The 70,873-nt window shown below is 54.4% G+C and overlaps 2 pseudogenes; both read left to right on the top strand.

Annotated features, from left to right (window-relative positions):
- Positions 1–36,855: 36,855 nt before the first annotated feature.
- Positions 36,856–38,931, top strand: LOC116856309 (annotated as a pseudogene).
- Positions 38,932–39,484: 553 nt separating this feature from the next.
- Positions 39,485–41,099, top strand: LOC116856293 (annotated as a pseudogene).
- Positions 41,100–70,873: the final 29,774 nt, after the last annotated feature.

Here is a 70,873-nt window from a genome sequence, read left to right as displayed (position 1 = left end):
TTACGTCCCTTAACATTTTATTTCTTCTGCGGATGTGTCTAAAGTGCACGTATGGTGTTCAAAGAATAGGAACGAAACAACAATAATAACAATGATGCGAACTTCCGCAGAGCCGCCGCTCAGATTAAGCAATAGGATTTATTTGTATCAAAAAATAAGTTTGTAAGCACGGGTTGCTGGTTTCCAGTCACGCTCTTTTCCCTGCTCGCCGACGGTCGCGCAAGCCTGCTTTTATGTTCATCCTTCCCTTGCACTCCTTTATCATTTTACCGCTTCTGTTTGTAGCGCCAAATAATATATTCGTTAGTTTTAGCTGCTTTTTAGGCTGCATGTGAACAGAGTCTTCCTTCAGACACGATGCCTGTGTCTTGCTTCTGTTCAACGGAACGTGCATGAGATCTACCTGCTCTCATGCGTGCGGCGTCCTTCGCTGCTCTCTACGGCTGTTTGGCATTCCGTCGTGCGAGTATATCACAATGCGTTTATCAGTTCTATTGTTGATGAACATTTGTGTTGTCTCCAGGCTTTTTACTATCACAATGCCGCTACGAGCACGCCGGGATAGACGTCCAGGTGCACACATGTGAGCCTGTCTGGGGGTGAGCCCGCTGGAGAGCCGTGACTGGGGTGCTGGGGTGGCTGAGTCACGGAGCCCCTCCACACTGGAGTACGCAGGCAGTGGCTGCAGCAGGCTGGATGCTGGACTTTCAGGCTGGCCTTGACGTCCTGGAGCAGCCTTGCCCATCTACTCACTGGGGCACACAAATTGTATCACTTTTTTTTGCCATGATGTGAGAAGGGTTGGGTAGTACACTCTAGAGACGCACCCAGGAGGGGACTGGTTGGCCGAGTGTTCTGTTGCCCCCACATCCTTTCCAGCACCCGGACTTGACTTGCTTTCTAACGTGTTCAAATTTGGTTGTAGGAAGATGGTATCTTATTGTTTTGTTTTAAATGAACAAATAAATACAAGTTAAATAATGGAATATTAGAATAAATGGAATAAATAATAATTATTTTATTTTATATTTTACATATAATAAAATTAATAATAATATTAAATAATAATAATAAATAATAGAATAAATAAAAGTTTAAAAATAGAATGAATGGTATACTATCAAACACATTTACAGTAATAAACAAGACACCAAATATTGCTACCTTTTGATTAATCAGTTTGTGTCAATATAAGACACAATTTTTTAAAGATTTCCTATTATAGCAGAGGAGGATTCAGCCCTCTTATTCTGTGTCCCCTTCCTTCCCCTTTCTACTCTCCTAATATATTTATATTACAATTTTTTATTAAATCACATGAAATATTTTGGTACAGATCATAGCATATCCGTATAGATACCATAGTCACAGCTTCACTTAGCATTGGACTATAATCCAATTTTTTCCTTTCTTACTCTTCGTGTTTCCTAAAGTTCTTAGTTGCCTTGACTTTTCATTTGCTTACTATTTTCTCACCTATGACTACGCCTTCCCATACTTTCCAATATCCTTTCTGTGCACTGTCCCACATCACTTGTTCTTGGAGACCCTCTGACTAGAGGTCTCTTACTTCCTTGACTGGGCTGGCCATCTTCTGGGATGGATGTGCTGTCACCCCAAGATTTGCTTCTGCTGATGTCTTGCCTTTCTCCTGGGTGGGAGCCCTGTTTTCTGAATTCTATCCACACCTTCCTCTTTCCTGGTTTACTTCCTTGTTTGGGTGGGAACCATTCTCCTATGGTTAAATGAGGATAAACAGTGGTCCATCAGCAGAAGTCATGGGGATGACGGTCCTCAATCTTCTGGTCTCCTGGGAATGCTCCTCCGATCTGGACTGGTTACTCTGTATGCTCGGGATCCCTCTGCCTCATGATCCCCGAGAGTCCCTTTACTTCTGTCTTGTTTCTGAATCCTGTGTCTTCCTTGTTCATTCCCTTGTTTTTATGGCGCACACCCACCTACGATTCATTGAGGAAAGACACACGGGAGGTGAATGGTTGGAGACACGCATGTCTGAAACATTTTAATTCCACCCTCGAGGCTGATTGACGGTTTGGATATGGAGAAGTGAGTGGGAAATCAGTTTCCTTTAGAATTATGAAGGCGCCAGCCCATGTTGCTGTTCTCAAGGCTGGAGCCATTTCCTGATCTTTGAACATGCCCATCCCTGCACCACAGTCAAGATACAAAACTATTCTATCACCACAAAGCTATTCCTCAGGCTGCCTCTTCAAGGTCAAACTCACCTCCTCTTCCCACTCCCCTGCCGTCACCCCGAGCCCCTAGAAAGCACTATTTTATTTTTCTTCTATATGATTTTGTCATTTCAGCATACTACATAAAAAGAATAAAGTAAGTGACCTCTGAGGTTGGCTTTTTTTTTTCCAGCAAAATTAGGAGCCACCCAAGTTGCTGCATGTGTCAATAGTTTCTTTTTATTGCATGGCATGGGCGTGAGTTTGTTTAACTGTGACCTAGTGGGAGACATTTGGTTTGTTCCAGTTTGGGACTATTATACACCAAGTTGCTACTAACAACTACGTTCATACTCTTTTGCTCAGATGTAAGTTTTCATTTATCTGGGACAAATGCCCAGGAGGGTCATTGTTGAGTCATATTATAAGTGTTTTCTTTTCTTAAAGAAACTGCCAACTATTTTCTAGAGTGGTTTTACCAGCTCACATTCCTACCAACAATGCTCAAGAGATCTAGTTTTCTCTGCCTTGCCAGTGTTTGGTGCTGTCATTGTTTTCTGTTTCAGACGATCTGTTGGGTGTGTGGGGATACCTCACTGTGATCTTAATTTGTGTTTCTCCAATGGCTGTGACGTGCACTCCTTAAGTTTTGTACTCAGGTACCTCTTTGCTTTGCCCGCCTCCACTCTTAAATCTCCAGCCCCAGAGAGCTCTGCTACTACCACTTCCCATGCCGTGGAATATCCTTGGGAATAAATCAGGTTAATTCAGGTTTTCCCTTGTCAGCCTAGGACTTATCTTTCTCCAGCCTGCTGAGGCAGTTATCACTTGTTCATATACTTTTCAGCTTCCAGAATCTTGTTTTTGTCTCCTATTCTGTTCTTCTTATCCTTAATGGTTTATGTCATTAAAACAATCCTTGTAACTGTCGTTTTAGTGGGAGTTTGGAGTGGAAATAATGAGATGCATGCACTCAGGCTGTGATCTGAACCCGAATTCCCCACAGGGTCCTAAAGAGGCATATCCTTGACTTAATGAGATTGGGCTTTTTTTTTTTTTTCCCGCCCCTAACATTAATGAGCTGTATGTGTCCTCTTCTGTGAAATGTTTGTTCACAGGTCCTGCCCATTTTTCTATGGAACTGTTTGCTTTCTATTATGGATTCATAGGAATTCCTCATAAGTTTTGCATGTCAGTTCATGTCAGTTGTGCTGCAAATATTTTATCCTAGTCTGTGACTCCTCCTTTCACTATATTTATGATTCTTTTAATGAATTGGATTTCTTAATTTTGATGTAGCTGAATTTGTCAAAATTTTCCTTTATGCTTTGTTCTTGTGTGTCTTGTTTAGGAAATCATTTTCAATTCTACAGTCTTTTTCATTACGCTTTTAATTCTTTGCCTTTAATCATTTGAAATTTATTTCTCAGTATGGTGTGAGGTGGGGATTCATTTTCAGTGTTTTTAACATGGATAGGCAATTTCCCAGCATCTTATTGAAAACTCTGTCTTTTCCACACTGAACTGCACTGTTTACTCTATCATAAAGTGTGCTTCAAGCTTCCATAAATGTGTATTTTACTGTGCTCTTATTATCGTCTGTTATTACCTTCATCCATCCCAGCATCTATACTGAACATCCCAATGACTTCAGCTTTATCATAATTATTGGTGTTCAGTGGCACAAGCCTCCCAGCTTTCTTCTCTTCTCCAGGACTGTCTTGGCTCATCTTGGTCACTTGCTCATATATAACATTTAAAATCAGTGTGTCAAATGTTATGAAAAGACCTTTTGGGATTTTTGTTCTAATTGTACTAAATTTTTACATCAGTTTTGGGAAAATAGACATCTTTATGAAATCCACAGTATATCTTTCCTCTTGCTTAGGTTTTCTTTAATGTATTTAAGTAAAGTTTTAACAATTTCCCCCATAAATTCACATACTTTTTAGTTTTAGTCCTATGTACTTTTACCTATTTTTGCCAATAATATAAATGACATTTAAATTTTACATTTTTTGACTGGTTATGGTTGATATTGATGTATGATAATATAATTAGATTTGGGATGGTAGTTTTGTATCCAGCAACTGTGTTAATCTTACTAAATATATATATTTGCTTGTTTTTCCTTGTTCTTGGACAGTCATGTTTTCTACAAACAGGGGACAGTCTTTTTCTTTTCGTCTCTTATGCATTTATTTCCTTTCCTCACTCAGTCGGCTGGGAACTTTGGTTCACTTTTTTTATGGTAGTAAAATATACATAACGTCCCATTTTTAAAAAGGTTTATTTATTTATTTGAGAGGGGTGGGAGGGGCAGAGGGAGAGGGAGAGAGAAACTTAAGCAGACTCCATGCCTAACACAGAGCCCAGTGGGGTTTGATCTCATGACTCTGAGATCATGACTTGAGGTGAAACTAAGATTCAGTTGCTTAACCAACTGCACCCCCCAGGGGTCCACCATATTAACCACTTACAGGTGTATGGTTCGGTGGTACTGAGCACATTTACATGGCAATGCAGCCCTCACCACTGACTGTCTCCTGAGCTTTTTCATGTTTCCTAACTGAAACACTGTCCCCATTAAACACTAACGCCCTCCCCCAGACCTACTTTCTGTCCCTGAACTGGGCGCCTCCAGGGACTGCATGTGAGTGGATTCCTACAGAGTTAACCCTTTGGTTAACTACTTATTTTGCATATTTGCATACCAGACATGATTAAGTAGGTAGCATGTATAATTTCCAAAGCAGTAGAGGAAGAAAAATAAGAAATAATAATAATCTTAAAAAGTTTAATTCTCATAAAGGCCAGAGTGGAGGAGGAAGAAAAAAGTGCAGGAAAAGTACAAGGTAGGCATAATGTGATGGGGACATCAGGGGATGGAGTTCTTGGGGGTTGCCTGCAGCACCACCTGTAGGCTGGAGGAGCTCATGGCATCCCCGGTGCAGGGCCCCAGATCTTGCTGACCCAGCCCTGGTTTCAGAGGACCAGACCCTGCAGGGCCCTCGCCACCGACATGACCCAGGGCTCAGGCCTGGGTGAGCTGCCTGCTTGCAGAAGACTCTGCTGAGGATTCTGAGAGGTGCAGCGGTCCAGTCGTAAAGCAACATGAAACGCTATAAAAAGAGTTTAATCGTGCAGACGCAGCAGACATTGCATTTAATTTATCGCTCTGCAAAATTAAAGCCGTTCTGGGGTTTGCCATCACTCATGCAGCATGGAGTTATTTATTGAACATTGTCAGAGCTGAGGGGATCCGAAATTCAGGTCAGGTAAAGTCAAGTTTTACAATGGCCCATCTGGGTCCCCAGAGGCCCAGTCAGTTCAGGGCAATGCCTCTATGTTGCTTTGCTGCAGAGGCAGAAAGGGGAACGATTGCTGCATTCATTTCCTGATGGGAAATCCGAGCCTTCATATAGGTGTGTCCAGTGCTGTCTCTCCATGCTCCGTGCCCTGACCCCCGGCTTACTTCTTGGACCTCTCCGGGGCTGTCTCCTGCACCTGCTCTCAGTGTACCCAGGTGCCAGATGCTTGCAGGGTAAAGTCAGTCTTAATCCCTTGTCTCACCACACCCAGGTCTTCGAGGAGAAAGTTGTGACCATCCCGGCGGGATGGGTTTGCACCCAGGCTGGGAGAAGTGGGTTACCTGGCCTGGCGCTGTCTACCCAGGTGCTGAATGTGTGGTTTCGTAGAGACCCACAAAGCAGTGGGCTCGGCCCTGGGAGGACGGGCAGCCTGAGCACAGGCGTCTCTCTGAGGAAGGAGAGAAGCTGGTTTGAAATTTGCCAGGGCAATTCTACGAGACACACTATGGATTCTCCCTTCAAAGCTCTTGTTCAAGCAATTACACACCAAGACTGACTGGGGGGGGGGGGTGTTTGTGCTCTGGCTGAGCCTCTGGGCCCCAATTAACCAGGTAATAAGGCTGTTTGGGTCAGTATGCTGGGGTAGATGGGTTGGCTGTTCAGCAGCTGCCTAATGAGGCAGGAAGCTGGGGTGAGCAGCCCTGGTGAGGCCCATTGGCTCACCAATGGGCCATGGCAGCCCCTGGTACTATTGTCAGGAAAGGCAAGTATGGGAGGCAAGGCAGGCATGCCCACGGTGGCCACCTGCCCTGAATCAGTGAAGCATTCTTCTCCCAGCCGGAGGCCACCCATTGGGGTAGGGGGTGGCTTGTGCCTGTTGTTGCCAGGCAACATGTCAGGTGTCAGGTCACCTACACCTCCAGGTCTGTCACTCCATATAGAGAGGAGAGACTATAAAAGCGCACTCTGAATGGAGCCACGGGTAGAGTAGGTGCGCAGGGGGCCCTTCCTTGCTTCCTCTCATTCCAGCTCACCACCATCCTGACGTCTACTTCCAGAAGAATCAGCAGAGATTTGAGGAGGGGAGCTGGCTTGGCCTCACAGCCTCAGAGAGGAGGAAGGAGAGATGGTGTTGAGATAGGTTCTGTTGGTGGGTTTGTAGTGTGACCTCAGACTACAGGCCTCCCTCTCTGGGCCTGAGTTTCCTCTCTGTGGAATGATCTGGATTTGGGCACATATACTCTGCCCCTTGGAAACTTAGCATGCTGGGTGGTTGTAGAAACTTGTGGCATGGTACACCACAGTGGCAAACTTGTTTCATTTAGTGGCAGTTTTTTCAGGGCAAGTTCCCATGAATTGAGATTTGCTCTTAAAAGAGACCTTGTTCTCACTGTATATAGCAAATTGCTTCCTGGAAGCTATGTACCAGCTCACAGGGCCACCACTATTGTGGGTGGACAGGGTGTCGTCAAGCTGCATCTGCCCATAAGCAGCCCAAGGCTGACCCCTAAATCCCGAAGGATGTAACACAGCAATGAAAACAAATCAAAGACCTTTGTAACCTGCTCCCACTTAGAAAATGTGTCATTAGGGGTTTTGCCATTTCAGTGCAGGGCACTTGAAGGCAGGATCAAGGGTTCAGTGAATGGAGGAAGTTTGAGCAGAGGAGCTGTGGCAGGTGAAGAGAAGAGTAGAGCCTCCTGGAATCAGACACTGGTACAGAGAAGCATTATGTCCCTAACGGACGAGGTAAACCTAACTGAAGGCTAAGTTCTAGAAAAAGGAGTAGGACACATAGACAAAGGAGAAAGGACTAGAAGAGAAGAAAAGAGGGGCTGGCAGGCCTGTGGTCACTACTAGACCTTGCACCCCTCTCCTCTCTCGGAGTGCAACAGCAGCTGCTGGTAGGGTGCCCCATCCCAGGGCTGGCTCCGTCCAGAACCTACCCAGACAGCATGAGGCTCATAGACGCCAAACTGAGAAAAAGGGAATGAGAAGTTTGCAAAAGGGGGGAGCACCCAGTGCTGTAGGAGACACAACAAGGGATTAAGCCTGACTTTATCCTGAGGGCAGCAAAGAACGTCTCGGGCAGGGATTGCAGTGAGGCCCACCGTGCGCCTCCCCAGTCATGGTTTCTACATCTAAAGGATAAGGAACACACCCCCTGACAGACCTTCTGCATGACGGGCTCCAGCCTAAGCCACCCAGGCTGTGTGTAGGCAACCAGAGGAGGCCAGCCTTGGATTTCTTTGGAAGTGAGAGAGGCGACATTTTAAAAAGTCATTGATCAGATCAACTTCTGTCGTCCAACTAAGCACCAGCTGGCCTGACCCTGCAGTAGATGCCCTCTGGACAAAACAATAAACATGAATAAATCTCCAGGACTCCCAGTTTCAGGTCCAACATGTACAGAGCTTAGAAGATGTCACCTCTGTCCACACATTAAGAAAAAGGTAGGCAGGGCGCCTGGGTGGCTCAGTGGGTTAGGCATCTGCCTTTGGCTCAGGTCATGGTCTCAGGGTCCTGGGATCGAGCCCTGCATCCGACTCTCTGCTCAGAAGGGAGCCTGCTTCTCCCTCTCTCTCTGCCTGTCTCTCTGCCTACTTGTGCTCTCTGTCTGTCAAATAAATAAATAAAACCTTTAAAAAAAGAAAAAAGAAAAAGGTAGACAAGCTGAAAATCTATGACTTTTCTCAGACTCACCAGAAAAGCAGAGGTTGCAAAGCAAACCACCATTTCCAAACCCAGACAGACAGAAGCACAGAGGAGCAAACTTGGGAACTGCTCACACAGAGCCAAAGGCCCGGAGCCAGGAGCTCCCAGGAACTCTTCCGTGGAGACTCAGACAAATTTCCAGAGGCTGAGTGTGTGTTACACAACAGTGAGAAACTCCTCAGGCCTGGCAGCCTCAGGGGGTCCCCAACACGTTGGTGAGCTTTTCCTCCAGAAACCAGACCAGGTCCTCACAGTGTAGATCTGAGGAAGGCCCCAGCATTTTGGGAGTCGGTGCAGAGGACACCTCATGTGAAATATACTCAGAGCCTTCTCCACAACAAAGGCCCATCTGCCAGGGGAAAGGCTTTGCCAGAGTACAAGTTTCCAACCTCACTGCAGCCCAGAGGGACAGGATTGCTCCCACTCCAGCCCCCAGCCCTCCTGTTCCACGTCAAGGTAAAAACAAACCAACAGTGAACAAGGGCCAGAACATCGAGGACTTAGATGGAGAACATTGCAGCAGAGGAGTGGGGACCATGGGGAATACTGGGAAGGTCACAGCCAAGGTCAGAGGACCACGAAAAGACTGACATTTAGTTAGAAGTTTCTAGAGTGCTTCACCTGCCCTCTCCCCAGAGCTCCCTATAATCACAGTAGATGCTGGGAAAGACATGGGCTCTCTCTAGGGAGGAGGACTTAGGTAAACTCAGTCAACAAAAGAAGTAAAAACAAGGACACTGGCAGAACTGGGAGCCTCTGGCCCCTCAGTCACAGCAAATGTTAAACAGAGGCCAAGTCCCGGCTAGACCAACATCAAACCTCACACTAAAGGCCTGGTTACCTCAGTTCCCACTGCCCGATTTAACATGTTGGGGTTCCAGCAAAAAAACAAGGCATGCCAAGAGATAAGGGACAACACTGTCTGAAGAGACAATGCGACCATCAGAAACGGACTCAAATATAATAAAAATGTTTGAATGATCAGACAGCAAATTTTTAAAAGATATTTTTTAAAAATTTATTTATTTACTTATTTATCTTAAAGATTTTATTTATTTGTGATTGGACAGAGAGAGAGAGAGCAAAAGACAGAATGCAGGCAGGGGAAGTGGGAGAGGGAGAAGCAGGCTTCCTGCTGAACAGGGAGCCTGATGTGGGGCTCCATCCTGGGACCCTGGGATTATGACCTGAGCCAGAGACAGACACTTAATCAACTGAAACACCCAGGTGCCCCGAGACAGGGGATTTAAAATAACTATAATTAATATGATTAAGGGCTCTAAAGGAAAAAAAAACATGCAAAAAATGATGAGTAATGTAAGCAGAGAGATGGAAAAACCAAAAGGAATCAAAAGGATACACGGAAATAAAAACCACTGAACAGAAATGATGTATGCGTCATTAGTAGACGTGTCGTAGCAGAGGGAAACATCTGTGAGGCTGAAGATGGTCCGTGTCCTTTCAGGGCTTTTGGTTCCTGCCTCTTCTCTCGCAGAACTACATTCTCTGATTTCTTCCTTTCTACCTTCTAATTTAGTAATTCTCTCTTTGGCTGCATCTAATCTGCCATTACAAACTTCTCTTGAATTTTTAATGTCAATAATTTCTATTTCTAGGAGTTCATTTTTTTTTTTCAATTCTGCCTGACAATTTTTACTTTACTCCACAAATTTTTGTCTTCAGTTTTCTATCAACCCAGGACCACTTTATTTTATTTTATTTATTTATTTTTTTAAAGATTTTATTTATTTATTTGACAGAGAGATCACAAGCAGGCAGAGAGGCAGGCAGAGAGACAGGAGGAAGCAGGCTCCCTGCTGAGCAGAGAGCAGGATGCAGGGCTCGATCCCAGGACCCTGGGATCATGACCTGAGCTGAAGGCAGTGGCTTAACCCACTGAGCCACCCAGGCACCCCAACCCAGGACCACTTTAAATAAATCATTGCTGGGATGCCTGGGTGGCTCAGTGGGTTAAAGCCTCTGCCTTTGGCTCAGGTCATGATCCCAGGGTCCTGGGATCGAGCCCTGCATCGGGCTCTCTGCCCCGTGGAGAGCCTGCTTCCTCCTCTCTCTCTCTGCCTTCCTCTCTGGCTACTTGTGATCTCTCTCTGTCAAATAAATAAATAAAATGTTTAAAAAAAAATCATTGTTTACTGTGGATTCCAGTCTCCAAATCCTCAGGAATGAGGGATGATGGCTAAGAATTTTCCCTTTTCCCCTCTATGGCGACCTTATGGGCATGTCACCTGGGTCTTGCCTAGTTTGTCCACTGTGAAAGCTGACCTTGGGATCCTGGTTTATGAAGAAGACTGTGGAGTCGGCCCCCCATCCTGCCAGGGCTGCAGACTTTGTCTCCTTTGCCCACTCCTCCACTTGGATGCACATCCAGGAGCTCACTGAAACCCAGACTGAAGGCCATCTGAGGCCAGTGGATGCCTTGGGGCAAATACCAGTGGCTGTGCTTGCTTTCCATCTTGCAGTTATATTTTCCTGACATCTGGTTCTCGCCCTTATTTTCTCACAAACCGAAGCATTCTTTAAAAAGATAACATAACTTTAGGTCTTTGCACATCCAACCTGCTACATTGCTCAAATGAAGATATGTTGATATCACTCCCTCCTCTTTAGCACAGCAGCCATCACAAGCCTTGGGGCCCCTTTCCTTAGAGGCAAGTTGTGGGCAGGACATAGCCTTCTGGCTTTGTCTGTCTTGGAGGTCTGATGGCAGGAATGCAAGCCCTTGCAGATGCTATCTCATAAACTCTTTCAACAAAATGACTGAGAGGTGCCTGGGTGGCTCAGTCCTTAAGCATCTGCCTTTGGCTCAGGTCATGATCCCAGGGTCCTGGGATCAAGCCCCGCGTCAGGGTCTCTGCTCGACAGGAAGCCTGCGTCTCCCTCTCCCACTCCCCCTGCTTTTGTTCCCTTTCTCACTGTGTCTCTCTGTCAAGCAAATAAATAAAATAAAGTAATAAAATAAATAAAAATAAATAAATAAATAAATAAATAAAAATAAATAAATAATAAATAAAGCAAATAAATAAATAAAGCAAATAAATAAAATAAAGTAATAAAAATAAGTAAATTAATTAAAAGAAATAATAAATAAATAAAAATAAATAAATAAACAAATAAATAAAAAAAGTAATCGAGATTTAATTCATGTACCATGAAATTCACCATCAGCTCACCTTTGCTGCATAAGAGACCGGCCATACTCTTAGTTGTTTGTAACCATTCACGTTGCTCATGATTCTGCGGGAGCCCTTCATCTGGACTGGCCTGGCTGATCTCAGCTGGACGCAGTCACACGTGGTCAGCTGGGGACCGGATGATCTAGGGCGGTTCACGCGCCAGTCAGTTCGTGTCAGCTGGAGTGACCAAGGCTGCACGTTCTACCTCCAAGATGGCTGATTCAGGCCCCCACCTGACGCCTCCGTGCTGCCCCCACAGGGAGCCTCATCTCCTGTGGCTTCTCCATGTGGCTTGGGCTTCCTCCAGCAGGTTGACGTCAGGGAAGTCAAACTTCCTACATGGCAGCCAGTTTGTCGAGGGTGAGGGTCCCAGTGAGCAAGGCAGAGCTGTGAGATTTCTGCACAGGTTCAAGACTCCGTCTCAGGTCCCTGTGCATCGTGCCCGTGGTCCTCTGGTCCGGCTGCCCCCCAGGCCCGCACAAATGTGAGCTTGGCTGGTTTAGACTCCAGTCGTCAGTGCGGGACAGGCGAAGGAGCTTCATGTGTCTCTGAGTCCCCACCGTCCGCCCTGTGGACACGCCCTGTGCATATTCCCTTTGCAGGCAAAACACACCAGATGCCACTGGTCTCAACCCATTTTGGGTTGCTTCAAGTCCAGACCACCTCCTGGAGTCCATTCCATGTGCACACAGGGTCCCGGGTCTGCCCCCGCCCAGCGCCGTGCTCTGACCTGAAGACCTGAGCCAGAACCCACCCCCATAACCAGCGCCAGCGGTGGGGTCACCGGAATGGACACACCCCCTCAACAAAGTGGGCATCGGGAGTGCCTGTGTCTCGCCCTAACAATGGGGAGAGCCCGCCTGGCCTGTGTCGTGAGCCCCTGCGCCAGCTTTACCCTCTGGGGCCCGGGTGGGCCTGAGGCCACTCTTCTTGCCCAGTCAACCGTTCAGCCCATGGGGGTTGGGCTCCCTCTGGTCCCAGCTGGGAAGACTTCTCTGGAATCATTGAGGCTTTCTGGCAGCTTCATTGATCATCAGCCCAACAGACAAAACCAGCCCACACTGGCTTCTGAGGCCCTTCCAGGTCTGGTAAGTTCCCGGCTCCCGCCAGGGGACACCACCTCTCCATTCCCAGAAGCCCTGGCCTCTGGCCCCAAGGGCTGGGCGCCTCCTCGGGCCCCCGAGGGGGCTCCTTTGTTTACCTGGGAGAGGAACGGAGACACCCCCTGCAGCTATCTGAGGTCTGAAAGGTCCCCCAACCCACGACCGGTGTCCGAAGGTTCTGTCTCGCCACCCCGCCGCTCTCACCTCTGCTGCGATCATCAACTGTGCCAACACGGACGCTTACCTTCACTCATGTGTGTGGCTCGGAAGTTTGGGTGGTGCTCGGGGGAGGATTTTCTCAGGCCCACACAGGGTCGGCTGAGGTTGAGGCCACACACACTGTGCGGAAAGGGTCGGGAACGTGGGGGTCTTCCCGCGGAGAGATGGGGCACGTGGAACAAGCAGGTGCATCACACACCGTGTTCACTGTGGTGGGGGTGGGGTCTGAACACCGGAATGAGCCAAACCCCACACCCGATGTCAGGATGTTTTGTCAGGACAAGGAGGGGAGCGTCGGGCTTGCTCCAGAGCAGGGGTAGCCTGGGTCAGGCTCTTTGTCTCCGGGAAGGAGCTCGGGGCCTTGCTTCTTCCCAGGCTGGAATCCGGTTGGTTGACCTTGAGGCCGGGCTTCTGCAGCCATGGCTGCGGTTTCCTGAGCGGGTCTGGAAGGACACAGCAGCGGGGAACCCATTCTCTGAGGAACAGGCTTTAGCCTTTCTGCTAGTTTCAGCCTCATTAACCCTCCGGGGCACAGGTTTAAGGCCACTGCGGACTCCGGGGGCCGGGGTGGGGGGCAGGCACAGCAGACCCCATTCCTCCAGGCAGAGAAGCAAAAATTTGCTTCCACCCTGAGTCTGCCCAGCTTCCAGAAGCCCTGTGCACTCCAGGGCCCTCCACAGGACGCCTGATGGCCTGGCCTGTCTCAGCTTCTGAGTTCCCACCTGGAGACCCACTGGGTGATTCTCCCCCGGCCCGTGTCCTTGAGTCTGTGGGGGAGGGGGACCCAGCCAGTCATTTCCAACCCGGGCAGATTGGCACCCCGGGTGCCTGCACAGCAGCCCTCCTCAGGGGGACCCAGCGGCACTTGAGCAGTCCGGCTTAGAAGGGGTCAAGTGTTCTCGGCTGAGGGTGAGGGTGGGGAAAGGTATGCCTGGCCCAGATGGAGCTGCAGGACCCGTCCTCTCTGCGGACCCCTCGGTTAAGTGGCCCGGCCCGTATTGCTGCCCCCACTCAGAGCCTGGGCTTTGGCGCTGCGTGGGCTCATCCTGCTTCCGCGGCACCCTTCCCCATCGTTCCTGCGCCCCGAGGAGTGGCTCTGGGTCCAGACCAGGACGGCCCCATTGAGGCTGCTGGGTTGGCCGCGGGCATCCGTCTGGGCCACCTGCTCCATCTGTCTGAGCCTCAGTGATCTGCCTGTAAGTGAAGGGCCGCGCCCAGTGTCGGGAGGTTCCCACGGTGGATCCCAGAAGGTCGTCAGGAGGGACCCAGTAGTCTCAGTTTTGGTGACAGTATTTCCAAATAGAGGGAAGCACAGGGGTGTGTGCACAGACGCAGGACACATCCCTGTGTGCTCAGGGACGGGGATAACGTCGGGGCCGGAGGGCCATGGGGGGTGCAGCATGAGGCTGGGGGGATCCGATAGGGGCGGGGGCTGGGAGCCTTAAACTGAGTGTTGAGTTGTGAAAACCACTGCGTCCCCCAGGCGAAGCCTTGGCATCCAGTCTGGTTTCTCAAAGATCAGGGAGCAGGTGGGCTGAGAGGGAGGAGGGGTGGAGGGGTGGAGGCGAGGAAGCCTGGTGGGTGGGTAGGCGGACATACAGGGCCTAGGGGTCGGGTCTGTGCACAGGACAGGGGGGTCAGTGATGCGGGAGACCTTGGTGGCCAGGTGTCGGCTCTGCTGGGGCCGCGAGGCTCCTGGCAGCTCCAAGGGTCCTCTGTACCGGGAAGCCGTGGGCCAGGTCGCTGGGCTCCGTCACTGCCATTGCACAGGCCGTGGCCTGGTCCATGCAGGAGGAAGGCTCCTGGTCTCTACACAGTGCAGGCTCCGGCTGTGACGTTCAGTATGGGAAATGCATTGTTACTACCGCAGGCTGCTCGGCCAATGAGCCCGTACGGTGGGGAAGGGGAGCATCACCCGCGTTTTGAGTGACACGGTGTTATGGAAACCACGAGGCTCAGGAGGGCTGAAGCAGTCACACTGAGTCTGGGACCGCGAGGCAGCAGGTGATGGCCGCGGGGCCCAGCTCGGGCTCTGCTGGGTGGGTGGGGGTGGGAGCCCTGGAGCTCCTGCCCCTCACTGTCCCTGAACCTCCAGCCCACCCCTGCTGTCTGGGGTTGGGAACCTTTCCCTGGGCCTGTCCCAGTGTCCGTGGGCTTGGGGACAAGTGGCCCAGATGGCCGCCAGCATGAGCGAGGTGCGCCCCACCCCCCGGCATGGGGCTCACACACCGTGGGACCAAGCTGGCCTAGGGGACACTTGAGGCTGCCTCAGACAGGAGCAGAGGACCGAGGTTCCCACTGTGAGCTGCCCCTGTCACCTGCCTGACCAGCCTAGTGCCCTCCCACCACCCAGCTCCGGCCATAAACCTCGAGGGTCCCTCCCTCAGTTCCTGTCCTCACCTTCCGCCTACTCTGCATCCTTCCTCTCCAGCCCTGACTCAGCGGCCCCACAGACTGAGGCCTGGGAGAGAGGGAAGTGGGGTCCAGCCCCCCAGAGCCCCGGTCCCTGGGGAGCAGGTGCCGGGACACTGGCCAGTGCTGTGGCCACGCTCCTGCTCCCTGCCCAGAGGTGAGTTCAGCTCTGCCTGTGGTCACTGTGGTCGGCCGCCTGGGCAGCAGGTGCGGCCGGCCTGGAGGGCCCTTCCTCCTAGAACCTGCACTCGCCCCCAGCCCACAGGGGTGACACCAGGGTCGTGTGGCTACAGCTGAAGCCACCCCCTCCTTGGGGAGCGGCAGCTGGAAAAGGCTTCTTTCTTTCTTACTTGCTCTTTGTTTTCCTCCATTTCCACTTTAAAAAAAAAAAAAGAAAAGAAAAGAAAGAAAGAAATTGCTCAGAGATAATTTAGAGCTTTTTGCTAAAAACGCATTTGATCGTCATGGAGTGACAGCTGTTCTAATGGTCCCAATTACACCCAGTCCGGCTCCGGGAGGATGTAGACGGGTTTGCAGTGGCTGGGTTCCAGCACATTGTCCGGCTGCCGCCAGGTCCTCTGCCTCAGTCCCTGCCTGGGCTGCAGCTCCAGCCTCCTTGGACACTGCCCAGGAAAGAAGCCCCTTCCTCTTCCCTCTCACCGTCCACCTACAGCCTTTCCCCCGGGCCCCTCCCTTGTGGTTGTGGGGAGCTGGAGAGTGCGGGACGAGGCCTCCGGAGGTCAGTGTGAGCTGCAGGGGTGTCTGTGTGGGCAGAAGAGGACAGCTGGCCCCTGGCCTTGAAGGGTAGCCCACGGCCCTGGCGGAGGGTGGGGGAGGGGGAGGGGTGCTGCTGGGAGGAGGGAGGGCCCTTGGGGCTCAGTCTGGAGAGGAGACCCCATGACAGGGCTCTTCCTCCCATGTCACCGCCCCCACCTCCCTTCCTCAGCCTTTGGGTGGGAACTGCCGACTCAAGTTGTGCTAGAATTCCCCCAGCCACTGCCCTGGCCGAGCCATTCTTCCCACTGGGGACTCAGTGGAAGGCGCTCCTGATGCAGTGTCCCACCCGCACAGCATGGTCTCCGGTGGCCCCGCAGCTCCGGGGACCCGGGACATGGCCAGGAGGCCCCTGGATGCCGCACGGTCCTGGGCTGTCCCCAGGCGGGCCATCCAGGCCACACTCCCATCTGTCCGCCGAGCTGCTTCTGCCACCAGGCTCCCTAAAGGCGCGCCTCGGAGGCCTGCCCCGCTTCGTGGCCTCCGCAGGGCCGGCGGGCAGCCGTGTGCTGCCCACAGGCTGGGCCTGGGTCCCACCCGGCACCGCGGGTCCTCAGATACCACTGTGGGCTCTCTCTTGCCCCCAGCGTGTCCACACCCTAAACTCTGGAGCTTACGGATGAGACCCGACCTGAAGAAAGCGTATTTGCCGATGTAATTGAGTTGTGAATCCCAAAATGAGATCACCCTGAATGATCTGGGTGAACCCCAGATCCCGACCCTGGCGTCTGTATGAAAGACTGAAAGGACATGCTGGGGACAGCCGTGTGAGGGCAGAGGCCGAGGCCGGAGCCCAGCAGCCACCGGAGGCTGGGGAGGCAGGGAAGAGGCTCCCCGAACCTCAAGGGGTGCTGCGGGGCAGGTGTCAAGGTAACCACGAAGTCTGGATGTGGCAGTGGGGACACTGGCTGTCAGCCGCAATGGCGAACAGCTGTGGGAGGAGGCTTTTGATGGCTCGAAGCTCCTGACATGGGAACAGGTGTCCCCAGAACCTGGCCCACGTCCAAATCTGTGCAGAGGACTGTGTGGGGCACCCAGCGCGGCTTCTCATTCACTGAACTTGCATCCGAGGCCGCGGGGAGCCACCGAAGGCTCTCTGGCCTGGGGGTGTCCGTGGGGGGACAGGAGGACTGGGTCAGTGCTGGCGGGGCCTGGAGGAGAGCCGCCCCTGGGCTCAGGGCTCCTGGCTGCAGGAGGACTTGGGCGGGACCAGGAAGAGCCTCCTACCTTGCCCCGGCCCCCTGGCTCCCTGATGATGGGGGGATGGTGACCTCCACGGGGAGTTCCCAAAGCCCCGCATTAGACCGGGGAAGTCCAGGGGCTCCAAGGGGTCAGGGCTTCCCAGAGACACAGCTGGGAGGGAGAGGTGCCCGGAGCGGGTGGGGGTCACAGGCTCTGGGGTCCCTCCCTCCCCCTCCCTGCTCACTCCCTGCTCTGGGCAGAGCGGCCTCCCCTGGGGCAGAGGACCCACTGCAGGACCTTGGGCTGGTGGCAGAGCCGGGTGCAGGCGGCAGCTGGGGGTGGGCACGCGTCTGGGGCGGCGCGGTGGGGCTCTGTTGTAAACGCGTTGGTTTCTGCTCTGGCTGGAAACTCGCTCTGCCTCGGTCCTCAGGGTGCACTTGGCCAGCATCAGAGACTTGCTGGGCTCTGCAGGGCAGGGTCAGGGGGCAGAAGTCCGGCTGCAGCAGGTGCAGGATGAACAAGGTGTGGCCGGTCCACCCTCCCCTGCTCACAGGCCCCTGGAGAGGGGGGACCCCCACGTGTACCTGGGCCTAGCTGGCCAGAGATGGCCACACCAGGGCTGGCTGGAGGCCTGGTGCCCCCACCCTGTCCCAGCAGCTCCCCCTGCCTCGGTGCCCCTTCAGCCCCCCCAAGGCAGAGGGCTGTGGGGGGGCACATGTCCAGCCCCCCACCACTGTGCCACATCTGCCAGGGTTCCAGATGCGACAGCAGCAACCCTTTTGGGAGGGCTTCCTGTGAAACACAGCCTTTCAGACCACAGGGGCCCGGGGTGGACCCTCTGGCCACACCACGACCTGGAGTCCCAGGGGCCATTTCCCATCTGGCCTGGCCGGGGACGGTGCCCCTTCACACTCCCCACAGTCCAGCCAAGAGTCGCCTGTGCGTCCCTGCCCAGTACCCCAGACCAGCTGCCCTTCCCTGAGCTTCCCTGGGCAGAGTGGCCCCCCTCTAGCTCCGAGCCCCCGCATCCCTGGGGCTGGGAGATGGTCCTCGGTCCACCTCCCCTGCTTGGCGGGCAGTGGGGGGCTGTGGTTGCCAGCACAGGATGTCAGTGGGTAAGTGGGGTGTGGGTCGCAGGCTCCCTCCGGTCTGAGCCATTTCCCCCGCACCCTTGCTGCACGGCTTGATCTGGGTCCCCAGGTCTCCAAGGGAGGAGCACGGGGCTCTAGATTCCTCCCCACCTTCTCCCCTCTGGGGGCCCAACCTGGAACTCAGGCTTCTCAGGAAAACCTGGGCTTTTCCATAACATGTCCTGAAGTCACAGAAGGAAGGTCTTTCAATGTACAGATGGGGAAACTGAGGTGCAGGGCTGGGAGGGGATCTGCCACGCCCCCTAGGGCTCAGGGGGAGCTGTCTGCGCCTGGTTCTCACCCCTCTCCACACCACAGCCCTCCTGGCTCCACGGGACGCAGTCCCCTCCTGGATCTGGCCCACTGCGGGCCGGCCAGCTGTCCGTCTGGGATGATGGATTCTTGGCCTTTTCTTGCCTCTTTCCTCTGACCTGCCTTGTTCCTGAGGGAGAGCTTGATTTTAGCCAGGACAAGGGCTAACAGTCTGGAGAGGGTTTTCCTGCATGGCTTTCCCTGGACCCTGAACCCCATGGCTTCTCGCTGTCCTGGGGGCCCCTTGCCTGGAGTCAGCTCTCGGGACCAGCCCAGGACCAGCTCTCATACCCACTTCTCACGTCTCTTTGGGGTGCGGCTTCTCCACGTTACTTGGAATCCCAGGAACCAGAGAGTCTGGGGGTCGGTCAAGGGTAGAGGGGGTCAGCCGGGGGTACTTTGGGAACAGAAGTCCCTTGAGAAGTGGCTTGTGAAGAAGGAAAGCCTGTGCCCTCCCCAGAGGTTGAGCCGCGGACCAGGCGTGCGGTGGGCTCTCAGGGGCCTGGGGGTGCATGCTGAGCTGCTCTGGTAGGGCGTGGGGATTTGCAGACAAGCCTCCCTGTGTGCAGAGGCTGCTGTAGAATGGGAAGCCAGCTCGCCTGCCCCTGGGTCAAAGCCGTAAGCAAAGACACTGCCTCCTCTGGGAAGCCCTCTGTGATTCACAGGGCCACGTGCAGGAGAAAGGATCCAGGTCAGTGTCTTCCTGCCTTTTCTCCGGGGCTTGCCCTACATTGTGAGCTCTAAAGAAGGTTCTGGCATCTCTGCTGGGGCTTCTGGCATCCAAGAGACACTGGCCAGGGACAAACTGGCAGCCACTGGCCCAGGCTGGAGGCAGAAATTTGGGAGGGCCTGGGCTTTCACACCATAGCTGGGTTCTACAGGCATCGCAGAGAGATGGACTGTCCAGCAAGGGCCGCGCACCCCCCTCCAGACGGCGTCCTGCACTCACGGAGGCTGGGCTTCTTGGACCCACATCCATCCCCCGATTTGTGCAAGGGGTCTGGGCTCAGAGGCCCCCAGCAGCTTGTCTGAGCCCGGCTCTCCCTGACTACTGTCCGGAGCTTGGAGACACTGGCCAGGAAGTCAGGGGTTACAGCCTGGACCCGTGGAGCATCTGCAGATCCTCTGGCTCCCGAGGGGAGCTTGCCGCCCACTCCCCGCTTCTGCAACCCTGTGGCACCATCTGTGTTCACGTTTCTCACAGGTGGGATCTTGTCATCCGGAGAAACAGCCGGGTGTTTTATAAGGCCAGACTTCATGGTGCAGAACGCAGGGCAATAAAGTCAGCACAGAGCAGTTACTTCCTGGGCCCAACCGTCGTGGGGCCCGGGGGCAGGGAGGTGCACGCCTGGGCTGCACGCGGTGAGGCTGCAGCAAGTTCCTAGCGTGCTGGGGCAGCAGCATGTGGCTGCGTCTCGGGGCCCTCGGACAGCTGGTGGTGGGCTTTCTGGTTATGGGAGCTGGGCTGGGAGGGCAACACCGGGGAGGCAGCATCTCCCCGTCAGCCTTCTCCTTCCCTTCCTCCTTCCACAGCCCACCGGAGAAGGCGCGGCACCCTTCGGAGCTGCTGTGGGTCGCCCAGCCCTCATTCTGCTGCACGGCCACAGGGCGTGTCCTGGGGACAATTCAGTGGGATGCTGGCCAGGAAGCCACACCTGCTTCTCTTGCTGTGAGGACGTCCCCCACCTGGCTGCGTGCAGGTACACCAGCTCTGGGGTGCCTGTGACTGCCTGCCTCCTTCACGGGGGTCCCTCTCTTCCCACACGGAAGGGCCCAGAATGGGGAGCGGTGACTCCCCCTCCTTCCTCTCCGCCACCATCCTACCTGCCCCTCGCCTGCCCCTCTTCCGCGTCATCGGGCCGCTGGGACCGTGGTGGCAGGAACTGGAGAGGTCGTGGACTGGACGGGGATCCCACAGGAAACATCGTCTCCCCGACTGCGTCCGCATGGCGTGATGAGCCCTTGGGGACCAAGGTCACGGGGAGGGTTAGGGCATCTTGGTGCCGTGGAGCGAGGCCAGGACCGGGAATTGTGCCGTGAAAAGGGTTTGATGGAGTGAAGCCAGGAAGAGGCCCCCAGCCGCCGGACCCCGCGAGTCAGGGAGCCAGCCCAGCACTCAAGGGTGCGCTCTGTGTAAGCAATGCGTGGGCATCCTCCTTCGTAAACTAGAGAGAGAGGAGCAAAGACGGAAGGAAGGACGTCATAAAAATGAGAGCATAAGTTAATGAAATAGAAAAATATACAACAAAGAGATCAATAATGCCCGAGTTTAATCTTCGAGAGGATTTATGGAGCCCCGGGAGCTCAGGGAGCTCGAGGGACGTGGTCAGCAGTGGGTGCAGACTCCGACCCAGAGCCTCCCCACACCATGTCGGCGTGAACCAATGTAGACAATTTCTCGAAAAACACAGGTCACAAAATGAACACAGAAGAGAGAATAAAACCCGAAAAGTCCTGACCTATGACTATTAAAGACATAGGATTTATTACTTAAAAGCTTCCCTCAAAGAAAGTTCCAGTCCCGGATGTCCTCACCGGCAAGTTTGACTTAACGTGTGAGGAAGGGCCGATGGCCGTCTCCCAGCAGCTCTCCCGAAAGGCAGGAGCAGAGGGCGCTCTCCCCAGCTCATTTTATGACCTTAACAAAAACCCGCACGGAGCGCACGAGAAAGGAAAACCTCACCACTAAAAACAGACACAGTCTCTTAAATAAAACATCAGCAACTTTGAGAAAGGGTCCCGCTCCACGCCCACGTCCCCATTATTTCAGGGTCGGGAAACCTAGCTGTGCAGTTACCCGTAAAAACACAGGAAAGGAGAAGAAGTGTCCAATCGTCTTGAAAGACGCATCAAAAATGCTTGGCGAAATTCAACATCCTTTTTTAATAAAAATATCCATCAGCACCCTGGGAACAGAGGAGAATTTACAAAACATACCAAGGCTTAACGCTGAATGGTGCAGGGGTGAGTAGGAGCGAGGTGGGGGGAGCGTGGGGTCCGCAGGTCCTCGGCGGGGCCGGGGGAACCCAGAAGAAAAGGTGACAAGATCTGAAAAGGGAGAAGCAGAAGTGTCGCGTGTTTGCAGACTAAACGGCCGCGTGCGCCGTGGATACACCGTCCAGTTTGGGTACCGGAGTCAGCAGGAGGGCTTGGCAAGGTCGTTGGGTACAAAAGCGTACGTGGGGTTCAGCGGTGGCCCCGCTACCCCGCATCCACAGCGCGACAACAAAGCTGAAGGGAAGGTCGTACTTGTGGTGGCCTCAGAAACACTGAGCATCTGACAGACCGACCAGGACGAGTGTGGCACCTCTACCCGAAGCCTCTAACATATTATTCAGAGAAATTTTTAAAAATCTCAGACCCGAAAACGATGGTCGTGGATGGGAAGACTCCGTATGTTTGAGATTTTCGTTTCCCAGACACCGATCTCCTACCTCAGCACGACGTCTGTCCGAACCCCGGCAGATCTCTCTCCCTCTCCCCGAGCCCCGCTGACACAAGGAGGAAATTCTCCAGTTTGTTTTAACAAGTGAAGGGGCAGGAATAACGGGACGCGAGAGGAGAAGAAAAGAGGCTGGAGACAGGTGTGGGACGGGGACACGGCGGGACGTCTCCCACCCACCGCCTGAGGGGGAACGAGGTCGGCCAATGTCGGGCGCCCGTCTAAGCCCAGCCGGTCAGCGCCGGGGAGGCGAGCCGCCGCGTCCGTGTCCTGGAGCCGAGGGCCGGCTCTGCAGACAGCCCGATCCCGGAGTCGCCGCGGCCGTGTGATGGGGTGGGCGGCGCGCCCCCAACGGCGGGACACTTTGTCCACTCAGCTTCCCTCACCGCCACGTCTGTCCTCCACCCCTGCTGGCTGTCCCCAGGGCATCGCCTCCCGACCGCGCCCCGTAGGAGAGCAGGACAAGCCGGTCCGGGGCAGGGGTGGGCTGGCAGGCGGGTGCGTGTGCGAGCTCGGGCCTCCCGGGACTCCAGGCCGGCGGCGGCACCGTCCCTGCTTCTTCTGTTGGACGCCACGACTCACAGCCAGAACGTGACACTGGCCGCAACAGAATCCCACGGGGACCTCGGTTTCCTCCCCTGTGGCCCGGGGCAGCTCCTGGACCCCACCACACACGTCCTTCTGTTACTTCCGAGAGCACCTGCCAGGCTCCGGCTTGGCCTCAGGCCCCAGGCAGGGGCAGCGGGGGTGGCAGGTGCGGTCACCCTCTTGCCACCTCTGGGTGCCTCCCCGCAAAGTCGGTGGGGCTCCTGGCCCCTGCCCGTGAGGCACCCTCCCAGGGACAGGCTGGAGGTGAGTGGGGTGCCCTCGGGGGACGCACAGCCGGGAGAGGCGCCTGGCGGCTGGCCTGCGAGGGTTCGTGCGTCTCCCGGTCAGCGGCCCCCTAGAAGCCCCACACAGAGCCCTGCCAGCCTCCACAGGACGTCCCGTCTATCAGCCGAGATGTGCTGGGGACGCAGGTGGGCGTGAGTCCCGCACAAACAGGGCCGGGTGGGCACCGCCACCCGAGGAGCCCTTTCCTCCCGCAAGAGCCGGTGCTCCCTGGTGGCCTGCTGGGGCTCGTGGGCGGTGACAGCAAAGTGCTGCGCGTCCCTGCCGGCCGATCACCCCTAGCAGTGCACGGCCTCTGCTTCCCTGCTTCCCACGGGTCCCCTTCTCCCTTCCTCGGCCTCACAGTCGGAGGGGTCCGTGACTTTCTGGGCCTCAGGGCAGGGCAGGGCTCTCGGCCTGAGGGGGCAGGAAGGCGGGGAGGCCCAGGGATGGGGGTTGCCAGAGGCTCCCTCTGTGCTGGATGGCGGTGTTGGAGCTCATGGTGCAAGGGTGGGGGGACCCCAAGGGCGGTCCCGGAGCCCGCCTGCCCAGCACTGCCCACTCGTTAGCCCCCGTCCTTTGGTGGTCCCGGCAGGCTGCCAGTGCCTCTCCACTGCTCCCCTTGAGGGGCATCCAGAGGTGGAACGGAAGGCGATCCCAAGGAGGCAAGTCACCCTCGGTTCCTTGGAGGGTCTCAGCCTTTCCCCAAACCCAAGCGCACCGTAGCCGCCCTGGAAACCGTCACGCTGTCTGGAACGCCGGGAGCCAGAAGCACGGTCGCAGCCCCGTCTCGCCCCAAACAGCCCCAGTCAGCCCGGTCAGCAGAGGGAGGGACCGCCACCGAGCACAGGCCAGCTGCCACCTCCTCCTCCCTCCACCGCAGACCGTGCACGCGAGTGCGCGCGTGTGTTCAAGCGCGAGTGTTCAGGCCTGGGCGTGCCTGTGAGTTCAAGCATGAGTGTGCATGTGTACAAACGCGGTGTGAGTCTGAGTGTGTGTGTGTGTTCAAACATGGACGTGCGAGTGAGAGGAGCCCACGCTGCCTTCGGAAAGCCAAGCTCACGGAGCTGACATGGTCGTGTTTAGGGAACAGCCTTGGGTCTCCAGGCCAGTGTCTCTGGGGCCGCAGGCCAGGCCTTCGGTGAGGTCAGCAGTGCACAGAGGTCAGGCCAGGTTCTGGGGTGTGGGGGTGCCAGAACGGCCAGCCGCTGTTGCTCCCACCTTTGGGGAAGGGCTAACGTGTCCCCAGCCGCCCGGAGGAGGCCCTGGTGGGTAAGGCACCGGGTATATAGACCCTGTTGGATCAGGGGACCTGTCTCAGGCTTGGAGCTTTGGGACTCAGAAGAGAGTGACCAGAGGGGCAGGACCAGGGTCACAGGGCCATGCCCATCTCCCCTGTCGCCCCTGGGGCAAGCGGCTTTCAGTGCACCCCCCACCATGCCATGCCACGTAGACAGGGTCCCAGACCCCGATGAACCATGTCCAGGATCTGGGGGGCTCGTCCCATCCGGTGGGGGCCATGGCCTAGCTGGCGTGTTTGAGAACCGAGTCCTTGGAGCCCCTGTTGACCTTTCAGACGCTGAGACAGGTGGGGGCAAGATGGACCCACATCACGGGCTCCACCTGCTTTCCAGTCCCCCTGCCTGTCTCGAGTCCTGCTTGGAGCTCCAGCCCCCTATCCCCAGGGGTCCAGGCCTGGTCTCGTCCCCCTGTTCCCCACTTAGTATCCCGGCGGGGGGGTCTCAGGGAACTGGCAGGCCTCCTCTGACCTGGTCTTCTTATAGTCAGCGTCGCTCCAGGGCCGGGGGAGCCCGACTAGGGTTGACAGGTCCCGCTTCCAGCTCTGCCTCTGGTGCTGGACGTCCCTGTGCCACAGGGACCTCCCCCTGGTGGCTGCTGGACGTCCCTGTGCCATGGCGTCCTCCCTGCGGGGGGCTGCTAGAGAAGGCACTCAGCACCATCAAGATGTCCTAGGGACACGAGGCTCTGGTGGGCAGCACAGGCCGATGGGGAGGCCCGCATGGCCCGGCCCAGCCAGGTGCGCCCCCATCCCAGCAGGTGCAGCGCGCCCGCCCAGGGGCTATTCAAGGGGGCCCTCCCTGGGAAGCCGGTGCTGAGGTTCGGGGAGCAGGCGGTGATACGCGGTCCCTCGGACAGTCCCCAGTGACCCACTTCTCAGGGCTTGAACCTGGTGTGACCCCTTCTCTCCATGTGTGGGCAGAAGCCGGGGGATGTCACTTCTGTGGTCAGCGAACACAGCCTGTGGCTTCCTTCCGGGATTCCGTCTGCGTCTCACTGCCACTCTGCTTCTGTCTCTCCGTGTCTGTGTCTGTCTGTCTCTCTGCATGTCCTAGTCTTTGTCTCTCTGTTTCGCTCTGTCTCTCTCTCTGTCTCTCTCTGTCTCTCTGCATGTCTCGCAGTCCTGTCTCTCTATCTCTGTCTCTCTCTCACCCCCTCCCCGGCCCTGGGGGACCAACTGTCACAGCACAAGTCCACCCTGCAGGGAGGCCCATGTGACCAGGAACTGAGGTCTCCGGCCAGCAGCCAGAGGGACCTGGGGCCACCAGGAGGCAGGTGAGGGGGCCTGGAAGCAGGCGTCCGGCCGAGCCCTCAGCTGCCACAGCTCCAGGGACACATGGCCACCCCTGGAGCCTGAGGGTAGATGCCACGACGCGGGAGCTGTTCTCAGTTGGGCGGCACAGGGTGACTGGGACGCAGCAGCCCATGACCCGCCCAGGCCACGGGCTGCATCTGCCTGGGGCAGGCCCACTCGTGGGGGCAGCAGGAGCCCCGACACTGACCTCCTCGTGCGAGATGCAGCTGGGGTAGGGGCTGGGCTAGTCTGACCCTTTCATCCCAGAGCCACGCCTGTGCCTTTACTGTCCCCCTCCCCCGTGCATGCTCCTGGCACCTCTCTGGGCACGGCCAAGAAGCACGGGAAGCCGATGCGGGGCGACGGTTTGCGGGCCCCACACCGCACCTCCGGCAGCCGAGTGGGGATTTGCTTGATCCGGGCCGGCTGACATGACAGACGCCGCTATTAGCACAGGAACGACGTGATTACACAGCTAATCAGCCTGCGAACACCTCCGCCTGCCTCGCTGAAAGGGAGCGCCCCGGCACAGTCTGCGGGCGGCCTTCTGCCCCGGTATTTCATCCCTAACGAGCAGAGCTGCCTTCTCCGGAAGGAGCCGGAGCGAGGCCAGCCGGGACCCCGCCGCTCTGCATGACCCAGGAGCACGGTGGCAAGGCCAAGGGCCCCTGCTCACCGACCTGTCCTGCTGCAGGGCTGTCCCAGCGCCTCCCGGTCCCTGGCTCATTCTACCCGCCCATGGGCTCTGGGGTGACAACAGCCTGTGCTCCCAGAGACCAACTCTGTGAACCCCCCTTCCTGGTGTGCTGGCCACCTGCCCGGAGGGGCCGTGCTCTCGAAGCCAAACTCTCCTGCTTTCCCTCCCCGAGGCCCTGAACATCCGATTTGCCGGATGCGTTCATCACATGAACCCTGAGACCCAGGACCGGGAGGAACAGCCACGTCTCAGGGACAAAGGGACATGTAGTTGGTGGGGGTGAGGGGGATACGGAGAGTGAGAGGCACGGTGGTGCAGGGGACCCTGCGACCACAAAACGCGTGACTGTCAGCCAAAGCGGGGACAGCCGGGGGGCCCCAAACATCAGTGTCCTCGTCACCCAACACTCAGCCTGTGACTGTGACCTGACCAGGACAGAGGATCTCTGTGATGTGATTAAGGTGAGGCCCCCGAGACGAGATCATGCAGGCACTAAACCCAATGACAAGTGTCCTCGTAAGAGACACACACAGCAGAGGCAGCCGTGTGAGGACAGAGAAGTGGGCGGGAGGCAACCACAAACCCGGGACATGGGGCGGGGGGTGGGGGTGGGCAGAAGCTGGCAGAGGCAGGAGGACCCTCTCCTGGAGCCTCAGGAGGCAGCAGCCTGCAGCATCCGCATCCCGGATTCCTGCCTCTAGTGTGTCAGGGATGCCAGGTGTGTCTTGTCCCCCAGTTAGTGGTCCTGTCTTTGTGTGCTGCCCTCCGACAGGGCAGAGGCTCCAGGGACCAGCACGCCCAGCGGGAAGCCGGCTGGGGGTGTGGACCCTCTGTCCCCTCCCGCTGGGGCCCCGCAGCTCCAGCAATCCCCCGCCCTCCCGGTTATAAACGGCAGGCACGTCTTTGAACTCTTCCCACGGCGCGTGGGGCCTCGGAGGGTGACTTCCTGTGGCCGTAATGATGTGAGCCCCGCGGAAATGTCCTCTAATGGACACGGGGTCAAGCCTTCAGGACTTCATGAGCATGTCCAGCTCCAGTCCCTCAAAGTCCACATGTTGCGGGAACCCCAGTGAGACACCCTGTTAAACGGCTTGTGACGAAAATATGAAGCGTATCATGACCACAGGACGTGAGCCCGTCACCTGGAGAGGTGCTTAGATCTGTTGGAGAAGAGATCACAACAGCGTCGCGGTTAGCTGCCAAGCTACTTAGTGTAACTTCCACCCGATTCTGCAAATCATTATTTTCACAGTCAACAGGCAGGAGGTGATTAATGACGGGCTGCAAAGCTGCTCCCGGTGGCGTTGGGGACACCGGCAAACAGCACCAGGGAGGGCGCGAGGGCGGCTGCGTTCCCCTGCAGGCTCACAGGGGACGGCAGGCCAGGGCTGCGGAGGACACAGCCCTCGGGCACCCTGACCTCGCGGCTGGTCAGTCACCCACGAATCCAAGAGCGAGTCCTAGGGACCCTCGGGCCCCCACTGTCTTGCTTTGCAGGACATCATGTCTTCCGTGTTTTCTCTTACTTGCTCCTCATACGCCCTATTCTGGGCTGTGTCAGAGGGAGAGCTCTGACCAGGGCCCCGGGCAGAACGGGCTGCTGCTTCTTCGTGGCCGCTGGGGCTCCTTCCCAGAGGTGGCCCGGGCTGCATCCCTGGGAGCTGGGACTGTGACTTGACACGGAAGAAGGGGCTTTGCAGATGGGGTTACATCAAGGAGCGTGAAATGGGGACACTGTCTTGGATGATTTGGGCAGGCCTTAAATGTAATCACCTGTGTCCTTATAAGAGGGAGGCCAGGAGGGGGATCTGACTGGAGGACAGAGGACAGAGGACAGACCCAGGTGGCAGTGAGGCGGCCCCAGGAGCCACGGACTTTTCCCCAGAGCCTCTGGAAGGAGCTCAGCCTTGTTGACACCTTCATCTCCTCCTGGAGAACCCATTTCGGACTTCTGACTGAGGATTGTGGGAGAAGAATTCCTGGGGTTTAAAGCTAACACACTGGGGGGAATTTTGTACAGCAGCGATCGGAAGCCGATACACTCCTGAAACACCAAGTCTGGAGGCGGCACCCGCATTGGGAGGGAGGTGGTGATGCCATCAAGGACCTAGGCTCCTCTCTTCTCTCTCCTTTCCCCCAGCCATCCCTGAATATTGGCTCTTTGTCCCTGGCTTGTCACCTCATGGCTGCAAGCTGCTTGCCGCAGCTCCAGGCATCACACACTCAACAGACACCATCCAAAGCAGGAAAGGATGAAGGGTGAGGCAGTGGCAGGGTTTCAACTTATATGGTTCTTTCATCCAGGGGAAAATCTCAAGGCACTTCCTAGGCTAGGTCCAGTCAAGTTCCCGTGGCTACTCAGGGCCAGTTCGTAGCAGAGAGAACAGATTCCTTGGATTGGCTTGGACCAATCGTAAGTCGTGTCCTGAGCTGGTCACAAGTTTCCCCTGGATAAACGGGTTCTGCTGGCAAGGAGGGGATGGTGACTGGGTGATCTGCCATCTGAGAGGATGGGAGGCAAGGTGGGCTCAGGGCATGAACTCCTGGATCCCCCCCACCATCCAGCTGCCTCCCTCGGGTGCCCACGATTGCCTGTCTCTGGAGCGTCACCCACCGGATGTCCTCTGTCCCAGCCTGGCTGCACGCTCCCGCGTCCCTTTCAGCACGCCGCACCTGACTTCCTCAGCTGAGGGGCAGGGCCCAGGCGTGCTCAGCCCCTCCCCCACCTCTGCCAGGGCACCTCTGGGCCCTGCACGTGCAAGCAGCTAGCACGTCCTGTGGGGGGCTTCGCTCCAAGCCCCTCCCCTCTCATGATGTCAGGGAAGAGTCCCAGGGAGGTGGGGAGGGCAGCCTTGGGGAGGAACTCTCTCCTGCAGTGGTGGGTGTCGTACCACTGACCCATCCACTGGTGCCGGTCCTTGCACGTGGAGGGCACAAACTTGCCCCTAGCTCCGTCTAGCCGTGGACTCTGGAGGCCAGGCTGAGCATCCTATCCCCTCTGTCTTTGTCATACGGGGGTCCCCTCCCCTATATGTCTGATGAGAGTCTGGTGCTGGGTTCTCTGGGGGTCCGGCCAGGCTGGAGGCCAAGGGCGCGTAGCAGAGGGGCCTGGGTGTGCTGGGACACTGTCTCTCCGCTGTGGGCGACTCCCTGCTCTCAGATCCTATGTGGCCCGTCCACAATGGGTTTCTCATGGGCTCTGAGCCCCACATGCAATCGTCAGCCTGCCCCGCACCCTCCCACCCCCCACCCAGCCCCCTCCACCTCCTCCCCGATCCGGGACATGGCTCCCAGGATCCCACAGGCCCCCATCCCGCACACGCCCGCAGCCCGCATGGATCCCTGCCCACTGAGGGTTCACTCCCGCCTGGTACGCAGCAGCTCGGCGAGCCCCGTGCCCCCCAATGTTATTTTATTTATGTACCTGAGCACTCCCCAGCAGCTGCTTTATCGAGAGTGCTCCGCCACCGCGTAATTAAAACAGCACTGAGCATCTAACTGGGCGCAGATCACCAGAGCAAATGTTTGTTTTGCTGCCGTCAATTAAGGCCCGCGTGGGGAGCCGCCGCCCTGGCAGGAAAGCAGGCAGCCAGGTCGCTCCCACACCCTCCCGGCGGATCCCGGGGACGGGGCAGGCGGGGGCCCCGTGGGGGCTGGGAAGGCAGCAGGGGTGGGAGGGGGCCGCTGGAGGGCGAGGCAGCCTCAGGGCTTTGCTACAAACTTTCCACTGCAGAGCAACCCTCCATTCCGACTCTACAGTCTGGAGGTCCGAAGTCTCCCTAGGCTGAGGTCAGGATGTCGGGGGGCTTCCTTCTCAAAGCCCCTGGGAGTCATTTCCACCCCTTTCCCAGCTCCGGAGGCCATGAGCATGCATTAGGGTTTGGCAGCCCTCCCACTGATGCACACGCCCCTGCTTCTGTCTGCACCCCTCTGCCCCCCTCCTGAGCACCTAATCCTTGTAGGGTCCTGCATTCCCGGGGGCGGTTTAGAAGAGGGTGTCTCTGGGCCCACGCAGCAGCCTGCTGTACCTGCAAATGAGAAGGACTGTGGTTGGCAGGGGACAGGGTGTGTGGGCGGAGGGCCCAGTGGAGTCTCAAGTCAGCATGTCTGGGAGGGGCTCAGGATGCCCACCCAGATGGGTGGCCTGCAGTGGGGTGGGGGGCCAGGCACAGGGTGCAGAGTCAGGCCTCTTGGGAACAGGGATGGGTCCCCAGACGTGGGTCCCACGGTTCCTGAGCGGCGTTTGGAGCTGGATGGGGCAGGGATACTGGAATAGAGGGGGTCATGGTCCAGCTCGGGGGGGCCAAAGGCACCTGTTGGGGGCAGGGAGCCCCGATTCCCAATCTGTGCACACGGCCTGGGGTGGCCAGGGACGGGTGAGCTCCTCTATGTCCTGAGCTGTCCGAGCCCATCCCGCGCTGGTGCCTGGTCTGCAGCTGAGAGCTGCTGGCGGTTCCGGGGCGGCTGGGACTCCGAAGCTGTGTGCGGCGGGGGCACCTGGGGCCAGCTGTCTGCGCTGAGCACAGCGCGTCCTCCCGGAGCTCACAGGAGGCAAGGGGAGCAGCACAAGGAAGAGGGGCCCCTACCAGGGCAGAGGAGGCCTGGAAAGAGCCGAGGACACGGGGAAGAGGAAGGCAAAGCCCTTAGGATGCAGGACACGGCTTTATTCAGGTCCATTCTCTCCCTCTGATTTGTCCGGTCATACACTGCCCGATGTAATTAGATTATTTGCATGATTTTGAGCACTGGTCCTGTGTGATATGGCAGCCGGGTCCCAGGGCTGCCAGACAGGGGCTCCAGGGGCCAGCCCTGCTCACGAGGGGTCTCCTGTCATACCCCTTCTCACCATCTGCCCTGTGGGCCTCCGCTGGTCCTGGACGTCTGTCTACCTGGGCATCCATCTGCCTGGAAGTCCATCTGCCCAGGTGTCCTTCTGCCTGGCCGTCTGTCTGCCTGGGCGTCCATCTGCCTGGGCACCCATCTGCCCAGGTGTCCATCTGGCTGGATATCTGTCGGCCCGGACATCCGTCTGTGGTGCGGTTGACAGGGTTGTCAGCTAACACTGGCTTTCAAACAAGTCTTCAACTTCATGTCCCACTGCCCCCATGACCTCCTGTCCCGTGGCCCTCGTCCCAGGTGGACTGTTTCTCTCCCTGTGGAGCCATGGCCCTCCTGCTTCACCCGACGTCCCATTAGGACACAGGGCTTCCACGGGACCCCAGAGGTGGTAGGACTCGGAGCCCAAAGCAGGGGTTCAGGACATGCTCGGCCCTTTGGGTACAGAGACCCCTTCTTCATCACCTGCCTCGGCCCTTGAGAGTGGTCAGGGCACTAACAAGACCCACAGGACGGCAGGTGCCCCCGAGGGGGCACCCCCAGCAAACTGGGATGCTCCCTGTCCGTGCTCTGCTGTTCGGGGCCTCTCTCCTTTGCCAGCTGGGGGGGTCTTTCCCGGGGCCCCTTCTGTTCTTCCAGCCCCCTCTTTAGGGCTGCAGTCCCTCCTCCCCAGCATTGCTCCCCAGGCTGCTCTGAGCCTCCTCCCCCTCTCCAGGATTTGCCCCCCCAGCCTCTGCAGGTGTCGGCTCAGTCCTGAGCCCAGGTCCCACCCTGCCTCCTCCCCCAGGAGCTTGCTCTGGCCGGCACTGGCATCCCCGGGACCGTCCCCTTCCTCTTTACGTAGGCAGACCCTCCCAGGGACCCACACCGCCCGTGTGTCGGTGCCTGACTCTGTGGGTGGTGATGACATCATCAGAGGCGGTTACTAGGCAACTGGGCTCTGCAGTCAGGGGTGTGGGCTCTGTGGTTCCAAGGGCCCTGCCAATTTCTTAAAACATCAGACCTCAGAGCAGTCGGTCCCGCAGAAGGGAGGAAAATCCAGCCAGCCTCACGGCGCTGGTAAGCCCCCCTCAGCTCTGCTCTCTGACTACATGGGTTTTCCCAGAGGCGACCGTGTGAGACTAACCTCATTTTCTTTTCTTGTCATGGTCCTTAGCCCGGCGGCTGGGGGCCCGTTACTGTTGTGATTTTAGCGGGCATTTGCCACGTCTTCTGTGCTATCCTTGAGGATGAGATGGGAAGTGCATCCCAGATGAACCGTTAGGCGCGTTTGGTCTGTTCTAGAGAATCATAGACAAACAGCTTAGCTAACGGCCCCGCGCCACCCTGCAGGGAGGGCGCGGGGCTCCCCAGGACCTGACGTCAGTCCTGCGCTGTCCAAGGTTCTTATCAGTGATTTATGGGGAGACGTGAAAGACCTGCCCGTCACACACAGGGCTGCCGAAACAAAGGACAGGAGGTAGCCTGCGAGGAAGAATCGTAATTCAGAATCAGCTCTGTGTGGACACGGTCGAGCATCCGCAGAGACAGGGCTGGTAACGGTCCGGGAGGTAACTGCTCGGCTGGACCACAGCCCAGCGAGGCCACAGCCCAGCGAAGAGCTCTGTTCATCAGAGGAGCCACCGAGGAGGTCGTCCGTGACACGCGTGCCTGACGAAAGACTTACTGCCAGATACAACCCTCCAGCACCCGCTATTTAAAAAAAAAAGGGGGGGTCAAGCAAACGGGCTAAAAATTAGGCCAACTATGTAAACCGCTGTTTCATGCACAGGATGCACAAATGTCCCCCAAATGCAGGAAAAACGAAAGGCTCCATTTTACCAGGAAGCAGGGGGACGCGACCCTATCACAGCGTGCTGTTGCCTCCCCCACGAACGGCCCACGGGAAGGAGGCGGGAGGGCGAGCCGGGGTGCGATGGGGGGCCTGGCAGCGCCCCTGGGCAGTGTCTGTGGAAGCCAAACACACGCGCGTCCTGTGGTCCGTGCCCACCTTGGGTGGACGACAGAGGGGCCCACGCGCTTCTGCCAGAAGACACACGGGAGAGCGCCTGCAGCGGCCGTGCACAACGCGAGGCTGGAGACCAGGAAAGCCCCGACTTTGCTGCACGACACAGCAGCGTGAGTGAAGTTCACCGACAGAGGGAGAGAGAACCAGGCGCGCGACTGCGCGTGCTGGGGGTCTGGGCCAAGAGGTACGAGGCTGCAGGGCCGGAGGTCAAAAGGGCGTCTGCCTTGGAGGCTGGGCCGTGGGGTGCCTGGAGCGTGGAGGCGCGTCCTTCCCACTCGGTTCCGGCCGCAAGCGGGCGTTCCCCGTGCAGTCCACCTCACGGCATCTCCGAGGCTCTCGAGTTCCGGGATGGCCTGTGACTCCTGCTTTGACCCTGACAGATGAGGCAGCAGGGACTTGGCCTCGTGCAAACAAATAGCCGCTTCCCGATTGCACCGCAGGCCCCGTAGGGCTGCGACCCCGGGGAGGGGACAGGACGTGAGCCCCGCGGGTGCCCCGCTTTCTGCTTGGAGGCAGGTCCCTGCGGGGCACAGCCCTCTGCTGACACGAGGTGTGCAAGGGGCTCAGGGAGGCTGAGAGTCTGGGGTTTGTGAGGGGAGGAGAGCCACGGAAGAGGGGCTGTCCACAGGACTGCTCTAGAAATCTGGGCTCATTCAAGTTCGGACCAGCCGCAGAGAGGAAACCTTTTCGACACTGGTGCGAGCAGCTCGGGCTGCCACGACACACGACCCGGGACCGTGGGGTGTCGACCACAGACGTTTGTTCTCACTGCTCTGGAGGCCGGGAGCCCGCATCCGCGTGCTGGCGGGGTCGGGTCCTGGAGAGGGCTCTCTGCCGGGTTTGCAGATGGCAGACTTCTCCCCAGGTCCTCGCGTGGCGGGGCTGGGGGAGAGAAAACATTCTCCTTTTCCCGTAGCACTGTGTTCCGCAGGAGCAGGGTCCCACCCCTAGGACTGCATTTAACCTCGGTCGCCTCCTGAAGACCGTACCCCCAGAGCCGTCCACGCTGGGGCTCAGGCATCAGGCTCCAAGTCTTCAGGGGACATGATGCAGCCTGAGCAACACCCCAGGCCTTCAGCCCAGATTCTGGAAGGGCCACCATCTCAGGAGGAGGACGGACTTAGCCCGGGGCAAAGGCCACTCTGCACAGCCACTAACCAGGGCTTGAAACAAGCCTCAAAGTTCTGACTATGGTCGCAGCCAAGTCCGGTCCTGTTGGGCTGAGTCTCCCAGAGACGAGAACTGTGCACACTGGACCCAAACCATAACGGAACACGAGCTAACATTCCCGGAAAACAACGGGAAGTGGGCAGAGGCAGGATGGGAGTCAGCCTTTAGGAGAACGGGCCAGAACTGAGAAGATCCCTGTTTTAACAGTGTCCCGCTGGAGGGCAGCCCCAAGTCTGCACCACACAGGTCACAAACGTCATCCAAAGTCCCCTCAAATGTGTGCCATGTTCATGGCTTGAAATCTAGAGAACCACATTTTAGGCCACCTCAGCCACAGAAAGGTAAGAGATGATCCCAGAAAGGGTAAATTCAAAGATCTGTGTATAAAACCTGTGTGGTCTCTGGATGGCTGTTGAACCCCGCTGGGGCAGGGAGGACCCCAAACAGCCCAGCCACGGCCAGAAACCCAGACGAGACATGCGACCCACCCTGGAGGGACGTCTGTTCGAATCATACCAGAAGAATTGCCTGTGAAAACGATGAAAATCGGTGCACTTCAATCCAGAAGCTCTACAACAGGACGTCTACAAAATCCAGGATGTAATCCAGAATTATTGGACGGGAGGAGAGGAGAAAATGCAGCCCATTCTCAAAAAGTAAAAGATAAGAATAGAAAAGACAAGGCATAAAGACCAACCCTGAGACCCCCAAGATGTTGAACAGAGCAGAGGAGGCTTTCAAAGTGGTTATTGTCACTGTGCCCAAGGAAATAAAAGAAAATACGTTCATAATGAATGAAATGATTGGGTATTGAAATAGAAAATAGAAATTGTAAGAAAGAGCTAAATGGAAATTCTGCAACTAAAAAATGTAAATCCGAAATGAAAAGTTCACAGGATGGGCTTAACCCTGGAATGAAGGCAGCAAAAGAAAAGGTTAGGGAACTTGGGGAGATATCGGTGGAAAGTATTCAATTTGAAGAAGAGGGAGAAAAAGAAGAGAGAAAAAATCCAGTTAAAAAAAGAGAGCTTTGGGGGCCTGTGGAAGGGGGACAGGGGAAATCTGAGGTATCAGTGTGCTGGGAGATGAACGAAAGGGGAGCAGAAATGTTTACATTTTAATTATTTTTTGAAGGAATTGGGATTTAAAAATACCTGAATTTGATAAAAGACACCGGATCCGACTCCAAGAGCTCTGAAAACCGTGCCCGATCTAAGCGCCGGGCAGCCACGCCAACGCACGTTCCAGTCAAACCACGAGACAGAGAGAAAATTTTGAAAGCAGCCACAGAGAAGCGGCACGACACCCAGGGGAGCAATCGTTTAGGTAAACGCTCCTTTCTCGTGAGAAACCAAGAGGGCCAGAGGCAGTGGGAAATATGTTTAATGTACTAAAGGGGGAGAAAATTCCTATCAACAGAAAAACGATTCTTCAGGAACGAAGGTGAGAGGCTGTCTCAGATTAAAAAAAAAAAAAAAGAACTTTTCACCGACACGGATGCTCCCGGAGGCTCTTCGGTGTCAGAGATGGTGCCGGTGGGGGGACCGGGGACCTCAGACCCCAGGAGAGATGTCACACGTGCTCACGGCGCTGAGAGCACAGGAACAGGCTCCAGGGGGACCTGCTCTCTCTGGCCTCCCGCAGCACTTGCGGCTTGGGCCCCGGAGGCTCCTGCTGCCATACTTCAAGCCTGTGTCACCTGCTCCTGGCGCGAGGGGAGGGGAGGATGAGGGGCAGACCCCAGGCCGACCTCAGAGCCTGGCTTTCGTGCAGTGGAGAGGAGGCTCATGGCGACGGGGGTCGGGGGTGGGGCTTGGGCTCCCAGAGGGGAATGGGGGGCTAGCGTCGTGGCCCAGCTGTGCCACCTCAAGCCAGCGGCCTTGCCTCCATGTGTCGATTACGGGGACCAGATGAAGACTCAGGACCCAGGGCAGCTCTAGCACCGGGGGTCTGGGAATGGCTCCCTCGGGGTCCTGGAGCTCCCTGGCTCTCGGATCCCACAGGAGATGAGGAACCAAGGAAGGGAGGCCCTGGGCAGCCGTGGTTCCCATGTCCGAGCCCTCGTCTCATCCACGGAGCAAGAGGACTGGCTCTCTGCCCCTGCCGCAGACCCCGTTCTCAGTCTGGGTTTGTGGGGTCCCGGCTACCAGGCTTCCTCCCTGTGTCTGGGCCCAGGGCTCTGGCATCAGAGGCTGGGGGAGAGGTTTCTCTGCTCCCTGCACGCAGGCTTCCCCTTGTAGCTCCCACCCAGTGGGACCGGACACGCCCGTCTCCCTGCTCAGACAGGCCTTCCTTCTGCCTCTTTGACTCCTGATAAATTCAGCCCTAACTTCCAAGCCTGCCTAACTCAAGGGCACTGGCCTGCGGGAAGCCGGCTTGAGGCCAGGCCCGGGCCCAATGTGGGGCGGCCTCCCCCAGCCTTGTCTGGCGCAGAACACAGCTACCGGGACTGCGGGACGGGAGAGCGCTCAGCTCCTGGCCCCTCTGCTGCTCTGCAGCCTCCCTCCTGGACTCAGGCTTTCCGACCCACAACCTGCATCGGCCCCTCCTCTTTGACCCCGTGGGCCACCAGGAGCAGGGTCTTCCTCGGCAGAGAGAGAGTGAGAGGGACAGTGACATTGGAGCTGGAGGCCGGGAGTGGGAGGGACCTGCATGGGGGCCTCTCGTCTCTCTTCACGCCCTGTCCCAGGAAGGGCCTTGCCACCCCAGAACGTGAATATGGATTTGTGCCTAAGGACAGGAGGTGGCAGGCTCCGGCCCTAATTAGTGCGTGATGACTGCCTCCCACAGCCCCTGGGATCTGGGGGGCGGGCATCAAAGGGGAGCAGCCTGCTAATCCCCCTTTTCCAAGGGCAGCATCTGTTTCCTCCCCTCCCCCAGGCGCGGTTCTGACAGCAGGCCGCAAGAGTCTTGGCTATTTAATTAGGACGGAAATCTCCCCCAACCCTGGGAAATGATTGCATTTCAATATTTCCTTTGCTGCTGTGACACCCTCCCCCATCCTCAAAGAACTTTCATCTGCAGCTCAGCCGGTCCCCCTCAGGAGTCCCCGCCCTCCCCTCTCATTCTGCATCCAAGGGCCCATGCAGGGCTGGGCGTGGAAGCGTCTCTGCGAGGTCTGCCCCCCTCCCCGCCGCCCCCGCGCCCCCCCCCGCCGCGCTTGCTCGGCTCCGGCTGGGATCCAGTGCTTCCCGCCGCTCCGGCCTCCCGCCACGTGCCCCCGGTCCTAACCTGTGACCTTAGCCAAGCGGTTCCCTCTCTGACACCCACCTGGGCAGGTCCAGGCCCTACAAGGAGCCACCCAGAAGACATGACGTCAGACAACACCTCCGTCCTTCCCTCGACGTGTCAGTCTTTGCTCGCTGGGCTTTTACGGGCCCTAATCCAGACTGCCCTGCTCCGCTCCTGGTGTGTGCGTTGTGTGTGCGCACCTGGTGTGAGTGTGCACACGTGTGAGGGCGTGCGAATGAGCATGCTATGTACATGCCCACCTGTGCTTGTTTGTGTGTGTGTGCACACACCTTTCACACGTGTGCCAGTGTGCACGTGGGGGTGCGTGTCTGTGAGCGTGCACGACGTGTCTGGTTCATCACATGCATGTATGTGTGCAAGGTTTTGTGTGCCTGTGCATGTGCGTGTGCTCCTGTCCGCGTGTGCACACCGGTGCACGAGTCTGCGTGCGTGTCTGTGTGTGTATGTGGGCATGTCTGTGCATGTGAGTGTGAATCCGCGTGTGCACACTGGTGCACGAGTCTGCGTGCGTGTCTGTGTGTGCGTGTAGACATGTAGGTGCGTTGGCTCTGCTCAATGGGGAGCCCCGGAGGTCAGTGCCTGGTTCTTTTCGTTTCTCTTTAAACAAGTGGGTGCTCAGGTCCTCCGCTGACCCTCCAGGGCCAGCGCCCGGCCGGGCTGCAGCGTGAACGAACACGCGGGGCCGGAGCTGGGAGCCAGGCTGGGGGGCAGGTCAGGGACCGACTGGGGGGTTCTTGGCTCCCTTGGCTCTTTCTTAGATTCAGTCTCTGCCTTTGTACCAACATGTCCACCCCCAAGACCAGCACCCAGGGCACAGCCAGAGGCGTGCAGGTGAGGCCGACTTTGCCTCTGGGAGTCAGCACCCCGCCCCACGCTCCCCCCACCTGCCTGGTCCCAGGGCCCCCTCCCCAGCATGTTCCCCACCCACCCTCTGTCCTCCTGCACTTTGGAGCGGAGAGGCCCTCCAGGAGGTGGCTAACGAGAGGGGTCAGCTGGCCGCTCTCCCCCAGAACCTGCGCCCTGAGCCACCTCTTAAAAGGGAAACCCTAACCTCATGGTGTCCTTTGAACACATCCTGCACGAGCCAGGAAGGAGGCTGAGGCGGCTCCTCGGAGCCACGCGGGGGGGAGTAGAGACGGGAAGATTGATTTCCACCGGCCTCCGGAACCGTGAGTTCTTGAGGAGCGTTCATCACGCTGTCCTGCCTGCGAGGTGGGGTCCTGGGCTAACAGATTATGACCATTGTTATTCTGCCTCCCTTCCCATCCCCCACACCAGAATTTATGCCTTTTCCAGACAAAAACGCTCTCATGCATCTTCGCCACAGCAGGTATGGGCAGCGCGGATCACGCCGGCCGCGTGACACATGTCGGTGGAGAGCCCCACTGCCCACGGAGGGACACGCTCGGGGCTCCGGGGGCCCTTGCCCCCCACCGCGCCCCCACTCCTCAGGGGGCCACGTGTGTCTTCGGGGTTGCTGGGCAGCCAGGCCCAGCTCACGGTGGTGGCTCTGTAGAGCCCTGGTGCGAGAATGGGTGAGTGTGTGGGTGTGACTGAAATGGGGCTGGGCCGAGAAACCATGAGCCGCCCGAGTCAGAGACGGACAGGCGGGGTCTCAGGGCGAGACCTCTGCTTGCTCAGCTGGGGTCCCCCTCGGAGGTTCCTCTCTCTGCCCCCTCTGGGGACGCCCTGGCAGGCCTCGGGCCCCTGGAGAGGGTGACACCCCTGCCCGGGGTGGCAGGGGGGCTGCTGTCTTGTGAGGGCTTGGAAAGCAGAGGTGCTCGGAACTCGGTGAATTGCCGTCTGCCCGTTTTATGAAATGCTTCTCGAAATGCCTGCGGATGACCCTCCGGAGGGACAGAGGCAGAAAAATAGCAATTAAAGTCTTGTCATCGGACTGGTTGGGCTGTTCCATTGTTCAACCTTGCAGAAAGGCTTGGTGAGCGTGCGTCACGGGAGGCGGCACCCGGACGCGGCGGGGAATGTGAATCAAGGCCTAACGACGCGCTCTCGCCCCCAGGCTCGCGGCTCCCGGGGCTGCTGGCGGCTGGGGCGGGTGCGGGCCCACTATGGCCCGGGACACAGGGACAGAGAACAGCTCACGGGCTGTCACTGGGGCTCAAAGCCAGGAAGCTGCAGGCACGTCTGGGAAGGCCACTCCCTGGGCCTTCTGCTTGGACAAACACGGGCGCGTGCAGGCCGGTGTTGCCATGGCTCTCGGGCCACGCCAGGGTGCCAGGCAGCCACCGTGGGGCCAACGGGTCCTGAGATCAGGCCCCGGCTCCAGTGGGAGGCGAAGCCAGCTGCGGGCTTGCTGTGCCCGCTCGTCCCCGGGCGGCCAGGGCAGACCCGCATCGTCCCATGTTCCAGGTGAGGAAGGAAATCAGGAAGCAGACGCCTGCCTGGGGCCCCCCCGCCCTGCCCCTTGCAGCCTGGGAGCCAGACCTTGTCCTCACTGACTTCCTTGTGTTACGGCGTCTCGGGAGAAAGATGCCCGAAGGGTGCAGAGCCGCCCCCTCTGCGAGAGGTGCATCGACTTCCACACAGGTGGTTCGTCTCAGTTCTTTGTCGTAACGCTGCAGGGGGCCCCACGAAGGCACCAAAGTGCGTTTGGCCGCAGCCACGGCACGGTGACAGGAGCAGCGTGTGCGTGGGGCCCGGCAGGGGAGCGGGCTGGGGCAGGGCCGGGGTCTGGCTGCCACCACAGGCGGTGATGGAGAGGCCATCGGAGCAGCCGCAGGAACTGCGGAGCAGGCCACGGGCTTGGGAGAGGGAGCTCGTTTCCTGGTTTCCCCTCCTCCGCAGCTGCAGCTTTTAAATCGCCTGGGGCCGGAGGGGAAACAGGGTGGCCGAGCTCCTCGGGTTTGTCAAGGTTTCCCAGCCTGGTAACCCAGCCAGCCAGTTGTCCCGTGCACCTGTCCGTCCGTCCATCCACTCTGCAGCAGGTCTCCTGTAGGGGTGCGCGAAGCTGGGGCACGTCAGACCGGCACTGCCCGGGGGAGCCCTCAACCGGGGAACAGCAGGCACCGGCAGTGACGAGGTGGCCGCTACGGGGCCTGTCCTCGGGCCCTCTGTGCAGGAGCACATCGGGGCCCCCAGGCCGGGTGAAGGAGCCACGGCTGACCAGCCAAGAAGCGGAGGGGCTGAGGGCTTGTGTCCGGCTGTCTGTCCTGGGAGCAGTGCCCCCTGACCTCCGTCCTGAGGCCATGCCACCTGCCCCTCCCCTGGCTTGCACCCTAACTGCGCGGTATGGGGATGTGCACGTTCGGAGCACACGAAACCCTTCCCTGGGCCACGTCAGCCCTGAGTGGACAGCAGGTGGGGGAGGAACTAGTAGGTCTGGTAGGATAACAAGCCAGTGCGTGCCTCATGCTGGGCACTGGCCGATCTGCTTCCAGAATGCAGAAACCTGGAGGGAGACAGGCCTGCAGGACCTCCTGCCACAGGTCGGGAGACGAAGACCGCCCAGGGCACATGGCAAGGGACACATGGCGGCCATCGACTGCTTCTGTCCCTGGCATGGCCTGCGGCACGGAGAGGACCCTTGCGTCCTGGACCATCAACGTCCAAAACAAACCGCGAGGAACACTTCCCCAGTCGTTCGTTATATGTCCAGGAAACAGCCAGGCCCTGACCAGCCACCCGGGGTGGCCCCTGCCCTCCAGCTACGCCCCCACGATCTGATTTACGGTCAGAAGGGCTGTCTGAGTCACGGCCAGTTTTGGTTTGGGATTCTGCAAGATCCTCTCTGCACCCCAGCCCGCCACTCATTTACACCACTGGAGTGTGAATTCCATGAATAAATTGTATTATCTCGGGGCCGGCGGGATGACAAAAACATGAAAGCCGCTCCATCCTGAACCGCCTGTCTCTCCTCATTAACACGGCTAGGGCCAGGGGAGCAGGCCCTCCTGGGAGGCTCATTTAGATTTTAATTAAACTGGCTTTCCCAAACAATTTGCAATAAATTAGCGACAACCAGGCTTGCCACGTCCAAGCACAGGCACCCCAGGCTCTGAGGATGCTCGCCGGCTCATACCTGGGGTCTCCTGCACGCCAGGATCCGGCTCGGGCGGCCTCCCGGCCAGCCCTGGCCTGAGTTCAGGCCTCCTGTACCGCACCGGGGGAGGGGCTGCCAGCAGCCACATCAGAGCAGAGGCCAGCAGACCCCCACGCAGCCCCTGGCATCTCGTGCCCGGCCCCCACCCAACCACCCATGCCACCTCTAGGCTGCAGGAGGACCGAGGCGGCGGGAGTGGTGCGGACCTCACCCTCCACACACGCCAGCAGCAGTGCTCCTGGGACCCTGCTCCGAGGGGTCGCCCCCGGATGGCGGGTCACGCAGGCACTGCGTCTGCAGAGCTGTGGTTGGGCCTGGTGTCCTCGGCCCTGGCCGGATTTGCCGGGGCACCTGTGCCACACTCCAGAAGGCCATGTGGGCCTGGTTTGTGGGAAGAAGGGGCCCTGGCAGGGTTCAAGGTGAACTGGTGTGGCCGTGGTCCCTGCAGCACTTTGCAGCCTTTCTCCAGAAAGCTCTGGATGAGCGGACACCTTACCCGGAAAGGGATGCTCAGGCCAGATGTCAGATGCCTATGGGGGTCTCCGCCGGGATGGGCCAGCTGGGATTCGGGGCACTGGGGCCCCAGGATGCAGAGACCCTACAGACTCGGCCTCCTGGTGGGAGGAGGGGCGAGGGTTGGGGTCGCCTTCCCTTCTGTGCATTCCGGCTGCCGCTTCCCCACCGCGTGGCCTGGTGACTTACTTTAGACCCCACCGGCCCTCCTCTAAAGGGGACTGGGGCACAGCAGCCTCGTGGCAGGAGCACCAGGTTGGCACATGGGAGACTCAACACGTGGCAGCTGGGGCAGAGCTGCGGCTTCTGGAAATGTTTGGGAGGCCTTGAGTCTGCCTCAAACAAGAGGTTGTGTTCCCAGGGGCGGCAGCTTCTGTGGCTGCGTCTGCGGGAGTGAGTCGGGGACGGGAGCCCAGGACGCCCAAGTGAATAAGGCCACAGCAGGCTTCCCACAGGAGGCTCATCGCGTGGCCTAGAAAGAACACAGCCTGATCCAGGTCCCGCACGGCCTCAGGGGCTGTCACAACACTCTGCTCTCCACGCGGGGTCCCCATCAGGGCGGGCACGGGGGCAACACCTGTGGGGCTTTGCTCGCAAGACTTCCGGCCTGCTGGGCCTACAGAGGCCTCCGGCGGGCACTCCTCATGGGGAGGGCCAGCTGCACTGTGCACCCCACACTCAGAGGAACACTCCCAGGGCTCCCGGGCCGATGACGTGGGAGCACCGTTCTGGACAAGCACCTCTTTGTACCCGGCGGGCTGTTCTTGCCTGTTTTGTGGCTGGGCCGGGCGCTGAGGGAAAGGGGGCGGCCCGTCAGCTGACACATGTCTGTCTGTGCCCGGGGGGCAGCGGGAGGTGCTGGCATACGTCCGCCCTTAGAGCGACTTCCTGGAACCATCTGGAAGGTTTAAGAGCAACCAGAGATGACCCAAATGTGCAGCGGCTGGAGAGCACTGGGGGCTTGGAAAGACACAGGCCTGCCGGGGAGGCAGGGGGCTGGGCCACAGCCTGGGCCCACAGGGGACCGCCTGTCACCTGCAGACAGACATGCCTGAGCAGGGCCATCTTCCCAGGCATGTGACCAGAGCAGGCGCCCCGGGTCCCGCTCTCAGACAGAAGACAGCAGCTCGAAATTCTTGATAATTTTATCCCCAGGTTTGAGTTTTCCTAGCGAAGTTCGATGGGACAATGGAGAAGGTACCAGGGGCTTGGATCCCGATCCTGGCCTCATGCAGGGTCCCCCCCGCCCCCGTCTCTGGGACAGTTCCCCCCCAGTGGTGGCCCCAGGCCTGCCCACACCTGGCAGCTGGGGCCTGTTGGGAGTGGGAGGTCCGTGTCCCACTGTCACCCCAGTTCCCTGTTGGGTCCCCAGGCTACTGTGGAGAGGAAAGTGAGCAAAGTTTCTTGCCGACATGAGCTCTGAGGAGCTGGGTCAGGTCCTGGGACAGAGTGAATGGACCCGGGCAGGGCAGGGCTCAGGACGGCCTCTGCGAGCCAGTGACATCATGGAAGCCAGTGACAACATCACAGGCAGAGAACATTCTAGGCAGCAGAAGTACCCGTGCAGTCCCTGGGGTGTTGAGGGGTTCCTGAGCAAAGGGTAGGCTCCCTTCTGGGTGTGGGAGGAAGCTGGGGTGAGTGGAAAACACTGTGCTCCTCGATAAGGACTAGGAGGTCGGGGGTGCACCTTGGACCATGGGGCACGCTGTGAATGCAGTCCAGGAGGGGGGCCTTGGGGTGCCCTTAGGCCTTGGAGGAGTTCTGGGGGTGCAACCCAGTCCGTGAGGGCTGTGGGGGTGCAACTTGGGCCATGGGGTCCTCTAGGGGTAACGTCTGGGCGGTGGGATAACTCTAGGGGTACAATCTAGTCATGGGGAGCCCTCGGGGTACAACCTGGACCAGAGCCGGATCTGAGTAAGGTCCACCTCAGCTCTGACGTTCTGATCCCCTGAACAAGGTGACCTTCACCAGACCCTTCCGGCTCCTAGCCTCCATAACATCCACACCAGAAGCTTCTGGTGGTGCAGCTGGGGGGTCCGTCTGGGTGAGCAGGCCAGGGCTGCTGTGGGGAGAGGCGGGGCCAGGGGCGTGGCTCCGGGAGGCGTGGCTCCGGGAGGCGTGGCTCCGGGAGGCGTGGCTCCGGGAGGCGTGGCTCCGGGAGGCGTGGCTCCGGGAGGCGTGGCTCCGGGAGGTGGGTTGGGGTCTCAGGTACACCCCTCCAACCTCGCAGCCAGCTTGGTTGACCTACAGGGCCTGTGACAGCCCCCAGCTGGCCTGGCCTGGTTTTCCACGTTGCTGAATGGCGCAGACTCTACTGTGTCCAGGGCTTGCCCCAGAGTTCATCGAGCCCATATCCCGTTTCCCTCCTGCCTGACGGGACCTCGGTGCCAGCACAGCCTCCAGTGTAATTCTCCCCCATCACGGGCCCCAGCAGCAGGAGGAAGGAGGGCTTTGGGGTGTGTAGGGGCCGCAGCTTGGCCAGGCAGTTCTCCTCTGTGAGGCATGTTCTGTGGGAGAAGAGCCCAGGGGGCTGCGCAGCCCAAAGAGCCAGCCTTAGCCCCCACTCCTGCCAGGTCCCCACCTTGGAGGTCCAGCACACAGGGCCCCACTCTGAGGAGCCTGGGGTGCCCTCCATGCCACATGCCGGCATCCTGAGCAGCCACGGGTGCCTGAGCCCCAAGACTTGAGTGTCCACGAGAAGCCTGTCCTATCTTGACCCCACTGTCAGGACTGGCTTTGGCGGGCGCTCTGCTGGGCGTCAGCGGTAGCACCCGGGCTGGAAGTCTGCTTCTGGGCCCAGGAGCTGCGCCCTCAGACCTGCTCCCATCCCCTGAGCAACTCCTGCCCCAGGTACCAGCAGGCCAGGCTCCAGCCACAGGAGGTGGGGCTTCGGTGCCACAGCGATTGTCAGGAAGCCTCGAGGCGCAGCTGTCCACATACAGATGAAGGGTGGAGACCAAGGCTATGCACGGGCTCTTGACCCAGCCCCCGGCTGCGGGGAGCTCGAGCACACAGTGTGACCTCAGCCTCTGGGCAGCCGGGCTAATAGCACGTCCAGGGCCAAGTGCCCTTCCCAAACTCAGACCCCTCCTTCCCAGAGGTATGTGGAGGGTCTTCAGAGACCCCCTCTCACAAGCACTCCTCCGTGGCCTCCCTCTCTGTGGCCTCCCGGAGATCTCTTCCCACCCCTCCCCTCCCCTTTCAGCTCAGCCCTGCTGGGGATTATCGGTTGGCTCTTGGGGTCCTCCCACCCTCTCCAGCTCTGGGGTGCACCTTCGGGCCTCCAGGTCCTGGCAGCATCACCCATCTCAAAGCCATTGCTCCTGCAGGGGAGGGACCTGGGACTCCACTGTCTGTGCTCCTGACAGCAAAGGGGAAGGACAGTCCCTCAGGTCACAGGAGAGCTGGGTCTCAGGTGGCCTCAGGTCACAGGTGGCCTCAGGTCACAGGTAGGCGCAGGTCACAGGTAGCTTCAGTCCCATGTGTCAGACCCTCCACAGCCAGAGGCTGGTCCTCTGACCTGCCAGTGCTTTCCCCTCATGCCTGGCCAGGTGAGAAAGGGTTATCCCTGGAAACAGGGCAAGCGGATGACCCTGGAGGGTCCCTGGAAATACTGGCCTCTGAAATTTTCTGGCAAATTCTGCATCCCAGATTCCTTCCCCTGACTCCAGGAAATGGTGCGTAGGCTAAAATGATTAATAAAAGTCACCGCCCCATAAGACAAAGCTAATTTAAAAGCTTGCTTGTTCCTAGTGGAAAAAATGGGATTAACATCTAAAATATCTGCAAATTAGCTGGAAACAACCTGCCAACTAAGTCCCCAGAATCAGCAGCTCAGGGAGCATGTGCAGGCTTTAGGGTCTGCAATTTTCAAGCCCAAAGTGGCTCAGCATTGTCTAGTCGGGGTGGGTCACCCCCACCCCCGACCAGCCAAGGGAACGTGGGTCACTGTTGTGGTCCAGGCAGGTCAGACTCTGGGGGTCCGGAGAGGGTGGAGAGGGGTAAGTAGGTCTGGAGAACCACACAGAAGTTTCCAGCATATCACACTATTTAAATGCTCCCCCCTTTTCCGTCTCTCCTCTCAAATGTGGGTTCTTATTAACCCTGCATCAGAGACAACTCTGCTGGGCTGTGGTCTTTCTTAGCAAAGCCCAGATGAGCTGTTCATGCCTTCTAACTATGCTTTTTGTTCCACCAGTGCCAAGGAGCCCCTATTCGTGCCGGGCACCCTCCCGGGCCCAGGGAGCACAGCGGCCAAGTGCGGACAGGCTGTGCTCCAGAGGGCGGGTAATGTTCTGGGGAGTGGGGGGAGGGGCCCGGCAACAGGCTCCAATCCGATAGAGTAGAGTAGTGTGAAGAGGAAGAGAGAATGGAAGAGAATGGAGTGGATGGGAAGGGTATTGACAAACACGATGAGGGGAAGTGAAACAAGGCAAGGATGCGGAGTGGTGGGGGGACAGGAGTGGCTCTAGATCTCGGAAGCTCTCTCTCGGGAGGTGATATATGAACGAAGACTGAAGGGAAGGAGGGCAGCTTGTGAAAGGGTAGATAGAGAAGGACATGGCTGGGGCAAACAGCAAGTGCCAAGACCCTGGGGTGGTAGGAGTTCAGCACGTTTGAAGCACGAGACCCATGAGACCCATGTGGCTGGCACGGTGAGTGGTGGCTGCTGCGTGGTGCTCTTGGAGGCACGGGCAGGGCCTGGTCTGCAGGGTCTGCTGCACGGGGAGGGATGAGGGTTGAATCCCACCGAGAGGCCCGCTCTGGCGGCTGAGTGTGGAGTCGACTGAACAGGATTGGGACTGCAGCCCAGTGAGGGCACTCCGGAGGCCGCCCAGGGGCGGGGCTGGGCCCAGGGACAACGGTGGGGCTAGTGAGCCGTGGTGAGATCCTGGAACAGGGTGTACCTGAGGAGTGAGCCGGTGTCCTGGCGGAGGGGGTCAGAGATGGTCTTTACACTGACAGAGACACGGTGCTGTTGGTGGTGATGTCTTGGTGTGGATGTCTTGGGCGTGGGGAAGAATGTGACTTTGGCAGTGAGGATGCTGAGGGGAGCGCGGCTGGTCCACACGGGGCCTCCTGTGGCCTAGCATGGTGCCTGCCGGTGTCACCAACACCCACGTCCTGGCTCTGACCTCCCTTCCCGCGCTTCTCCGACGCTCTGCTCAGTGAACGTCCTAATTCCAGCGTGGCCCGCCGCTCGTCGGTCTGAAACCACGTTCACGGGGTTGCACAAATGTCCCCCGCGGTACATCTGACTCAGGGGACAGCATTCATCCAAGCCGCATGCCCTCCGCGGGCAGGGCCATCCCGCAGCGCTCACTCGCCCTGCTGCTTTCCTTCCTGCTGTTTTTCCGCATTAAAGACAAAGGCATGTTCGCCCCGTATTTGCTCGCTTACGGCGAGCCGTCCCCCACTCCGCCCGGGTCGCAGCGGAGCAGGCCTGGACTTGTCTGCGCCCGCATCACGTCCCCGAGCCTGAGAGCGCCCCTTGGCCACCTGTCCTCGGTGGTGCCTTAAGACGGGTTGAACGAAATGAGGACTGGGTGAGCGTGTTTGTCCCTTTGGGCTGCCCAAAATATCCCAGATGAGGGCCCGAAGTGACAGCACATGTTTCTCACAGTTCCGGAGGCTGGACGTTCAGGAGAAAGGCGCTGGCTGATCGGGTGTCTGGGCGTCTCTCCCTGGCTTGCCCATGGTCCCTTCGCACTGTCATCGAGTGGTGCAGAGAGAACTCCGGAGTCTCCCCTCTCCTTACCAGGGCGCCAATCCCACCATGCCAACCCCCGACCTCGTCTCACCCCAGCCACCTCCCACAGGCCCTCCAGCCAATCCCCCCGCAGAGGGCTGGGGCCTTGATGTGTGGGTTGGGGGGCGTTCAGTGCACAGCGGCAAGCAGACTCGTTGCTGCGGAGCCCCGAGGAGGCCACACATGTCTGAGCGGTCAGTGCCACGGAAGCATCCAGACGGAGACAATTCAGTGTTTGTATTTCTTCTGTGGCTCTTTTGTTCCAGCAAACAAAAGGAGACGAAACGGGCGCCTGTGTGGCTCCGTGGGTTGAGCCTCTGCCTTCGGCTCAGGTCATGATCACAGGGTCCTGGGATCGAGCCTCGCCTCGAGCTCTCTGCTCCCCGATGAGCCTGCTTCCCCCTCTCTCTGCCTGCCTCTCTGCCTACTTGTGATCTCTCTCTCTCTGTCAAATAAATAAAAATAAAATCTTTTTTTAAAAAAATGAGACGAAACACAAAACCAGACAAACACGAGGGGTCCGTTCATTGTTAAAGTGACCTTTCAATAAAGTTGTCTCCCTTTTCCTCCCTGAAGATGAGAAACAGAGATGGGAGTTCAATCCCCATGGAAAGCAGGACACGGGACAGCTCTCAGCTGGCCCGGGTCATCAGGCTGGCGGTGTGGGCTGGGGGCTTTGGCCCCAAATGACTGGCCTCATTTCTGCAAATGGCTGGTTTAGGGAGAAAGGAGCCAAAGGACCTGTTAAAAACCCTGCTAGGAAAAGGAGGGACGGCCAGGAGAGCCAGTGTCATGGGCTCTAGGGCAGAGACCCTGCCCCAGGGAGGCCAACACTTGGTTTTGCTGTTTAAATCAGGACCTTAAAGATCTAAATGAAAACGTCTTCTATGAGACAAAAGCCAGAACAGGCTTGAAGAAGATGCGTCGGACCAGGGGAGATGACGCATGGGCTCAAGCAAAGAGGCAGGAGAACAAAACCAGGGCACCCCAAGGGGGGGTCAGCCCAAGCCAGCGGGAGGGGAACCAGGTGCCAGCAGCGGGACACAAAAACAGAAAGAGGCAGAGTCGAAGAGATTAAAGAAAAGGGACAGAAGAGAAAACAGGGAAATAACACACATAACTCGTGGCTCCCGGAGACCAGCGAATGGACAGAAAAGGAAAACTTCAAGGGGTGCCTGGGGGCTGCGTGGGTTACCCGGTTGCCTTCATGATCCCGGGGTCCCTGGATCCAGCCCCACCATGGGGCTCCCCACACAGAGGCCAGTCTGGTTCTCGTCTGCCCGCTGCTCCCCTGGCTTGTGCTCCCTCTCTCTCCCTGACAAATAAATAAATAAAATCTTTAAAAAAAATGAACAATTTGAATAATTCCCAAGGACTAAACCTTGGAAAGGGCAGCTGTAGGAGGGAGGCTGGGGCCCCTGCTCAGCCCGGGCCTGCGGAGTTGGGGTGGGGCAGGCCCCCAGCGGGAGCCACGCGGGCGCAGCGGGGCCCAGAAGGCGTTGGACCCTCAGCTGGCCGGGGTCTGCTGCTGCCCCTGCGGCCGCGGGTGACGGCCTCGCCAGGCCCACGCCATCCTTCGGAAGAGAGGAGGAGCCAGGAATCCCGTCCCAGAATACGATTTTACAACCTCGCCTCAAATCCAACCATACACAGGCCTTTCTGAAACTGTTCACGAGCGCAGGGACCCTGGTCGACCCGGGTTCTCCGTGAAGAAAGGGACAGACACCTGGTGGCAGTCGGCTGGGAGGTGACGGAGCCGAGGGGCGCGTCCCCGGTAGCTCAGCACAGGGGCGCCAGCCGCGGGGTGGGGGCTCAGACAAGGCGCCGCCTGCCCCACGTGCCGCCCCGCCCAGCCTGGTCGCCCCTTTGACCCTGCGCTGCCTTTGCTCCCTCTTTGCGGACGGGACGGGACGCTCGTGGCGCCGGGAGTCCCGGACCTGGGCCCTGGGGCGTGGGAGCTCCGCGAGCTGAACCCGAGTTGGTATTGCTGACCCCCCCGCCCAGGGCTCCTTCGCACTCAGGCAAGGCTGGACCGTGCTCCCTGGCCACTGCCCGCCTCACCCCCGACCCCACCCCCGGGAGTAGTTTCTTAAGAAATCACTTGCGCACGTCCTTGGCTCAGGGCCCCGGAAGACCTCCGCGTGGCTAGAGGGGTGCGCGCACGACCGCGACGTCGGGGCTGGGAACACGGAGCGCAGACACCCAGCCCACCCGTGCGGTGACCCCCGCCCCAGCTGCTCCTGCCCATCGCCTGTTCAAGGCCGCCTCCGGCTCCCGGGCAACGAAGGCCCCACCCCCATTCGAGCCCCGCTCAGGCCCGCAGTGCAGGGCGGGTCTGCGCTGCTTCCCACCTGCAGCGGTCGGAGGACAAGGTTCCTTATCTAGAGAACGTGGCGGGAGGCAATCAGCCCTCGGACCACGCGGACACAGCATGTGTGGCTGCGGGAGGACCGGCTCTGAGGCCCAGTCAGCCTCTGCGTCACTCAGGCCCGGACCCAGAACAAGCTGTGGCAGAGCTCCCCCCGACTGCCGGCGGCCAGCAGGGTCGTCAGGTCACCCTTAGGGACACTCAGTCACTGGGCATTTGCAGGAATGGAGAGGATGGAATTGTGTCCTTATTTATTGATGAACGAGAGGGGTGCGGGAGAAGTGACTTGCCCAAGGTCCAGAGTTCTGACTTGGCGGAGCCAAGATTCACACCCACGCACATGCCCTCTGCTTGCTCTGGGAAGACTCGGCCTGCTGGGGTCTGTAGGCTGGCCCGAGCCTTGGGAACCGCAGGGAGGGAGGCAGCTCAGCATGATGGGGGGTTAGGGTTGGAGATGGGGCTGTGGTCCTTGTGTCTGTGGTTCTGCACAGGGTGAGGGGGACCCAGGAAAGACAGCCACAAAGCAGCTGGGAGGTTCTAGTGCAGGGACTCAGCACTGGGTGGGCGGGGACCCAAGACACCCACCCGACTGCAGCTGGGCAAGGACTTGGGCCATGTTTAAAAATCGAGTCCGGTCACAGATTAGGCGCGGGGCCTGGTGCCCCGGAGCGTGGTTTAAAGCAAATACACCCAGGCCGGTGTCTACAAGGGCAGATGCCCCAAAACAACACGGGAGTGATTCTAGATGCCTGGAGATCACTTGAGAGAACCCAGCCCTTAAGGAGACAAAGGCCGATGTGGGTTAATAAGGATGTTAAACCCGAGAAGCCGGAACTACCTTGAGCCTTGATGGTGCAACATCCAACCTCGGAATGTATGAAGGGACAGGGACAAGACCGAGTGTGTTGGAATCTTCAGCTCAGTAGCCTTCATGTGCACCAGGCCACGCCCTCAAATGAATAAGGATACGGAGGCTGTGGCTCGTGGACTTAGTGAGGGACCCACATGCTGCGGGGACGGAGTCTCGAAACACTGCTCACTGGTCCAGAAGTCAGTGGAACACCAAAGACGCATGAATCACCATGACGTCCCATTCACTAGGGAAATACAATTTTTTAAGAAATGAGATGTTCAACTGCCAGATTAGCGAGTTTAAAGGTATTTTGAATAACAATTGTGGTGAGAAAGGGGAGAACAATAACCGTCTTTGGAGAGCAGTATAGGCTGTGATACCAATCACAGATATTGGTTTCCCTGTGTGGCCACATGATGTGGTCTAATCAGAGAGAGGTGAGCAGAAGGGACAGGTGTCGCCTCCCTGCAGAAGCCCCAAGAGCCAGCATGCTGTCCACAGTGCTGGCCTTGCCTCTGCCACCATGACTACTGGTGACCCAGGGAGAGGGCCCTGCACCCTCCTGGCTCCCACAGTGAGAGGAGCATGGAGTAGAAATGAACCAGGCCCAGTGCATATGAAGAAGGCTGAGGAATGAGCCCTCACTGGCACGACCACTGAGATCTGGGGGCCATTTGCTAGCATGGCACAGCCCAGCCCTTCATGACGGATCGAGGGGACAATTTGGTAATAATTCTTACTAAAGTGTTAAATGCTCATGAAGCGTGGCTCAGCAAATCCACTTCTTAGCAATTACCTTTAAAGATACCCAATGCAATTCTCTTTCTGAGCAATCGACTAACATTTCAGGCTGGGAGCAAATGGAAAAGCTGGAGGAGTGCAAAGGCCATCTGTTTAAAGATATCAGGCCACTCTGGAAGCAGCAGGGAGGAGAGGGGCTGGAGTCCCAGAGAGGGAATCACCCCCAAGACGGGAGGTAAGGGTCTGAATGTGTTTCACCTGCCGTTTGCTGTCCCTCCTGGGCTGGACGCTGAGGGTAGAGGCTCAGTCCAAGCAGAAGAACGGTGCGGGGGCAGGGATCAGGCAGATTCAGAGATGGGATCTCAACATGCGGCCAGCAAGACATTTGTCAAGTTCTAAAGCTGTCTGGTGTGGAAAGCCGAAATCTGAGTTTGAAAACTCGGAAAAATAGAGCAGAATGTGCTGAAGGCTATCCCCGGGGCAGGCCCCTGGGAGCCCACAAGGCCCACGTTTGAACTGTTGGAAGGTGCTGCCCCCTGAGATAGGTGAGCCCGTGAATGGTCAAAACCACAGCCCAGCCCTGACTGTGCACAGTTCCTGTGCCGGGCGGTTCCTCCCCACTCTCTGCAGAGAAGGGGCGAACAATTTCTGGTGGCAGGCACTCTGTGTACCTTCTACAGATTTCCTTTACACAAGATATCCAGCAGCCAGCTAACTAACCAACCAAAAAGCTACCAGGCATGCCAAGAAACACAGGACTGAAAACCAAGAAGGAAAAACGGGAACAGAAGCAAAGGTGGCAGGAACATTGGAATCTGCAGATAAGGACTTTAAAACCCCTGTGGTACATGTGTTCAAGAAAACAGAGGATTGTATCAAAGACGTAGAATACAGAAAAAGACCTAAAAGGAATTCTAAAACTGGAAAACATAATGTCTGGAATTGAGAAGCCAGGAGGTAGATTTAATGGCATTTCAGACACAGCGGGACTCTGGGTTAAAGAACTGAGTGAGGGGCGCCTGGGTGGCTCAGTGGGTTAAAGCCTCTGCCTTTGGCTCAGGTCATGATCCCAGGGTCCTGGGATCGAGCCCTGCATCAGGCTCTCTGCTCAGTGGCAAGCCTGCTTCCCACCCCACCCCTGCCTGCTTCTCTGCCTATTGTGATCTGTCAAATAAATAAATAAAAATCTTAAAATAATAAAAATAAAAATAAAAAAAAACAAAGAACTGAGTGAGAGGTGAATTAGAGCTGTCCAAAGTGAAGCAGACAGCCATGGTAAGCAGGAAAGAGACAGGCACTCGGTGAAAACACCCGTCCTGGGCGCAGGTGCAGCCCCGGAAGGAGGAGCAGTGATGGAGAACTTTCTGAAACTGATGGCAGGTGTCCACCTGCCGATCTTGGAAACTCTGCAAACCCCAAGCAGGATAAACGCAAAGGAAGCCACACCTGGTCATGGAGGAACCCCAGAAAACAAGAGGAAAAGGGCAAACTTTAGAGATGACCAGGGGAAAATAATGCGTTATCTCACAAAAGAAAAGAAAAGAAAGCACAAAAGAGATTGAAGGCTGAGTTCCTGCCAGAATGAAGGAAGCCGGAAGGCAGCGGAATGACAGCTTTACAGCGCTGAAATAAAAAAAGAACTGCCAGTCTAGGATTCTGCAATCAGTGAAAAGACACTTTGGAAATGAAGACGTTTCAGGCAGGGAAGTACTGGGAGAATTCATCACCACCAGGTTGGAACTAAAGAAATTTTAAAATGAGTTCTTCCGATGGGGAGAAAATGATGTCAGCAGAAGCATGGAAATGTCACAGGGAACGAAAGCTGTGGGTGGAAAAGGTAAGTACTTGGGAAAATGTAAACAGGTTTCTGTGGTGTGTAGCAGCAACAGTTGTGGGTTCTGGCGTATACAATATACGTTACCTTTACATGCAAAGAAACAACGAAGCAGAAAGCTGCAGAAGTGAATGGAGAAAAGAGTGCCCACCCCCGCCCCCCGCAGAGCAGGAACTCAGCACAGTCCCTGTTCATTCTGAACTGTTACCTATGAGTCAAGAATGATGCTGAATTTCTCACATTATCACCCCACATAGGAACAGCATGGATGACTAGCAAGGTAAGAGAAGGAAAGTGGGATGATACAAAGGTGACATGAATCTGAGACAGAGCAAGAAATACGAGGGAAACGGGACTTAAAACACACGGGCATCTAGAAAACAGACAACAAACCAACAATCTAAAAATTACATTACACAGAATGGGCGAAATATCTCAAGTGAAAGACCAACAGTGTCAGACAGGTTATCAAACAATTACATCCAATTATATGCCACTTAAGAAAAAAAAGACACTCCTAATCTAAGAATATAAGACAGATTGAAAGAAAAAAAAAGAGAGAAAAAGACCATGCCGCCAGTAGGCAGGAGAAAGCCAGAGGGTCCCTAGTACTGTTGGAGTGGGCACCAAGGAAAGATGCCATGCTGGAGACGAGTACAGATGTCTGCTGAAAGGATCAACATTTAAGGAAGATATTACGATCCTAGACAAGCATCAGCAATGTAAATGGTAGGAAACAAAAGTTGACCAAACTGAAGGAGAAATCCATAATACTCACAGAGGGGGAATTTACCCACCTCTCTTGATGGATGATTTACTAAGCAGATGAAAGCAAAAAAAAAAAAAAAATCAGAAAAGATATGGAAGTTCTGAACAATACAGTTGATGGGTCTGCCTAACTGACAGGTGTGCTGACCATTGGTTGGACAGTGGCCGCAGGCCCGTTCTTCTCATCAGCACATAGTGCTCGCTGGCATGACCGCAAAGGCTAGAAATCAGAGGACTGTGTTTTCTGGCCACTGTGGGATTAAGTTGGAAGCAAAAACATAAATACAACTGGAAAACCCCCAGCTGCTTGGAAATTAAGCCATCGACCTTTAAATCAGGTCAGAGAGAAGATATCAGAAAGGAAAAGAAAAGGCAACCAAGTGGATTGCCAATGGAGACACAACACGTCAAAACAGAATTCAGTTAAAGCCATGCTCAGAGGGAAATGTATAGTCCAATGTGTGTATATTTAAAAAAAAAAAAAAAAGAAGGGTGAAAATCCCTTTCACTTTCAGGAAACTGAAAAAAAGCTAAGCCCAGTGAAAGAAGAATGAATAAAATGATAAAGACATGACAAAAAAAACCCCCAATGAAATAGAAAACATCAGAGAAAACCCACCATGCCGAATCTGATTCTTTAAAAAAATGAATAAAATGGGTATGTCTCTAGCAAAAATGATCAAAGGGGGGAAAAAAGAGAGGAAGCATTAATAATAGCAGGAATGGGGCATTAATAAAATTAGGAGGGGATATTATGAATACCTTTGTTAGCAAATTCCGTGATGTAGATTCAAGGGGCATATTTCCCCTTCAAAACACAACTTATCAAGATTGACAGATGATATTTGATTTGATCCAAAGAGTCTGATATTTATTAACTAAATTGTATCTATTATTAAAATGTTCAAGAAAATCCAAATCTCAAATGGTCACATGGTGTATGTCCTGAAACATTAAAGGGAGAGATAACACTGACTTTACACCAAGCATCTTAAAGAGTAGGAAAGGAGAACATGTCCTAAGTCATTTTATGGCCAATATGACCTTACTATCAAAACTCCACATGAGGAGGGACTCCTGGGTGTCTCAGTTGGTTAAGCTGCTGCCTTTGGCTCAGGTCATGATCCCAGGTTCCTGCGATCGAGTCCCGCATTGGGCTCCTTGCTCAGTAGGGAGCCTGCTTCTCTCTTTGCCTCTGCCTGCCACTCTGACTGCTTGTTGTCTCTTTCTCAGACAAATAAATAAATAAAGTCTTAAAAAAACAAAAAACCAAAAAAAACTCCACATGAAAAGAAAGGAAAATAATAGACTGATTTCCTTCATGAACATGGGAAATATTGACAAATTGAATCCAGTGATATATAAGGATAATAATCATGTACTGGGACCATTTGGGGTTAATTCTAGGGATGTAAAATCAAGTAATATAATACAAAAGCTAATGTATAAAAAAGAGACATTTGTTCATCTCAGTTGATACAGGATTTTAAAAATTCCAAAGATACACATTGATAAAAAGCTCTCAGTGATTTGAGAGAGAAGTGAGTGGTCTTCCTTAAATGGTAAGGACACAGAGTAAACATCAGAAGCAGGAACTGGACGGATGCCCACTGTCAGAATTTCTACCCAACATGATATCGTCGTTTATGGGAAATTCAGGCAAGAAAAACAAATGTCAGTATAGGAAAGAAAGAAACCAAACTGTCATTATTTGCAGATGCCTTGACTACTAGTACAAGAAAAGCCAAATCAATCTAACCATAAACTCCTAGAACTAAGAAGGGAATTTAGCAAAATCACCAATTATATTTTTATATATCAGCAAGCCAATTCTGAAAAACAAAAATTTAAACCCATACTATTTACAGTAGCATTAAAAATATCCAATATCTAGAAACCACCTTTGCTGCTTTTGTTGCCAAAGATATTTAAGGCTTTCACACTGAAAATCACAACATATCTTTTAAAGGAATCAACGAAGACCTAAATAAATGGGAAATAACACTGTGCTCATAGATTGGAAGACTAAATATTGATGTTTCAATGTAAATTCTCAAAATAATCAGTAGTTGGTACGAATTTTGCCAAAATCCAAGATATTTTTCACCAATGGATGAGAATAAAACAATCTTGGAGAAGAACAAAACTGGAGGATTTGCTCTGTCGGATAAAGTGGCCAACCTACTTATGTGATGTTTTTTTTCTGAGGGGGAGACTAGAACCAGAGTGGAGGGCAAGTGTGTTTTATGTTCAAATATGTTTGCTACTTATTGCTAAGACAATGTAATCATGATTACTTGAGTAGGTAAAAATGGTATTTCAAGCAATCAATGGAAGGTTTCCAAAAAGCACATTTCCTGGCAAATAAATAGAACTTCAATATATTAAAAAAGTTAATATTATTACAAATAACATTAGTTTATGTTAAAGGATGAAAACTTGAAATTATTAACAAAGTTCTAAACAAAACATTCTTACCAACTGGTAATTAAAAATTATCCCCTTATACATTTGAGGGAAAAAAGGGAAAAAAGAAATATTACTTAAATTCCAGACTATCAAAAAAAATAATGAAATTGCTCACAACTAATGGGTTTCTACAAAGCTGTCCTCAAAGATAAAGTCACATCTGTAAATGCTTTCGCTATCCAGCGAGGGAAAAAAAGATCAAAACTTTGAAGTCAATGAGTTTTTTTTTTTTTTAAAGCCCTTCCAAGGAAGATTAAAATAGTGGAGATAACAGCAGAAAATATTAAATTAGAAAAGAGAAAAATAAGACTTGATAAGTAGATTAAGACCTATGAGATAAGTAAATTAAAGAGCTAAGTCTTTGAAGAATCCAACACAACAGACCAAACTCTGTCTCATCTAGTTATTACAAAGGGAGGGAGGGGGGATGAGAAATATCAATTAAACAAAATTTTATATCATGTAAGAAATAAAACAAATAAGCAGACAATTTTAAAAATTAACAAGGAATTACTTGCACTGTTGTATGCTAATAAATCTGAATAAAACAGATAAATGATCAAAGTTGACATTAAAAGAACAATGTGAGTAAGTCACTCTCCCTTAGAAAAAAGTGCTGAAAATAGGAAAGAATTTCCTCCAGACTCAGGCACTCCTATTGAGGAGATACTGTAAACTTTTAAGGCATGATTAATTCCAAAATTATGTACTCAGTTTTAGATATTTATAGATTTGGAAAACTTGTTAAGTAATTTTGACAAATATATAACTCACCATGTGTTCTTCAAACTATATTAAATAGGCATAATGTAAAAAAAGAAGAATCCATGATCTCATGAGGGTTAAAAAAAAAATCAGGTTCAGTAAAGTCAACACAATCTTTAATGAAGAACAGCTCAAATCCTTAAACATGCAAAAAATAAATTTTAAGAAGGTCAGGAATACAATCTGTAGCATGTCCTAATCTTATTTGTCAACCAAAGAACCATTTCAAATCTGGAAGCATCTCGTGTGGGTGGTGGTCTGGGGAACATCGTTCAGGAAAGTTTTATATCAAATATAAAAACTCGCGGTGCCTGGTTGGCTCAGTGGGTTAAGCCTCTGCCTTCGGCTCAGGTCATGATCTCAGGGTCCTGGGATCGAGCCCCACATCGGGCTCTCTGCTCAGCAGTGAGCCTGCTTCCCTTCCTCTCTCTCTGCCTACTTGTGATCTCTGTCAAATAAGTAAGTAAAATCCTTAAAAACAAACAAACAAAAAAAATAAAAACTCAGGCAAAAAAAAAAAAATGAAATTGTAACCAACAAAATTCAGCTGTATGTTCAATTAACAATCCCTGAAGGTTTGATATAGGAAGGAAAGACTGAATTAATATAATACAAATATTTAACAATATACAATACATTAATAGGCTTCTAAACATTATGTGCATAAATGCTGAAATATTATACAGGAAATTTTAAAATGTATTCTTAATAAAAACACTCAGTAAATTGTAAAGGCTTTTAAATGCATAAAAACATAAAATGCCCATGCAACTACTTAATAATTCTATGTATTAAAAATATAATAAACAAGATTAAAAAATCAAACAACAAATTTTGAAAATGTTTATAACAAATGTAACAAACAAAAAAAATATTTTTTAAAAAAATCCTTCACAAAGGGGCACCTGGGTGATTCTGTCAGTTAAGTGTCCAGCTCTAGGTTTGGCTCAGGTCATGATCTCAGGGTCATGAGATGGAGCCCTGTGTCAGGTTTCTTGCTCAGCTTGGAGTCTGCTTCCTCCTCTCCCTCTGCTTCTCCTGCTCTCTCTCTCTCTCATAAATAAATAAATAAACCTTTTTAAAGAAGTTCTCCACAAAGAGAGATCATCTCAAACAAAATTGACAAAGGACACCTCATATAAGAAGCATTACAAATGACAAAAATTATTTAAAAAGTGTCCAACCATACCACAATCAAAAAAATCCAAACTAAATACATTACCAGTTTTATCTGTAAGTTGCAATAACACATGCATTGAAAAGCACCAGAGGGAACTTGTCTCAGATTAATCCTCTTACAAATAGCAAATATAAACTTAGATAAACTATAAAAGAACAATTATTTGAGGAAACCAGAGGATAGCCAAAAGCAAACCGAAAGTGCAGAGGATTGGCTTTTGAGAAGAGAGCTGCATTGGTAGAGATTCACGTTTATACAACCTTTTGCTAGAGAAATCCCCAATCCTCGTGGCTCAGGACAGCTAAAACTGAAGCCAAAAATGGTAAGTGTTGTGGTTTGAGGGATTAGAGAACAGTTTGGGAGTGCCAGGGAAGTTAGAATAGAGGTGGAATCCTGGAGAGGAGAACTGCAGAGAGAGAAGCCTTCAAATAGGCAGGCGAATGTGGTCCCATGAGCGGACAGCCGCACTGCACAGGCTCAGAGGAAGCACTGAGCAGACCCGCACAAAACTCGAGCTGAAAGGCTGAGATAACCATGCAGTCATGACAGCTGATATCCCCAGCAGGAGAGGCAGAATTTGGAGTTTTTGTCAAGCAAAACAGATTGTTCCCAAAACAAATATCAACATGCTTTAGAGGACAACAGGATCCAGATATTCTACAGCATAAGGTACATGATATCCAATATGAAATAGAAATTACTTGAGTTATGAGAATAAACAGTCAATAGAAATTGGCCTGAAGATGACCTGAATGTTGAAAGTAGGAGAAATAAATTTTATAATAGTAGCTATTAGAGATATGGTCAAAGACTTACAAGGAGATATAGACATAATGATGAAATGGATAAGGAATCTTGGCAAAAAAGTGGAAAATACATTGAAGAATCAAATGAAAATTCAAACACTGAAAAAAAGTAGTTGAAATGGAAAACACACTGGAGGGCACAACAGTGGAAGAGAAAAGTTAAGAGAGGACTGTGAACTTGAAGATAAGTCAGTAAAAACTTTCCAACCTGAAGAACGGAAAAGAAAGCAATTTTTAAAAATGAATAGACCCTCAATGCCACACGAGGCAATAGAAAATTGTGTGACACAAGCATAACAGGGGTCCAGCAGTACAGAAAACAGGGAATGGGGCAAAAAAACAAAGAATGACAAAATGGCCCAAGTCAACTGAAAATATCAACTTACAGAATGAAAACCTTGGAAAATTCCAAGCCAGAAGAATACAAAGAAAACCACCATGGGGAAACTATACTCAAATTGCTAAAAGCCCACAGTGAAACGTGATCTTGAAAGCAGCCCAAGAAAAATGACAGATTACAGACAGAACAGTGGTGTGAATTGTGGCGCTGACTTCTCATCATGAGCACAGGAGACCAGACGACAATGGATCAACATCTTTAAGTGCTGAAAGAAAAGAAAAAAAAAAAAAAGCAAATCCAGAATTCTGTAAGAGAACTTATCCATCAAAAATGAAAGAAAAGATATTTTCAGATAATGGAGCTGAGAGGATTTGTCCCTAGCAGACCATTACTATACCAAATGATGAAGGACATTCTTAGGGCAGAGGGGAAATAGCACCAAAGGGGACCTCAGATGGGCCATGAGCGATTAGAAGGAACAAAAAATGGCAGGATTATGGGTAAATACAAGATAATGTCTTCCTGTCTCTCAATTTCTATAAACTTTATTTTTTTTTAAAGATTTTATTTTAAAGTAATCTCTACACCCAACACGGGGCTCGAACTTACAACCCTGAGATCAAGAGTTATACACTCCACTGACTGAGCCAGCCAGGAACCCCTCAATTTCTGTGAATTTTCAAGGAAAATTGCACTGTCGGGTTAACAACATATGCAGATACAAGGTCTGTGATGATAATCATGGTCACACAAACAGCAGGGGAGTGGGAATGACACAAACATACCATAGTAACTGGAAGTCGACTGGCAAACTGAGGATGTATACTGAAGTCCCTGGAGTGAACTTCAACATAATACAAAGAGGTCTAGCTAAAACTCAAAGATAAAAACCATACACAATGCAGTAAATTAAGTGGACATTAAAGAAAATTCAATTAACTCCAAAAAGGGAGGAACACAGAACATTAAAAAATGAGACAAACAGAAAACGGAACAAAATGGCAAACTAAGTCCAACCACATGAACAGCGAGATCTGGGGTAAATGGACGAAACGTTCTAAAAGGCAGTTTAGTTTCGTAAAAACGAAACTAAAAGGCAGAGATTGTCAGACAGGATAATTGAAGACCCAGCTACAGGCTGAGTGCAAGGAACCCACTTCAGATATAAAAACACATATCGATCGAAAGGAAAACATTGGGAAACAATATAACGTGAAAACAATAGCCATAAGAGAGTTGAGGGACCCTTAAGAATATGGGACGGGGGGCACCGGGGTCTCAGTGGGTTAAGCGTCTGCCTTTGGCTCAAGTCATATCCCAGGGTCCTGGGATCGGGTCCCGCATGGGGCTCCCTGCTCGGCAGGAAGCCTGCTTCTCCCTCTCTCTCTGCCCCTCCTCCCTGCTTGTGCTCTCTTTCTCTCTCTTAAATGAATAAATAAAATCTTTTTTAAAAAATGGGGTGAACTGGAATTCAAGACCAGACTGCTAGGAAAATGAAGAGGGACATTTCGTGATGGTAAAGGGTCAGCTCATCAAGAAGACATCCCAGTCAAAGTGTGTATGCCCCCAGCAAGAGCTTGAGATGCATGGGGTGAATACCCATGAAACTAACTTGAGGAATGGACACCCCCACAACAGGATCCAACCCTCCCCTCTAAGAATGTGGCAGAGGCAGACAAGAAAATCGGGAGCATGTGGAGGACCCACAATGCTTCCAGCCTCCTCGATCTGTCTGAAACTTTGCGAGCCCTCCTGCCAGCAGCTGCAGAAGACACATTGTCCTCGAGTGCACCTGGGAAATCCATTAGGATGAACCATGTGAAGGGACATATAGTAGAACACTTCCCAACAAATTTTCAAAAGATCACAAGCCTACACTCTGGTCTCTGCTTGTAAGGTTACAATTTAATAAAATTAAATTAGAAATAAGGAATAATATTATTGCATCTATAGAGGCCCCAATTACATGGAAATTAAGTAACATACTTCGAAAGTAATCCATTGGTCAAAAAGAAATCACGAGAAGAATTGTGAAATATCTCAAACAGGATAATAACAAAAATACTGAGTTTTCTGGGATCCGGCTAAAGCCATGCGTAGGGGGACGCTGAAAGTTCTAAATTTTTAAATCAGGAAAGAGGATGTGGTGAAAGTCAGTGAAGTCAGTCAGGAGCTGGCAGACTGTGTCTTGTGGGCCAACCACACATTTTTAAAAATAAAGCTTTACTGGAACCCAGCCATGCTCATACATTTATGTATTATCCTTGCTGCTTCCACACTACAGAGGCAGAGAGGAGCTGTTGCAACAGATGATATGGTCCACAAAGCCTAAAATATTTACTATTTGGCCGTGTGATGTAGAGGGAAACAAATATTTTGTCTTTGTCCTGGTTCCTGGCCCACAGCTCCTAAAGCCCGTGTGATCTCCAGAGTGATAAGCGTCTTTTTTTTTTTTTGAAGATTTTATTTATTTATTTGACAGAGAGAGATCACAAGTAGGCAGAGAGGCAGGCAGAGAGAGAGGGAGAGGAAGGGAAGCAGGCTCCCCGCTGAGCAGAGAGCCCCATGCAGGGCTCGATCCCAGGACCCTGAGATCATGACTTGAGCTGAAGGCGGAGGCTTAACCCACTGAGCCACCCAGACACCCTTGAGTGATAAGTGTTTTTGGGATGCTCCTGAGAGGACTGGAAGCCGGGGGCCCTAGGAGGCTTTGGGCTGGGGGCTGGTCCACAGAAGGACTGAGACACCATTAGAGGTTTGGGATTTTAGCCCCCACCCCCAGCCTGCGGGGAGGAGAGAGGGGCAGGAGTTTGAGTTCAATAGCCAGTGGCCAATAATTTAACCAATCACATCTACTTAATGGATCCTCCATAAGAAATCCCTAAACAAGAAGATCAGAGACCTTGCATCCCAGCTGGCAAACGCATCTCCATGCCGGGAGTCTGACACACTCAAACCCACGGTCCAGAGAGCCCCGCACCCAAGCAGGAGTCTGACACCCCCAAACCCACGGTCCAGAGAGCCCTGCACCCAAGCAGGAGTCTGACACCCCCAAACCCACGGTCCAGAGAGCCCCGCACCCAAGCGCCCCTTCATCTGGCTGTTCATTAGCTTCTTTCCTAATGAAGAGCTGGGAAAGAAACAACTTCTTCAATTCTGTGAGCTGTTCTGGTGAATTATGGAGCCTGAGGCACGGGTCCTGGGAACCCCTGCCTTGCAGCCCGGTGGCCAAAAGTTCAAGTGACAGCTGGGTGGTCTAGGGGGACCAAGCCCCTAGCCTGTGGGATCTGATGCTGGCTCCAGCACACAGGGTCAGAACGAAACGGAATGCAAGACACCCCGTACTTGGTGCTAAGAGGGGAAAAACCCTCCTCCTCTGCAGAAAAACATTGCCAGTAAATCCCCACCTTCAGAAGCTAGCAAAAGCAGAGCCACTTAAGCCCAGAGAAGGATGGAAACAATAAAGATATGAGCATAAGTAAATGAAAGGGGAAAAAAATAGAGACGATAAAGCCAAAAATTGGTTCTTTGAAAAGGTTAATAAAATCGATAAACTCCTCCTTCCTCCAGTAATCAAAGAAAAAAGAGAAAAGCAGACGACTAAGATCAGGAATTAAGAAGGGAACGTCACCAAGGATACAGCAGATAACGAGATGTCACGAGCAACTTAATGCAACAACGCAGTGAAACAGACATATTTTTTGGAAACTGCATCACAACTGACATAAGATAAAATAAAATCTGAATAGCTCTATATGTATTTTAATCCTTGAATTCATCATCAAAATCCTTCCCACAAAGAAAACTCCAGGCTCACATGTTTTCTCAGATCAATTCTATGGAATGTTTTTTAAAAATTAACACCAATTTTGCAGAAGCTCTTTCAGAAATTAGAAGAGGAGGGAACACTTCCAAATTCATTTAATGAGGCCAACATTATCCTGATACCAAAATCTGACAAAGGCATTACAAAAAAAAAAAACAAACAAAAAAAACCAAAACCCATATTCTTTATGAATATAGATGCATGTCTTTAATTAAATAAGCAAAATGAATATAAGACATTATATACTAGCAAATTATATTAATTATATAGTAGCAAATGGATAGTAAAATATTTCAAAAAAGAGATTACGCTGTGATCAAGTGAGATGTATTTCAGGAAAGAAAGGTTGGTTTATATTTAAAGACCCATCCAGTGTAATTCACTTTGCTCACTCCAAGGAAGGAACAACTCTATGATCATCTCAGTAAGCATGGGTAAAGCATTTGACAAAATTCAACACCTATTCAGGATAAAATGAAAAACTCTGGACAGACTGCAAATAGGAAAAATTTCTTCAGGCTGACAAAGAACACTTACTAAAAACCTAGAGATAACAAACATTATTCTTAATAGTGAAATATTGGACAATTTCTCCCTGAAGCTGAAATGACTATTATTCATTATTGTACTAGAGGTCCTAGCAGGGCAATAAAACCAGGAAAAAAAATAGAAGGCACACAGATTGGAAAGAAAGAAGGACAATGTTATTTAATCACCGATAATTTTTTGTGTAAGATATTGCAAAGAATCTGCAAAACAATAACGAGGACTAATTGGTGAATTTTGTAAGATGCAGACTTCAATATCACAATACCAAAAGGAGTTTATGAGGATAGATTTTCAACTTATAAGAATAGGACAATGATATTAGCATAACAGTTCCATTTGTAACAGAAAGTTTAAATTTAAAATTAGGAGGTTAGGAGTTGACTGAAAGTTAAACAAGACCTCTATACTATAAATTGAAATGTAATACTACTGTTTTATTTGAAAAAAAAAATCTTTAGAGAATTTAAAGAAAGCCTGGACGAACAGGAAAATGTAACATGGCACAGACTGGAGGTTTGGTGTCGTGAAGGGGTTAATTCTTCCCAAATTGGACCACAGATTTAATGCCATCCCAGTCAATATCCCAGAAGTATTCTTGTGGAAATTGTCAAGTTAATCTTAAAATTATGTGTAAGTGCAATGGACCAAGACTAGGAGAGCAATTCTGAACGAGAAGAATCCCTCCAATCCGGAGCATGGCAACATCTGATTTCAGACTCACTCTTAGGCTGCAATAATGGAGACCATGATGTGTTCTGGCATAAATGTAGACAAATTGTTCAATGGAACCAAAGAGAGAGTCCTGAAACAGACCCGGATCTGCCTGATCCTTTGAATTTTGAATGTGGGGAGTCAATGTGGGGAGGATGGCATTGTCAACAAATAATGTTGAACCAAGTAGATGAGTGTATGGGAAGAAATGATTCTCCATCACTAGGTTGGGTCCCATATAGAGATTATTTCGGAATGAGTTAACTATGTAAACCTGAGAGCCAAAAGTGTAGAGCTTCTAGGAAAAAAAACCCATGAGAATGATTTGATGACCTTGGAGAGGCAAAGCTTTCTCAAGCAAAAAACAAAACAAAACAAAAAAACAGTCCTAAATGAAAGAAAAATTGTTAAATTTGACTTCAGCAAAAACAAAAGCTTCTGGTCTTCAAAAGATATAATTAAGGAACTAAAAAGCACAAGGATCATGCTTGGGGAAAAGACTTGCGGTTTGTGAATCGTCCAAGGGATTTGTATCCAGAACGGATAAGAAAGTCCTACAAACCACTAATAAAAAGATAGAGCATAATATAATAGGCAAAATACTTTAACAAAGGCTTCAGCAAACACAAAATACAAAGGGCCAATAACAACAGGAAAGGAAGGCACTCAACACCATCTGTCATCAGGAGGCTCGAGTGGGAGCCACGGTAACACGAGATGACACTCACACGCCCCAGGCTCAGTAACTGTGAAAAGACCAAGTGTTGCAGAGGACAGAGCAACCAGGACTCAATCCTCCCCCCACTGTCCCCATGGTGGGAGGGAAATGGAAACCATTCTGGAAAACAGCCTGGCATCTCTTACAAAGTGGAGCACGGACCTAACCTCTGACTCAGCTAGTCCACTCCCTGGGGTGTCCCGGGATGTCCCCACAGCCAAGAAAAATGAAAACACATATTCCCAAAAAGACTGTGTAAGGGCGCTGACAGCAGCTCTTGGAAGCGGCCCAGAGGTCCACCACCAGGGGAGTGGATACACACACACTCAGTACCAGACATGAGAGTTAAGACCATGTGCAACAACACAGAGGTATCTCGTAAGCATCACGTTGGCCCAGAGCAGCCAGAAACAGAAGTGCTGTCGTGACCTTCAAATCAAGTTCATGAACAGACAAAACTCACCCATGGTGATAGTGAATTCCAGAATGGTGGTTGCATAAGGGTTGGGTCCTTTCTGGAGGGGCCACGAGAGGATGTGTTGGGCTAATGGACGTGTTTGCTACCTTAATTAGGGTGAGGACAACACAGGAATATATGTTTGACCAAACTCATCAAATTTTGCCCTTAAAATCCATGCATTGCACTGGGTGTAAATCTTCCTCTTTCCTCTCCGAATACTTCCCCTTCTTCTTCCTTTCCTTCCTCCTCTGCCCTCCCTCCTCCTCCTCCTCCTCCTTCCATCTCTCTCATACAACCTGAAAACAAATACTGAACTCCAGTCCCTAGGGTTCTCTCCTCATTTCATGTCTGAAGCTATTTTCTGTATACTAGGCTTGAAAGAAAGAATCAATGTCCTGGGGATCACGTGAGCCAAGTTTCTTCCGCTGGAGTGCAAGCTACAGCTATGAGAAGTTAGAGAACAAGGACGGACCCCCGCAGCATTGTCCTGGAATGCAGTCATCAGGTATGACCTCTGAGAGGGCATTTGGAAGCAGGCTTGTCCTTCTGCACATGGTATGTAGAAAAGCACATTAGCCAGTCCTGCTGGTGGAGAGATCCCAGGAGCAAAGAGGCCCCCCATGTGCTGAGCACTCTTAGGGCCCAGATTTTGGCTTCTAAGTACCCTTCTCCACTAAAGAAGCCAGGGCTCCTCATATAGCACTTTCCAGGGAAGGTGAAAATTAGCCTGAAACCCCTTTGGTGCCAGAAGGCAAAAATGTGTCTAAAGAATGGGGGACATGTCGTGAAGGACCCTGGTGGTAGCTTCCTGGAGCTCCCACAACCGAATGGGGGACGACGCAAACATCCAAACAAGAGTGGTATCCGTGGATAGGAACTGCACAGACTAGGAACGTGCAAATCCTGACAAACAGATAAAAAATGAACGGACGAATTGCTTACACTAACAAACTAGCACTAGAAAGTGCAGGAATAATGTGAGAGTTAGAGTATCACACACACACACGAACCAGCAGAAAGAAATGTGTCAAATTTGATCTGAACGATGCCTTACAAGGGATTTGAACTTTCTCCTTGAGTCTCACCCAGAATTTCCAAATTTTCTTCAATAACGTGTAACGCTTTTCTGATCCAACAGAATGGACGTCAGCAAAATGAAAAGTAAACAGGACCCAGTCACGTCAGAAGGAGAAGTCATCCCGCTGCCTTGCCTCTTGTGCCACTGGCTCAGCCACCAGCCTGTGGGCCGGGTGTGGTCTGAGGGGAGGCAGCATGAGGGGGGCCTGCTGAAGAGAAAGGCTCCCAGGCCAGGTCTGGGAAGACCAAGGCCCGCATCTAACTTCTGCTTGCCTGGCAGCCTATCACCTCCCTGACCCTCAGACTCATCTTCTGTGAAATGGAGATGAGTTTCACACCTACTTCCTGGATTTCCATGGAGACAAGATGAGTTGTCATGGACCTCAGGAGCTCCCACATCTCTTAGGGCAACAAAGTCCCTGGGAGGCCTTTAAAACCCTGATCCCCAGGCCATGCTCAGAGATGGTCAGTCAGGAGGCTGGAGAGGGTGGCCCGAGTGGAAGTTTGAAGGCACCACTTCTGACTTGCTGCAGAAAGGCCAGAGCTCAGCACATAGCCTGACCAAGAGCCGCGCAGCTGCCCTGCCCATGGCACCCTGTCCCCACCATGGCTACTGGCCTGCCACCAGCCCCTCCAGGCCCACAGGTTTCTGGGCCGTTTGGGTCCAAGCTGCTCACTTCCTTCCCTGGGCTGGGCTTTCCTTCCTCCTGCTGCTGGTCTTGGCTGTAGAGCTCAGAATTTGGATCCCACATCGCTGAACCAAGGCCTTGCAGATCTGCGCCCAGAACAAGAGGAAGGACGGGTGGGCACCGGCAGCCCCTCGGGCACAGGGAGCTGGAGCTGAGACTCTGTGTTTAACTTCCTAAAGGTATTTCTGAGTTATAGAGAGACACGGGTCATGATAGCCAGGCTCTCCACACCCAGCTTGGTGGCCTCAGATCAGAGGCGGAAGTACTGGGTATGGTGTGCGGGTTGTGCAGTGAGCAACTCTGGGAGGCTCTGCCCGGAGGTTCTATAGTACAGCCTGTGGGCTGTTCATGATGCCCAATGAGGATGGCAGCCTGCCATCAGGAAAGCGTGTGCCAGAACGAAGGTGTGGAAATTCCTCCACGGCTTGGCGAGGACACAGGCTGTACTGAGAGGGTCTGCTCCCTCATGCCCCTGGGCCTTGGCTGAAACTGGTAAGTCCACCTGGGGGAGAATCAGACTCTCACTCTAGACCCTGCACACCCAGGGTCAGGCTGGCTGGAAGTGGCCAGGAAGCAGAGGCTGACATGGGGTCTGGGTGGAGGGTCCCCTGAAACCTCAGATACCGACCCCACCCTGGGCCCCTGCCAGGTGTCTGGATGGATGCCACGCAGGAACGGCTCTCGGGGAGTCAGCTCAGTGACACAGCAGGAGGTGGGTGTTATTAATAGGGACACTGTGTGTAGCACCCATGGGATTGGAGATGGGGAGGGGGACCCCAAAACCCAAACAGAGCTGAGTGGGGTTGGGGTGTTGAGGGAGGCTTGGACTTTGGCCAGCCCCACTGCCTTCCATGTCCCCAGACCCCCATCTGTGCCCCTGGGCTCACGGGCACCTGAGCTTTCAAGCCCCCGCTTGCTGGCCCAGAGCAGCAGCAGGGCCCTGAGACAGCCCCGGGGCCCTGGGGGTGCAGGGCACACAGCAGCAGGAGCTGATCACAGGCAGAGCTGCTTCCACGCACCCGGGGACATCAGCGAACATCACCAAGGTCCCCAGGTTTGAAGGAGGGAGTGGGGGGCTGCCGTACCTCTGTCAGAAGAGGAGCCCCAGGGTCTCCCACAGGTGAGTTCTGGCGGGTCTGAGGTCCCCTCCCCCATGACTCTGTGTCCCCAGAGATGACCGGGCAGCCTGCACCCCTCGGCCACCACGGCTCACGGTGCCTCCTGGTCCCAGAGGCCGTCCTGCATCCTCCTGGGCTCCCCGCAGCCCACCAGGTCCTGCTCACGTGGAGTCCTCCCGGCCACTCTCCTCACTGTCTCCAAAAGATCCCACCAACTGACCCCATCCTGGTCAACGAAGCTCAGGGACCCAGGAGCCATCCTGCCACCAAGCCACATGGGCTCCACCTCCCTCCCTGCCTGTCCCCTAGTTTGGGAGTGCAGTCACTGCGGGGGGGATGCCAATGTTCCCTGCCCCACACTCCCACCAGCCCGGGGCCATCTGGGGGAGCCCCCTACCTCAGATCTCTGGCCGCTGTCCTGATTTGGGGACATTTTATTCCACTCAAGAAAACCCACCCGTTAGTAGCATAAGTGAGTGGCTCCCTGCACGGGCAGCTCCCCCTTCCTGCCCTTCCCCCCAGCCTTCCGCTGCCTCCCCGAGCTGGCCCTGCCCGCATCGGGTCCCCTGGTCTCAGACGGGCCGCCATGGCTCCGGGCCCACGGCCCCCAAACGAGAAGATTGATGAGCACTGGGAGCCCCGAACGCGACTGCCGGGGGCGCTCCGGTCTCGCACGGTGAAGGAGACCATTTAATTGCCATTTTGCGGGGCTCTTTGAAGTGGGACAATTCTCCAGGAGGAAATTATATGCAGGAAAGAGTCGAGAAATCTCTAGCTCTTTCGGGCAATACCGTGATCGTGCCGCCAAGACCCTCGTCAGAGCCCGCTCCGATCGCGTAATTGCTCGCGGCCCGGTGGGTGGGAAGCAACGCGGGGACACACGAAGCCGCAGGTGCCTGTCTGACGTCTGCCCGCGTGGGAGGCCGATGCCGGCGCTTCCAGAAGGGCCCGGAAGCCTCGTCCTCCGAGACCCTGCTCAAGGACCACGCCAGGGACTCCATAAAATTTTATTGAGTGGATGAGCTGGCGGAGTCGGTGGGAGCAGCGGCAGCCCGGGGGGGGGGGGGGGGCGGCTGGGCGCGCCCGCCTCCCCCCCCCGGAGGGCCTGGTAAAGGACACATGGGCGGACGGGCTCTTGTGGGGGAAGCGGCCGCGGTGGCGCAGGGCCCCAGGGGGTGGGCTGAGGGGACCACAGGCCCAGCGCCCCTGTGCTTTGGCCGGGGTTCCCACGTCACCAGGAGAGCTGCGCACCTGCCGACCCCGAGCCCACCAGGCTCTGCCCGACACACAGAGGGGAGGACGGAGTCTCCCAGTGGTTCCCAGACCCCAGCCCCAGGCACACTCTCGCTGCTGCCCAGCAGCCCCGCCGCCCCCGTCACCCCTGCCCTGTTGCTTCTGTCCCCTGGATGCCTGCGGACAGGCTCTGCCTGCCCCTCACGTTCCACGTGGGAGAGGGGTGCGCAGCATGGATCCTGTTCCCTGACCAAGGCCAAGGTTGCCAGGGATCAGAGCAGGAGTCTGGGGGTTCGGGGAAGACACTCGGGGGGGGGCAGATGGAGGAGGAGGGCTGGGAAGGGCACAGGGCTGCGGGCAGGGAGCCGGTGGAGGGGTCAAGAATCCATCTGTGAGGACCCAGAACATCTGGGAGCTGAGGGGGCCGAGGGAGAGCGGGGGAGGAGCTGAGGTCATCTGAGGCCAAGGGCAACAGGAGGGCGGGTAGCCCAGCAGCTGGAGTCCAGGTCCCCAAGCAGAGCCTGGAGGCGCAGCCAGGTCAGATGAGGCTGGGCCCGCATGTGGGGGGCAGGCTACGGGCCAGGGGTCCCACTTGGCTTCCACACGCCGCGGCTTCCTTCCCCTCCCTGGG

The sequence above is a fragment of the Lontra canadensis genome, unplaced genomic scaffold (genome assembly GCF_010015895.1).
Source record: "Lontra canadensis isolate GAN:19392208 unplaced genomic scaffold, GSC_riverotter_1.0 scaffold108, whole genome shotgun sequence".
Taxonomy (NCBI): domain Eukaryota; kingdom Metazoa; phylum Chordata; class Mammalia; order Carnivora; family Mustelidae; genus Lontra; species Lontra canadensis.
The sequence above is the reverse complement of the archived record's forward strand: the minus strand, read 5'-3'. Positions and strand labels throughout refer to the sequence as shown.